Here is a 72,089-nt window from a genome sequence, read left to right on the forward strand (position 1 = left end):
GAGGTTAGCGTATTGACACATAAGGAGATCAAAATATCGGTGGTCTAGCACGTCGACGTATCGACATATCGGCGATCACATATTAGAGGTCCATAGATATTAGTAGTTGTAAAATCAAAGCATTAGACATATTGGCGATCACATATCGGAGGTTGAGCATACCACTGCATCGCATATCAGAGGTCTAGAGACACCGGAGATTGGCAATTGAAGAATTGAAACTTCTGAACATGAGAACCTTTTAAAAGTTGTGATATGGGTGAAACGCCGATAGTGTTAAAAATTGTTATCACTCAAAGGAGTATGATGATAAAAGTGTTAAAATCATTATACTCCTTTTTTATCATCATTATCACTCAATGGATGTTGGATTGATGGGCCCTGACTCAGGTTCAGTGTTAGTCAGCCAAGCAAATCCCTACACTACTGGCCCTTTCGACATCAGCCTGCAGAGTGCAGATCGAAGTCTCACCCGAGGCAGTATGGGGGGATGCAGGAACCAAGTTTCTGCATCTTGAGATGGTCATGATGTCGGTCTATACTTCCTGATCCTGTGTTCGTGTAGATCGATAAGTGTTTAGAGCTTATCGATGTTCCTTTTCTTCTACCCTTCAGTACCTCCGTGAAGGTACTCGACTGATCTTCGTGCAGCCCTAACCTAAGGTCTAGGCACTTACGCACCTCTATGACTGTGTTACTATGTAATTTCCCAAGTTACCTTAAGTGTTTCCCTAATCTACCATGCATTTATAGTTACCTTCGCGTAAACCTTTACTCTTGTGTGCTTTCAATTAACAGATATAATCAAATACATTCACGCATCAAACAAGTATTATAATGCAAACCCGGATCAAACATAATATAATAAAATGCATTAAACAAAGACAAAATACACAGTGATTGCAGAATAATTCTCTTTATTAATATATCAAGTTCAGTACAGACTCTATCTGCCCTATATACACAGCTGCAAGGATCCACCCACTCAGCTGTAGACTTCCACCCTAGGCCTGCGCACTCAGCTGTAGAGCCTCTACCTACAATAAGACTCAAGAACACTTATAAATTCTTATCCAAAATCCTTTTTCTTGTTTCTACTCTCTCCTTAGACTCTTCGAAGGCTCCTTTTTTATACAATCCCATGGTTCATGGACCATGGGTAGATCTTTATAGCCAACATGATACTTCAAAAAACAAGGGCGAACAACCCTTTGACCTCTTCCCACTCCGCGGCCACAAAATGTGGAGACTTTACATATTTATTACAAAATTTGGGCCTTCTGCCCCAAACATGAGCTTTTAGCCTCGAAACTAGCTCTTGGGGGAACCCGTTCCCAATAAACCCCCAACACAAACATGGTGACTTGCCCTCGAGTCACTGTGGGTGTGGAGATCTTGGCGCGAAGACCCCCTAGCTTGACCTGTATGACTGCTACCTCGGCGGTGCACTGCGCGGCCGCCTGCTTTATTCCTCGACCAAATGCTCTGTTGTTGGCCCTGCACTGTTAGCCTGGAGCTTCTGTTGAGTCTCCTACAGACTAGCCAACTTGCCTTCAATAGAGGCCGTGATCAAGTAGGCCTCATCCAACTAAGGCTTCAAGTACGCCTTTAGCACTACCTCTTTGTTTTGAGCTGCATCTACCTACTCCTTCAATGCCTTGGCTTCCTGTAGCTTTGGGAGACTCTGTGTGAGGGAAATGGTACACACTATCCCTTTTACCTCATCGTAGCATTGTTGTAGCTCTCGCGCCTCTATTTCCAACCTCTGCACAGTAGGGTCTTCTTGTAGGCTGGTAAGTACTTTGAATGACTGTTCAAAAGCATTGTGCAGTCCGCCACTGTACTTTCCACTGTTGTTATTGCCTTTGTGATAGCAGTCACGCATTGCTCCTTGACTTTTGATGGAGTCGAAGGCTAGGCCCTCAACTGCAATTATGCAATTTGGAGGTTCAGCTCCAACCGAACCTTTACCAATTTTGTGTGGGAGTCATGCACCCCCGTAGCGAGTTTTTGAACGTGCACATCTACCAACTCATCTGTAGGAATGACCAACTCCAAGACCATTTGGCATGCTTCCTCCATGGCCTTAATCATGCACTGATTCATGTCAGTGAGTTCCATCATGGATGCAAAGGCGAAGTCTCCCTGCACACCCATATGAGTATTGTTGATCTTTTGCTCACTGATCACTTGCAAAGCACATTGTTCGCAGGCCCTCAGCTCTACGATCACCCCATCCTATAGCAGGTGGAGTGCCTCGCTAAGAAGCGTTGCCAATTTCAGCCCTACTCCCTTGAGTGTGCTGACAGCGGGCATGTCAGCTTTGGTCTCTGTTGTCATTGCCCCATCTGGTAGCACTATGGCTGGGGAGTCCTTCGCATGCAACATCCCGACAACTTCTGAAGTACCGATGGCCAAATTGGTGGATGTCACGCTGGTCTATGTTGTTCGGATCTGCATCTCTCACAGATTTGCCTGAATGGACCCCAACGCCTGCTGCTGCTACTACTCAAACTGCTGTAGCAATTTCACAGTGGCATCCCGCACGGTATCCCCAATGTTGTTCAGATCCCCTTCTGTTAGGGTGATCGGGTCCATGGACATATTGTTGGCCTTAGACTTCTTCCATGACCCTACCTTTTCTTGTCCCCTTGGATGCTTGATATGAAATGGAGGTGTCTGCGGGTCCACTCCTCTATGTTCTATTGGATCATCCTCTTCTTCCTCTTATTCTGGGGAGGACGACTTCTCTTTGTTGGATTTGCAGTCCTCTCCTCATGTCTATCCACCTGTCTCTTGTGTGGCAGCGTGGACTGCCCTAGCCTTACCCTCAGCTTCCTTCCTCCTTTTCTCAGCCAACTACTCCATCTTGAGCTTGGCTTCATCCTTCTTCCGTTGTGCAGCTGTCTTGCTGGATCCCACTATTAAATCCGAGGAAATGTGCCATTCTACCAGCCAGCTGTCAATAACTACTTGAATCACATCATTCGTAGCTAAGTAGGGCAAGTCATGCCAGTTTTTCCCAGGATCCTTTCGTGCCTTGATGGATATATGGTGGAAATTGGCCTTAAACTCCGCATACGGCTACAATTTATCAAAGACAGTAGGTGAAAACCGTAGCTTGTGGGTTATGGCCATGTGCACATTCATCTCCATCAAGATCCAAAAGATCTTGTTGTCCTTGATCCGTTGGGGATCCTTAGTCACCCAGAAGCGTACTTCGTGGCCTCGAGCAGGTTCGGTGCAACCAAGGGAAATTGGTTGTCTTCGGGTTGCTCCCAGGCTACCAGCACGATGGATAGCAAGAGCCACGCATAGTCGAAGGTCCTACTGAGATCTTTCGCCTCACGGCAGTTCGCGAGGAACTCATCGCTGAGGTAGTGTGCCCAATTAAACTAAACCCCCTCCGCACATTGGGCCACTAGAGCTATGACGGGCACTGATACTTCATTGGAGCGACACTTTCACATGACCTTCCTTGTCAATATTTGTGTGGCCACTTTGACTGCAGGGTCGGAAATACTTGTAATTGCATAGCTGCGCGGATTCTTTACTAGTCCGAACTTCTTCTTCATGGCCTCCGTGAGGGCTAGTTCAACCACCTTTCCACCAAACATCATAGCCATATTCTCCCCTAAATATGGTAGCCTCATGATTCTGATTGATGCAGGAGAATTCAGCTCAACATTATCAATGTATTCTAGTAGACATAGGGGGTCTTGTGTTTCAAGGAAGTTGGTTTCCTAAGCATTGAGTTAATTTAATTATTTAATGTTTTGAGTGATTTTAATGAGAATAGGAATTAATTGAATATTGTGAGGCATAATTGTAAATGTTCTTGAATGTAGGAGAACATGAGAGATTTAGGATAGTTGAGTGATGAGAGGATTGAGAATTGATTGTAAATCTTAGATTAGGAGTTAGTTCATGATTTTGTGGATTTGAGAGAATCCTTAAGGATGAGGAAGAGATTTTAGGATTTTGTTGAGGAATCTATGGATCTAAACCAGGAATTGGTTTTAGAATCCCTTTGTATAAATGTAAGCCTAAAAGGCAAAGACAGAGATTAGAAAAGTTAGATAGTGAGAGAGATTAGATAGGTTTTGATTGTAAGCCTACAAGCAAATTGTAAACAGAGGCCATTGACATTAGAAGATTAGACCTGAGAGGGAAATTGTGTAACCATTGTTTGTATATCATATACAAAGATTTGATTTCTGAATGTATAAGTGTGTTTCGAATATTGAGTGATAATTACGTATGAATCAGAATTCTGTAATAAATATGTGTGCAGGTAGAATTCTGTAGAATACACAAAGGAGAAGAATGATTCGAAAGAATCATAATGGATCATTAAATCCATTTGAAGGATCAAAGTAGAGCTTTGAAGGGACAGTGATTGAAGAAAGACGCAGGAAACGAGTTCAGGAGTAAATGGAGCAGTGGAAGAGCAAAAAGGAAGAAACCTTTGAAGAAACCCGAGAACCACATCAACACTGGAAAACAGAGTAAATCTAAGTAAAAAGGGATAGTGAAGAACAAATAGCGAAGGGTGGTTTTGTAACAGTGAAAGTGGATTTCGAGTGGCCTCAAAATTATAAGCGGTATTGAAGGATGAGCGTTGATTCCACTCATCAAACAACATGTGGCAGCAAGAGGAGAGAGGAAACCACTTTATCATGTGGTTAATCCTTGCGCTTGCTATCTACCCGATATCAACAACAGCCATTAGATCTATTGGGTGCAGATTGACAGTGGAAAATAGGTGCGCAAGTTTAAATGGTCGGGAGTAATGTCAACCATTGGATCAAAGGATACAATGGACAGACAAGATTTGATCGGAGGCTTTGGTGATCGGAGATCAGAGGAGGAGAAATGTAGTGGAAGTTTTGATATGGAAGGGAGAAACCGACGATAAATATAAACGCAGGCTTATAAACTTTGAAGTCGGCCTTATGTGTTTGGGTCGAGATTTCAATGTATTCCTTTGTATTCCATAAAGTGCATGGCCAAGTCTTTTAATATAAAAGGGTGGTTTAATTGTTTTGATAGTCGCATATCAGAGTCAAAGGCGTGACAGAGCATATATGTGGTAAGATCGTGGGTAACTGCAATAGGCGATGAGCGATTGCGATAAAGGCAATTCTCAGTAAATGTGCAGGGGCCGAGTATTGGTGGAAAAAGGTATGTTTTACGTGTATTTCTATTATAAAGGGTTTAAAATAGAAATACCCACTGATAAATGGAATTGTGGGTTAAGTCCAATTATAACCCAAAGTTAAAAGGGGCTTTTGTATATATATGCGGAATAAGGAGTTACAAAGGTTTATTAGGGGTGATCGAGTCTCTATGGTAAAGAAAATGAGGGTTTAGACTTTGGTTAAGTCTATTAATATGTTTCCGCATGAGTTTTAATGGAAAGGGCCTTAATCATCACCATTAATGAAGTTTTGACCTGGTAGGTCATATCTATTCTTGGGAAAACGATTTATGCATAGGTCTACATGAATATTGTGGGTAAAGCAGGGGTAACGTCATTTTGGTATCAGAGTTGAACAAAGAAATTATGTGTGAAAGTTTCTTTGAAAGAATTTAGAATAGAGATATTTGGAAAGATGTGTATGCAGGCAAGGGTGATCAGATTCTAATCTGACAGTTAAGTTCTCAGAGGCAGGTGAGTAAGAATTAAGGAGAGATTGCAAAAACATAAAGAATCCATAATGATGTTTGGAGAATGGAGATTCATGCGGATGTGAAGAGTGGGTGTGAAACCATACAGGTATTGTTTTATTTAACTCTGATTTGAATTTTGCTGGATAAAGAAATAGATTGAAGATTGATAGTTGCAGCTAATGAGGTATCTCAGCAAAAGAAGATCAAGCCTTAAGAAGCAATAATGGAAGAAACTGTTAAGGATTTATGAGTAGAAGAAAACCTCAACAAAGGAGAAATTGTTGTTGATAGTTAAGCTTTGCCAAGATAAAGCTGGAAGATTGGAAGAAAGAATCAGATTCTAAATCTGATTGACAGTAGCTAAATATTGAGAATTTGTACAGTGGAAGCATGAAGATCTGCTGAAACAGATTTGTAGAAATGGTGAGATCCTAAAGGTAGGTGAAGGTATGTAAATTTGTCTAATGATTAGCAGATATTGAATGAGTGAAATTTTATAGCAGGATTATAGTAGTTAAACTGTAAGAGGGATGTTTGTAAGTTTTTGAAGTAGCAGAGTTTGAAGATACAGCTAAAGGCTAGTGAAAAGGACAGTCCATTCAAAAGTGCATGTGAATGGGAGGACAAGATCAGATAGAGATCTTGAAGGTAAGATGATATGGTTTTATTTGGATTTGAAGATTAGAAAGTTGTAGTCTTTGCATTGATGCAGAAGTATTGTTGCAACTCCCAAAGGCAATTCCACAAATGATGTGGGTAGAATTGATAAGAGATAAAGGAAGTTGGTAATACTTTCTAAGTGAAAGCATAAATGTAGCAGAACCTTGAGGAATTCCAATAGATATTCGATAAAGAGGACAGTTGTGTTCTTGGAAAGCATAGATGAGTTGAAGCCTAGAAGGAGCAAAGAGAATTGCTCAAAAAGAGGTTCTGGAGATAGAGAACCAATTGCTTACCAAAATACTGAGTGAGGAGAGCTCGGTGAGGTAAGTGGCAGTAGGGCAGACTAGCTATTGTAGAGGCTTTTATGCAACTCATAGTGAAGTCAGTGAGTAACTCTTAGAGATGGAGAGGATGATGACTAGTGACAGTCATAATAGAGGTTCTGAAAGAGACCACAGTAGAGGACAAAAGGAGAAGGATGTTAAGGAAAATGGCATGAGAATGAGTGCTGAAGAATATGAGCGGGAGAAGGCTGAGATATCAGTTCAGCTTGAAGTAATAATGGAGATGTTGCAAAGAAATGAAGCAGACCAGAAGCCTGGTTATGTCATGAGAAAAAATGTGAAGTGGAAGAGGCTACAAGAGAAGAGGAATCAACAGGTGAATATGCAGATAATAAAGGAGCTAAGGGAACTTGAAAAGATTATAGAGAAGCTCAAAAGAGTTGAGCTACAGCAAAAGGAAGATGTTGAATTTTCGATATGTGAACCAGAAAGTGGACCATTACTTTTTGAAAGTGATGAAGAGCCAGAGCAGTTGGATCATATGAATGATTCAAAGCTGCCAGAAGACATGATGACTAAAGCATCAAGTAAGACTAGAAGGTCTTGTATTTTTAAAACTAATGATTTGTGTATGATTGCAGGTTTGGAAGAAGATAGATAGTCTTTTAAAGCTGTCAAAAACATGAAATAATACCTTCTAGAAGATGAAAGTTTTGAAGCAGAATATAGCAAGGAGACTAGAAAAGAATTAGTTCACTACAGTGGACAAGTGCTGAAAGACATCATTGAAACAAATGATGAGAAGGATAGACTTGTTGATAGTCTCAAGAGTTCTTTGAGTTTGAATCAGCATACTGATATGCTGACAGAAGAAAAGAGATCAGAGTAGCATATTGAAGTGTTTCTAAAGGAAGAAGAGGTATAGAGACTTTATATTTTTTATTATGATGATTGTATTATGATTGAAGATGTTGTTGCAAAAGCTGGGACATATTTGGCACAGGTGGATAGCCAAATGAAAGAAGAAGAGGAAGGATATCTACTAAAGGATGTCAAGAAAGATTTAGTAGAGGAAGAAGGACCATGTGATGATGGGTTAATAACAAATGAAGAAATAGGAGATTGTGTAAAGTTTCCAAAGTTCACTCCAAGTAAAATCATTGAGTTATATAAAGAATTAGAATTTCAAGGAGAAAGTTAGAAGAGAAGAGGATAAATGTTCAGGATAAATTGTTGATGAAGGATGAAAAATAAGTTGTCATAAATAATAATCAAGAAGAAGTTGAAAGGTGCAGGAAATAGAAGCAGGAAATTGTTCTCAAAGACAATATAGCAATAGCTGAAAAGGTGCAAAATAACAGTGAAGAAAAGGGTAAGGATGAAAAGGAGGCGATTAGGATAAGTGAAGAACAAGCAAGAATAAGAGTTCAACAATCAAGAGATGAAAATAGTCAGCAGACTAAGGATATACTGGATAGAGAAATTGAATTGATAAGAAGGTTAATGATGAAAGTGTCTCAGAAGAAGACAACAGCAAGAAAGGAGAGGAGTGACAACAAGAGGAAGACAGTAGCAGACTATGAAAGCAGGGCAAGTGGAGCATTGCAGCATAAGGTATGGAGACCTGGAGAATAGCAGCAGACAACAACAACAATAGAACAATTGACAAGCAAAGACAGATTACAAAATAAAGTTTGGGATCCAGGAGGAAACAATTATCCAAACTTATGACCAGGTGGTCATAAATTTTCTTACATGGGGAGTCTGATGCAGGAGCATTCAGCTCAACATTATCAATGTATTCTAGTAGACATAGGGGGTCTTGTGTTTCAAGGAAGTTGGTTTCCTAAGCATTGAGTTAATGTAATTATTTAATGTTTTGAGTGATTTTAATGAGAATAGGAATTAATTGAATATTGTGAGGCATAATTGTAAATGTTCTCGAATGTAGGAGAACATGAGAGATTTAGGATAGTTGAGTGATGAGAGGATTGAGAATTGATTGTAAATCTTAGATTAGGAGTTAGTTCATGATTTTGTGGATTTGAGAGAATCCTTAGGGATGAGGAAGAGATTTTAGGATTTTGTTGAGGAATTTATGGATCTAAACCAGGAATTGGTTTTAGAATCCCTTTGTATAAATGTAAGCCTAAAAGGCAAAGACAGAGGTTAGAAAAGTTAGATAGTGAGAGAGATTAGATAGGTTTTTATTGTAAGCCTACAGGCAGATTGTAAACAGAGGCCATTGACATTGGAAGATTAGGCTTGAGAGAGAAATTGTGTAACCATTGTTTGTATATCATATACAAAGATTCGATTTCTGAATATATAAGTGTGTTTTGAATATTTAGTGATAATTACGTATGAATCGTAATTCTGTAATAAATATGTGTGCAGGTAGAATTCTATAGAATACACAGAGGAGAAGAATGATTTGGAAGAGTCATAATGGATCACTGAATCCATTTGAAGGATCAAAGTAGAGCTTTGAAGGGACAATGATTAAAGAAAGATGCAGGAAACGAGTTTGGGAGTAAATGGAGCAGTGGAAGAGCGAAAAGGGTGAAACCTTTGAAGAAACTCGAGAACCACATCAACACTGGAAAATAGCATAATACTAAGTAAAAAGGAATAGCGGAGAACAAATAGCAAAGGTTAGTTTTGTAATAGTGAAAGTGGATTTTAGGCGACCTCAAAACCGTAAGCGGTATTGAAGGATGAGTGTTGATTCTACTCATCACACGACGCGTGGCAGCGAGAGGAGAGAGGAAACCACTTTATCAGGTGGTTAATCCTTGCGCTTGTTATCTACCCAATATCAATGACAGCTGTCGGATCCGTTAGGTGCAGATCGACGGTGGAAAATAGGTGCGCAAGTTTAAATGGTCAGGGGTAATGTCAACTGTTGGATTAGAGGATACAATGGATGGACAAGATTTGATTGGAGGCTTCGGTGATCAGAGATCGAAGGAGGAGTAGTGCAACGGAAGTTTTGATATGGAAGGGTGGACCAACGATAAATATAGACATAGGCTTATAAACTTTGAAGTCCGGCCTTATGTGTTCGGGTCGAGATTTCAGTGTATTCCTTTGTATTCCATAAAGTGCGTGGCCAAGTCTTTTAATATAAAGGGGTGGTTTAATTGTTCCGATAGTCTCATATCGGAGTCAAAGGCGTGACAGAGCATATATGTGGTAATACTGTGGGTAACTGCGATAGCCGATGAGCGATTGCGATAAAGGCAATTCTCGATAAATGTGCAGGGGCCAAGTATTGGCAGAAAAAGGTATGTTTTATGTGTATTTCTATTATAAAGGGTTTACAATAGAAATACCCACTGATAAATGGAATTGTGGGTTAAGTCCAATTATAACCCAAAGTTAAAAGGGGCTTTTGTATATATGTGCGGAATAAGGATTTACAAAGGTTTATTAGGGGTGATCGAGTCTCGATGGTAAAGAAAATGAGGGTTTAGACATTGGTTAAGTCTATTAATATGTTTCAGCATGAGTTCTAATGGAAAGGGCCTTAACCATCACCATTAATGAAGTTTTGACCTGGTAGGTCATATCTATTCCTGGGAAAATGATTTATGCATAGGTCTACATGCATACTATGGGTAAAGCAGGGGTAACCTTGCGTCATTGATGATTAGTCTATCAGTGATGGGTATTGGCTCCTCTAGCCAGAGACACCCATCATGTACCAAGCACAACAGCTGCTTGATTACTAGCAAGGTAATAGGTGTGCGATTGTAGTGCAATGCCCATAGTAGGTTGAGTAGGCTTGCCTTATCCACTCCTTTGAGTCACTTCCATGGTTCCAACGCGGTCACCATAGTGGTCTTATGGAGGACATAGTGCATCAGTTGGTCTATCGCCAAGTGAGGTAATCGCTTGTTATCAGCTAAGTCCTAGTCCTCCAATTTCAACATTAAAATCTACGCCAAGTGTGGTCCTTCAAAAACAATATTTTCTGGCAATAGAGGTGTGTACAAGGTGACCTTACTCTCGTCAATTTCCTTAGGCACCTTGGCCTTGCCCCTCAAGCAATTTAGTAATGGGGTCAGACCCCTTAACTACAATGTCCTCCGTGTCGATCCCAAGATCCTCATCATCCATTGGGATATCCCCAATTTCTTCTTCCTTCGGTTCCAGGTTAATGGTTTTTCCCTTTTCCTGAGTGGTGGGCTTTTCTTTCGGAGGGTTTCTCCTAGTTGATGCACGCACTAGTGGTGTCGTAGCTTGCTTTCCTTTCTTGCCTTTTGCGCCTTCCTGGGTCTAGGTAGGCCTTGGTCTAGGTGACCGTGGCAACTTGGGTATCTTTGTAACCTCTGGAGTAGTTCCCTCTACTTCCATAGCAACCTCTGGCACAACCCCTTCGGTTGTCATTGCTTCCCCAATATCTACGGTTTCTGTTGGTGTCGACATGATGCTATCCAACAGTTCTTAGGTCTCCTTTGGTAATTGCTCGAACATCGAACTCACGATCAGATCCTTAAAGAATTCACGGTTCATACACGTCTTGGAGCTCAACAAATCAATGCTTGAAATTCCAAGTGTTCTTCGTTGGGCAGCCACATGTAATTTATACACCATTTTTAATTCAAATTGGACCGTTCCCCCCAAAATCGGTTCATTAACGCTATATTGGTGGCAGATTTTCAAGGATCTCGCCCATAAATTTTGTTTTAAATGTCGTCCCCCACTCCATTTGGCCATTTTTACGTCGTCAAATCATGAACAGTGATTTTAATAGTCACTTTCTGGCTAACCTACGCAGTTTCATCCCAAGCAGCACAGCCTTCTACGCGCTTGCGTGGTCTCTGTGACATCCCCTCATTCCGTGCAGTTCCTTCATCACGCAGTTCCCCGACCTGAGCAGTGTAGTTTATAGTCCCGCGCCTCCTTTCAGCTGCCTGGAGCGCTAAGACTATGCTTCCTTCATATAGTCATCTAGCCAGATCACCAATGTATGGCTTCAATCGACTACCACTCACTTTTCCTGGGAAGGGCTCCCCATTTAACTTAACCAACTAAACTACTCCACCATTGGTAATCTCTTTAATGACATAGGGCCCCAACCAGTGCATCCTAAATTTTCCTGGAAATTTATCAAACTTGTTGTCATATAGCAAAACCATATCATTTACTTGGAAGGTGCGCAGTTTAATGTGCCGATTCTGCCATGTCTTTTCGTGCTCCTTTTGAACTTGTTGATGAAATCCAGCTAGAAATCAGTCCTCTTCAAGCTCTACTAGCCGAGTGAGCCTCTCTTCAAGGGCTCTGTGATTCTCCATTCCTGTGAGTGCCTCTATCCACAGACTAGGTACATTGGCATCATAGCTTCTACGCCATACACAAGTCTGAAAGGCATTTGCCGAGTTAGCTTCTTGCAAGTCGTTTTGTAGGCCCATAGAAACGCAGGTACGTGCACATCCCAGTCATTTCTCTGAGCATTGCAGACCTTTGTCAGTGCTCTCTCTAGTATCTTATTGAATTCCTCACCATCCCATTAGCATGCAGATGATAAGGCGTACTTTTCTGATGATACACCTGCAATTATTTTGTCAACGTGCTGATTGTTTCGTTAAGAAAGTGCGTAACACGATCGCTCATAAATATTTTTGGACAGCCAAATATTGTCAACACATATTCAAAAATAAAATTTGCTGCTATCATGTTGATACAGTCCTTACAGACTATGCCTCAGCCCATCTGGTCAAGTACTTTGTCGCGGTGATGATGTATTGGGCACCTGTTTTCTTCCCCAGAGGGTGAATTGGTCCCATAAAGTCAATCACCCATTTCTCGAATGGTTGTAATGTCACATGCGGTGTCAACAGTAGTTCATCCCTTTGCGATGGCCTACCAGTCCTCTGACATGCGTCACAAGCCCTACAATAAGCTTTCGTGTCCTTATGCAAAGTTGGCCACCACAATCCAGCACGCAGAACCTTTTGCGTTGTCGCTTTTCCTGCATAATGTCCTCCTGCAACTCCTCCATGAGCCTCCACGAGGATGTTGCTTTGCTCAAAGTTAGGTACATAGCATCGCAATATTTCATCAGACCCCATTTTGTACAGATGTCCTGCAATGACAAAAAAGTCTGTTGCGTGCACTACTAACTCCTTCTGCTAGCTTGTATACCCTTCTGGAGTAGTCCTTGTTGTCAGGAATTGTATGATATCCTCAAAGTGACTGTTAGCGACGTGTACCACAAAGAGTTGCACATCAGGCAGTCCTTCCTCCAAATTAGTGGGCTCCTCTCCCGTTTCGATGCGCGACAGATGATCTGGTCCCACGTTCAATCGTCCAAGATTCACAATAACTTCAAAATCATACTCCTGAAATAATAACAACCACCTGTAGATCTTCCCACCATGTATTTTAACGCAGAATGATCTGTATACATCTTAAAATGTCCACCCAGTAAATAGTGCCTGAAATTTTGGAGAACATATACCATGGCTAGTCCTTCGTGCTCTGTAGTGGAATAGTTCTTCTTAGCCTTGGACTACTTCTTGCTCGCGAATTTTGTAGGATGGTCCAATTCCCCCTCATCTGCCTATGTCAGTATGGCCCCCAACATGATACATGAGGCATCCACGTGCACATGAAATTCCTTCTTCCAGTCTAGAAAGACTAGGATTAGCGCGGTGACCATTTTCTCTTTCAGCACGTCCAATCTCCTCTGGCATTCATCACTCCAATAGAATGTAGCATCCTTGTTCAAAAACTTCTCCATGGGCATAGTGATCTAGGTATAGATCTTGATGAACTTCCTATAGTATCCAATATGCCCCAGGGTCGCACGCAGTAATTTCACATTCCTTGGCACCTCCAATTTGATTATCACGTGATCTTCGCGAGGTCTACCATCAATCCCTGTCTGCACACCACATGCCCTAGCAGGATCCCAAATGAGACACAAAAAAGACACTTCTTTAGATTGAGCGTGATCTGGTACCTTCGACACATATCTAACATTAGGTGCAGACTTGCCACATGACATTTGACCAATCTAAACAGTGTCCAATCGTTAAAGTACACTTCCAGGAACTTATGAATGAAGTCTTTGAATGCTGTAATGACTACGCGCGAAAAGATTATCGGCGCATTCTTCAACCAAAAAGGTATTACAGTATACTGAAAACATCCCAATTCCATCACAAAGGTCATCTTACTCCTATCTTCAGGCGTGATTTTGATCTGATGATACCCAGAAAACCCATCAGTGAAAGAGTGTGCTTCTTGACTGCCTATATTATCTAGGACTTCATTAGTGAATGGGGTTGGGAAGGGGTCATGCATGCAAGCATCATTCAACTTCCGAAGATCCATGCATATCCTTATTTCTTCCTTTTGTTTCTTTTCCTGAACAACTATCAGGCTTACCCAATCAGACTCTTCTACTGGTTCAATAATCCCTGTCGCGAGCATCTTATCCAACTTAGCAAAAACCCTTTCCTTATACTCAACATTAAGGCGGTAAGGCCTTTGTTTTACAGGCTTTGGATCTGGTTTCAGGGTTGTTGGCATTATGATTCAAGTGTTGTCCTTGATGGCAACTCACTCAGAGGATGGTACAAGTGCTCAGAGGTTGGTACAAGTGATGGCATCTTAATCAGAAGACAGATCTCAGTACAGCATGCCAAGGAAGCTCATACACGCCGTTTCGTTAAGCCCAAGTCGCGTGTACACGCTAGTTCGATTCATAAAAAGCGCGTGTATGTGGAAAGGTTCCTTTGGTCCATGGTGGTTAGTCCTTGGAAGTTGTGCCTATGATTTCGGACCATTGTGTCTCGACGGGCGTGTCGATCCCTAGTTTTGAAGTTGATGGTATTGTGTTACTATGGTTTTGGCTCTTGGTATTGAGCTAGGCCTAAGACTATATAAGGAGAAGAAGATCATTAGGCAATATCATCTTTCGACAAGGGCTTGAATATCTAAGAGTGAAAGAGATCTGATTTGCAGGTGCTGGGTTGCTTGATCTAAGCCAAGGAGAGATCACATTGGTTGATGGAAGACTAGATCTAAGGATTGATCGGGATCTAATGGTTTGAAATGCACTATCATGATATGGTTGATTATGCTTATTTCTAGATCTGCATATTGTCGCAATGCTATGTTCTGGGTCTAACTAATGTCTGGTACAGCTGCAAATTGAGAAAGTTTATTTTTAGATCTGTACGCAGGTTGGCTTCGGTAAAAGAGCGTGTATACGCGGGTTTGGCTCCTTGAAGTAGCGTATATCTTTTGAAGCTTGTTTTTGGGTTTACAGTGGGGTCTGACAGTTATTGCAGAGTTCTGTAGTCTGCTCTGTGTTCTGATAACTGGTGATTGACAGGGTTCAGTGGTTCAGTGATTCAGAGTTTGGTTGTTTTATGCTTCAATGATCTGTTGTGGAAATTGAATGAATTGTGGTCTTCAGATTGTAATGTTGTGCTTCAGGATTATTCAAGTCTGAAAATGTATGAAAGGTGATACCTGAAGAAAAGAAGATTGTAGGTCAGCACCTACGTACTAGTATCTTGGCTAGTACAAGAACAAAGGGGGTTGGAGCTCCCTTCCAAGGAAGTTTGGAGAACGAGAGAAGGTTGTAGCCTTCTGCAGGTTGTAGCCTGCGTACTGGTATAAGGCTGCACCAGTACAAAAGATTGTAAACTGAAGTTTCTTAAAGAAAGATAGAGATAACTTGCAGCAGGTGGTTTTCACCCACATTGGGTTTCCACCTTATATCTTGGTGTTCATGTGTGTGACTTTTGATCCGTTCTGTTATACTGCATCTGCTTACTGTTAATGTGCTGAATAATGTCCTGATGAACTTAACTGAAGAATAAGCTAACTAAGTTATGAGTTTTCTGCTTATACGCTGTTTTATTTAGTAACAGTAGCGTGTACACGCTGTTTTACTTAACTGAAGTAGCGTATATGTTTCTGAGCATTGAAAAGGTTTGATTGATCTGATAATACTGATTCACCCCCCCTCTCAGTATTATTTCCAACAATTGGTATCAGAGCAGGTCCTTCAGGAAGCTTGATCGCTTGAAGGTAGATCATTCATCATGAGCAACTACGAGAAAGAAGCATCAATCAGGCCACCGGTTTTTGATGGAACAAATTTCAATTATTGGAAGGTAAGAGTTACTGCATATCTTCAATCTCTTGGTACAGAAGTTTGGAACATTGTAGAAACAGGCTATGCTTTTCCTTCAGTTACTCCTACAGATCCAGCTGAGAAAAAGACATATGAAACAAATGCAAAAGCAGTCAGTACTCTATTAGGAAGTATATCCTAAACAGAATTCATGAAGGTCATGCACTTCAAATCAGCAAAAGAGATATGGGACAAAATGATCACTAGCTATGAAGGAGATGAACAGGTAAAGGAAGCTAAACTTCAAACTCTCAGGATTCAATATGAGACTCTCAAGATGTATAATGATGAAAGTGTGGCAAATTATTTTCTTCGGGTAGACGAGATTGTTAATTGTATGAAAAATTTGGGTGAAGAAATAAAAGAGACTATAGTAGTTTCAAAGATTCTAAGATCATTATCCCCCAAGTTTGAATCTAAAGTATCTGCAATAGAAGAAAAGGAAAATCTCAAAGTTCTCACTATGTCTCAGCTTACATGGAATTCTAACTGCTTATGAAATGAGAAAGGGAGGTCCATCAGACAGAAGGGAAGCTGCTTTTAAGGCATCAGGAAAAGAAGATTACTATGAGGCAAGCCATGTTCCAGAAGAAGAGGAAGAAGAATCAAATTTTGTCAGAAATCTTCAAAGGGGTGCTGGAAGGTTCAGAGGTAAGCTACCTTTCAAATGCTTTGCTTGTGGAAGAGTAGGTCATTATGCTGCAAAATGTCCTAATAAAGATAAAGGAAAAGAACCTGCTAGATGGAATAAGAAACAAAGTGCAAATAAGAAAAGCTACTACACCCATGAAGATAGTGATGGCTTATCAAACAGTGATGAAGATGAACAAGGTAATAAATATAAGCTATTAATGGCATTTGAAGATGATGATTATGAGGATGCTGTAGATGTGGATAATCTCTATAATGAAATTACTAGACTCAAGAGATGCATAGAAGAAAAGAGTGTGATCATTGATACTTTGCAATTTCAAATTGATGAAAAGGAAAAACATCTTGAAAAACTAGAAGGTGAAATTGTTGGTCTCAGAAAAGAAATTGAGAAAACAAAAGCTATTAATCTTAAGTTTGTCAAAGGATCTGAAACTTTGGATGAGATTATCAATGTGCAGCGGTCTCCTCTAAACAAGACAGGTTTGGGCTATAATGGAGAAACCTCTAAGCATCCACCTCAAAGAATTATCTTGATGCAGCAAGAAGAAATGAGCAGAAGAACAATGAAGATAATCAGGTAAAGCAGGGACGAATTACAAACAGAAACTATCAGGGACAATCCTTCTTAAGGGTGAACAAAAGCTACAACCAACCACAGGTAAAATCTTCTCAGTTTGGCACAAGAATAGATGAAAATAGAAATTACAATCAGTTGGCTGGTAGATTCAATAACCGCAGAAGCTTCTTCAATGGACAATGCTTTTCTTGCCATAACTTTGGTCACAAAGCAGCTCAATGTGTTGCATATAAAACAATCATGACTAGGGAAGCTCAAAAACAAAGAAGTATGACAGGGATTACAAAGAGGACCTATAACAACTTTTCGGTTCTTGAAAATGAAGTTGAATGTTCTATTTGCAATAATTTTGGTCATAAAGAATCTGAATGCAGGAGCAGGTTTCAGGAGAAAAAGGAACAAGCCACGAGCACCAAAAAATGGAGAATAAAAGAACCTCAAACAGAAAGATGTGGGATAGCGTTTTATGCAGAAGGACAGGAAAATCTATGGTACATTGACAGTGGATGTTCGAAACATATGACAGGTGATAAAGAAAAACTTGAATCTTATTCTACTTTAGAAAAGGGAAAGAAAGTTTCTTTTGGAAATGATACTCCTGCAACTATAAAAGGAAAAGGTATTGCTCCTTTGAAAGAAAAGGTCAAGGCTGGAAATGTTTTGTATGTTGATGGATTGAAGCATAATCTTCTAAGTGTCAGTCAGATGTGTGATCAAAAAACCGAGGTTATTTTCAGATCGAATGGATGTCTTGTTCGTGATCTTGATACAGGTAAAACAGTTCTCAAAGGCAAAAGAACTCCAAATAATCTGTACATATTTGAAGAAGGACAACAACAATGCTATCTTAGCAAGGATGAAGAGCACTGGTTATGGCATCGAAGGTTGGGACATCTAAGCTTCTCACAAATAAGAAAAGCATGCAAATATCAGGCAGTTCGCGATCTTCCAGATATCAAAATTCCAGACAACACTATATGCAAATCTTGTCAGTTTGGAAAGCAAACCAGAACTAACTTTCCAGAAAAGGAAGGATCAGCTAGCTTGCCTCTTGAGCTAGTCCATACAGATGTATGTGGTCCATTTAGGAAAAGGACACCTCGAGGAGAAGAATATCTGATATTATTCATTGATGATTTCTCAAGGTTTGTTTGGTTAGGGCTTATGAAGCACAAAGATGAAGCATTCGAAAAATTCAAATCCTTCAAAGCATTGGCTGAAAATGAATCAGGACACAAAATTAAGTGCCTCAGATCTGACAGAGGTGGGGAGTTCACATCAAATGAATTTTTCGATTTCTGCGATGAACATGGGATAAGAAGAGAATTCTCTACAGCTAGAACTCCTCAGCAAAATGGGGTTGTGGAAAGAATGAACAGAACTATCCAACAAATGGCTCGTGCTATGCTCGATGAATCAGGTACTCCTGCAACCTTCTGGGGTGAAGCTGCACATGCTGCTGTTATCATTCTTAACAAAACAAATGTCCGAGTAAACAGCACTCAAACACCTCATGAGCTTTGGAGTGGTAAAACTCCTTCCGTGAAGCATTTCAAAATCTTTGGGAGCAAATGTTATATTAAGAATACTGATGAGCAACTTGGCAAACTTGAACCTAGAGCAGATGAGGGCATTCTTCTTGGTTATTCTCCACATAGCAAAGCATACAAGTGCTACAATAAAAGACTTGGCAGAATTGTTGACAGTATTGATATAGTGGTTGATGAGAAGGGATATATTCCTAGGCAAGTTCATCATGAAGACATTGAAGAAGATGAAGGTTACTCTCAAAGGCGAAATGATGAAGAAGAAGAACCTCAAGAAGAAGAAGAATCTCAAGAAGAACCAGAGGAGCAGACAAGAATAGAAGAGAAGACTCCATCCAGATATGTCCAAAAGAATCATCCAGAAACTCAGATTGTGGGGCAGAAAGAAGCAGGAGTACAAACAAGAAGGACACTTGCAGAAGCTTCAAGCTACTTGGCTCTACTCTCCTCCATTGAACCACAAAATGTGAAAGAAGCATGCAAAGATGAATGTTGGGTCAAAGCAATGGATGAAGAACTTGAGCAAATCGAAAGGAACAACACTTGGGAATTAGTTCCTAGACCAAAAGATAAGAATGTAATAGGAACAAAATGGGTCTTCAAGAATAAGTTAAATGAAAATGGAGAAGTAATTAGAAACAAGGCCAGACTTGTTTGTAAAGGGTATGCACAGCAAGAAGGAATAGATTTTGAAGAGACCTTTGCTCCTGTGGCAAGACTAGAGGCCATCCGAATGTTCCTTGCTCTCTCAAGCTTTCAAAACTTCAAGGTATTTCAAATGGACGTGAAATCAGCCTTCCTAAATGGAGACTTAGAAGAAGAAGTATATATTGAGCAGCCAGATGGGTTCATTCTTGGAAATGATCCAAACCTTGTATGCAGATTGAAAAAGGCACTCTATGGGCTCAAACAAGCTCCAAGGGCTTGGTACTATCGGTTGGACAAATATCTTCACCAACAAGGCTTTTCAAAAGGATCAGCAGATAGCAATCTCTATATAAAAGTTGAAAATAACAAATTGCTAATCCTTGTTGTTTATGTAGATGATATTATTTTTGGCAGCAATGAAGAGACCATGAGTCAAAACTTTGCCTTGGTTATGCAGAAAGAATTCGAAATGTCACTTCTTGGAGAATTGACATATTTTCTTGGATTGCAAATCCAACAAAATGAAGGAGGTATCTTCTTGTCTCAAACCAAATACCTCAAGCAGATCTTGAAGAAGTATGGCATGGAAGAGTCAAAACCAGTATGTACACCCATGGTTACAGGATGCAGCCTCAGTGCAAATGATGAATCAGCAGCAGTTCACCAACCCACTTATAGATCCATGATTGGGAGTTTGCTTTATTTGACAGGTACTCGACCAGATATTACACATGCAGTAGGAATGGTTGGAAGATTTCAAGCCAACCCAAAGGAAACTCATCTTCAGGCAGTCAAAAGAATCTTCAAATATCTTCAAGGGACCCAAAACTATGGCTTATGGTATCCTAGAAATACTGATCTCACTCTTCATGCTTACACAGATGCAGATTGGGCTGGAAGTGTGGATGATAGGAAAAGCACAAGTGGAGGTGCTTTCTTCATGGGTTCCAGATTAGTATCTTGGTTCAGCAAGAAACAAAGTTCGATTGCCTTATCTACAGCTGAAGCAGAATATGTGGCTGCAGCATCTTGTTGCACACAACTTCTTTGGATGATGCAGACCTTGCAGGACTTTCAAATCACTTGCACTCCACCTGTCTCTATCTTATGTGATAATACAAGTGCAATCAGCATTTCAAAGAATCCTGTCATGCACTCAAAGACCAAGCACATACCAATCAAGTACCATTTTCTTCGGGAACAAGTGCTTGAGCAGAAGGTCAAGTTGGAGTATGTTCCTTCTAAGGAGCAAGTTGCTGATATTCTCACAAAACCACTGCCCAGGGAAACTTTTGAATATCTCAGACAAAAGCTGGGAGTAGTTGATGCTTCATCCTGTTGTTGAAGATTGTTTGTTCTACAGAAAAGTTGGTATACGCAGGTTACGGAAGGGATATGAGCGTATACACGCGGATTTATGTTGGGTAAGTCGCGTGTATGCTGGACGCTTGTTGCAGAAAGAATATCCGCGTACATACGCTGTTTTATACAGGATAAAACGCGTATATGAAGTTCTGAACAGCAAGGGAAAACTCTGAAGTTCTGAAAAGCAATAGGAATGTCAGAATTCTTCAGGCACAGTTTCAGGGAGTGCAACAGGCACAGGTTCAGGGGGAGCAGCTCAAAAGTCTCATAAAGCATTGTTGGCATTCAGATGTTTTGGTTGTTGGTTTCAGGAGAAGGAGCTCAGAAAGAAATTCTGGTTGCTGATCTAACAAGATGTTTATCAGATGTTGCTGGTGTCTTTCCTAAGTCTTGGTCTAGATCTGTTGTCTCTATGTCATGTATCTCTCTTGTCATATCTCTTTTATGGTGTCAAGGTCATGTAACGGCCTATGTTGGTTTCCCCACTATGCCTGGGATGAATGCTGTAATATAATTGGTTGTTTCTGATATGTCCCCTCTTGGTAGGGAGTATGGATGTATGTATTGAGTCTTTTGGTGATAGGAAGGTCCCTTATGGTGTATAAATCTTGGCTCTTGTTGAAGAACATCTTTTTCAATCTGGCCTACTGTCAGGGGGAGCACGAGTCAGCACAGCCAAGCAGAGGTATCAGCATGTCCTCAGAGGGAGCACAGCCCTTTGCTCTTGATGTCAAAGGGGGAGAGTGACTTGGTGTGGTGGTTGCCATCAAGTCCAAAGGGGGAGATTGTTGGCATTATGATTCAAGTGTTGTCCTTGATGGCAACTCACTCAGAGGATGGTACAAGTGCTCAGAGGTTGGTACAAGTGATGGCATCTTAATCAGAAGACAGATCTCAGTACAGCATGCCAAGGAAGCTCATACACGCCGTTTCGTTAAGCCCAAGTCGCGTGTACACGCTAGTTCGATTCATAAAAAGCGCGTGTATGTGGAAAGGTTCCTTTGGTCCATGGTGGTTAGTCCTTGGAAGTTGTGCCTATGATTTCGGACCATTGTGTCTCGACGGGCGTGTCGATCCCTAGTTTTGAAGTTGATGGTATTGTGTTACTATGGTTTTGGCTCTTGGTATTGAGCTAGGCCTAAGACTATATAAGGAGAAGAAGATCATTAGGCAATATCATCTTTCGACAAGGGCTTGAATATCTAAGAGTGAAAGAGATCTGATTTGCAGGTGCTGGGTTGCTTGATCTAAGCCAAGGAGAGATCACATTGGTTGATGGAAGACTAGATCTAAGGATTGATCGGGATCTAATGGTTTGAAATGCACTATCATGATATGGTTGATTATGCTTATTTCTAGATCTGCATATTGTCGCAATGCTATGTTCTGGGTCTAACTAATGTCTGGTACAGCTGCAAATTGAGAAAGTTTATTTTTAGATCTGTACGCAGGTTGGCTTCGGTAAAAGAGCGTGTATACGCGGGTTTGGCTCCTTGAAGTAGCGTATATCTTTTGAAGCTTGTTTTTGGGTTTACAGTGGGGTCTGACAGTTATTGCAGAGTTCTGTAGTCTGCTCTGTGTTCTGATAACTGGTGATTGACAGGGTTCAGTGGTTCAGTGATTCAGAGTTTGGTTGTTTTATGCTTCAATGATCTGTTGTGGAAATTGAATGAATTGTGGTCTTCAGATTGTAATGTTGTGCTTCAGGATTATTCAAGTCTGAAAATGTATGAAAGGTGATACCTGAAGAAAAGAAGATTGTAGGTCAGCACCTACGTACTAGTATCTTGGCTAGTACAAGAACAAAGGGGGTTGGAGCTCCCTTCCAAGGAAGTTTGGAGAACGAGAGAAGGTTGTAGCCTTCTGCAGGTTGTAGCCTGCGTACTGGTATAAGGCTGCACCAGTACAAAAGATTGTAAACTGAAGTTTCTTAAAGAAAGATAGAGATAACTTGCAGCAGGTGGTTTTCACCCACATTGGGTTTCCACCTTATATCTTGGTGTTCATGTGTGTGACTTTTGATCCGTTCTGTTATACTGCATCTGCTTACTGTTAATGTGCTGAATAATGTCCTGATGAACTTAACTGAAGAATAAGCTAACTAAGTTATGAGTTTTCTGCTTATACGCTGTTTTATTTAGTAACAGTAGCGTGTACACGCTGTTTTACTTAACTGAAGTAGCGTATATGTTTCTGAGCATTGAAAAGGTTTGATTGATCTGATAATACTGATTCACCCCCCCCCCTCAGTATTATTTCCAACAAGGGTGATCTTCATGACACCCAGGTCTCCTATTATCCCTTTTAGATCATAGAACTTTGTGGGGAACAAATCTGGATATTTGTGGAGGAGCTCAGTGACCTTGTCTACTATCGCATCATCCCAATAGTCCCCAATTTTTGCAAATTTTGGTTCCGCCTCTGTGCCAATGTTGACCTACTTGGTTTTCAGTGGCACGATTATGTTAGGATCCTCTATCTGCAAACCTTCATCCTTGTGGTGACCCTTAGTTTCTGGAATATTAACTTTTCAAGGATCCTCGTCTTCTTCTTCAACAGTCACATTATAGCATTCTAGTGCATGACTCAGTTGGGTAGTCCAATCAGGTTGGATCAGGTCCAAAGGATCTTGTGGTATCCTAAAGATCATTGCTTTAACCTCTTGTAGCGCTACGTCAATACAGTCAAACCCATCCTCAAAGTTGAACGTCATTAAAAATCCCTGGCACAGGATATCCCATTCCTCTATGCCATGGTGGAGCTCAGTTTCCAAGTACCAATTCATTGGTATGATGCCCAGGGTATGACAAAACAGATGCACCCATTCAGGCTGGGGCTTTGTTCCATAAGCCTTATTCCATTTAGCTAAGTGATCGCATAGGTCATCTCATCTGTCATACTTATCTGGCATCCGTACTTTTGGCTACCCAAAATGTATTCTCATTATCCTCCCATAGTCGCGCCAATCACTAAAACTATCCTTGTGCGTACCCCACCATCTTGCAAGTGTAGCATGCAGTACCCAATCCAATGCCTGGAAATGATGTTTCTCCGATACTTCTCTTTCAAATGCATCCAAAAAGTAGTCAACATCAGTTAGCCCGTCATAATGAGGTTGATCCTTAACCTCGGATGACACACAACATAGTGATTTGGTCATCATATTACAATGCAGCGTCGAGACTTCATGCAGTCGGTTCTGTCAATGCTCATGTTATGAAACCAGCTCACAAAAAGACAGAAAAGAGAGATCCATGCCTTAGAATTAAACCTCTTCGAGGGGGAAACCTCCTTTACATTACATAAATGAACAATTCTTGGATGATACAAATGACAAAACCTCCTTTCTATATATAGGAGTCTAAGGAGTCACAATATAATCCAGCCGACCTAACAATAATAATATAAAGCCACAAAAATAACAATAGAGGGATTCTATGGGGCACAGAAATAACAATATGGGGGTAATAGGGGCACAAAAATATAAATAAGGGGTATAACTACAATAGTAATGGGGTAATCACTAGTATTATAGGGACCCAACATGCCCCTCTCCTTCAAAAAAGTGTTGTCCTCAACGCTTGAGTAGTTCTGGATACTTCTGCATAAAATTCTCATCCTCCCATGTGGAATCTTCAGCGGATAAGTTCTTCCACTTGATAAGATACTCTGAAATTGATCGATTTCGTAGCTGTCGAGTTCTTGTTTCTGTGACTGCTTCCGGTTCCAATATAATTTTTCCTTCCTCGTCAAGTTCTGGCAATATTGTTTGAATTGGGAGCTTGTCACCTATAACCTTCTTTAAACATGAAACATGGAAAACTGGGTGCAATCGAGAAGCTGCAGGAAGCTCCAATTTGTATGCCATAGTACCAATCTTTTGCAACACCTTGTACGGACCATAATACTTTGGTGATAATTTATTATCCTTCTTAGCTTGCTTTAGGGACATTTGCTTATATGGTTGTAGCCGTAGGAATACCCAATCACCTACATCAAAACTTCTTTCACAATGATGTTGATCTGCCTGTTGTTTCATTCTATTTTGTGCCAACACGAGGTTATCCTTTAAGAGTTGGAGGACTTGTTGTTGATGTTCGATGTGATGTTCCACTGCCTGAACCTTAGAATTTTCTCTTAAATATGATGTGATGGATGGTGGTTGATACCCATAAAGTGCCATAAATGGGGTCATTTTTGTTGCTGTATGGAAGGAAGTGTTATACCACCATTCAGCCAGAGGCAACCATTTGACCCATTGTGTCTGTTTATCAGATACAAAGCAACGAAGATATCCTTCCAAACATTTGTTTACTATCTCAGTTTGCCCATCAGATTGAGGATGATAAGATGAGCTATGAGCTAACTGAGTACCAAGACAAGAAAATAATTCTGTCCAAAAATTTCCAGTGAAAATGGGATCTCTGTCACTTACAATAATCTTTGGGTTTCCATGTAGCTTTTGAACTGTTTCCATAAATGCAGTAGAAACTGTACTGGCTTTAAATGGATGTGATAATGCACAAAAGTGTGCATACTTGGTAAGTCTGTCAACTACCACCATGATGACACTCTTTCCCTCAGACTTGGGTAAACCTGTGATAAAATCCATTGAAACCTCCTCCCAACGTTGGCTTGGAATGGATAAAGGTTGTAATAGACCCGGTGTCTTAATTGTTTCAACTTTATTTTGTTGGCAAACCAAACATTCCGCCACAAACTTTTGAATATCTGATTTAAGGCCATCCCAAAAAAATTCCTTCTTAACCCTGTGGTAAGTTTTTAAAAATCCTGAGTGCCCTCCTAAGGGAGAAGTGTGCAATTCCATAAGAATCTTTTGTTTTAGCTGGGAATTCTTACAGAGGTATAAGCGATCTTTGTACCATAACGAATCATTTTGCCAGCTAAATGTATCAGAAGTACTGGAATCTTGTTGTAGCTTTCGAATAAGTGCCCACACTTCTTCGTCATTCTTCCATTCCTCCCTTGCTTCGTTTATCCAATCTGGTTGGATAATAGAAATGGCACACAACAATGCTTCCACATCCTCATCCTTTCTTGAGAGTGCATCTGCCACCACATTTTGCTTCCCTTTTTTGTAGATGATTTCAAAGTCATAACCCAACATCTTTGTGACCCACTTTTGTTGCTCTTCAGAGGATAATCTTTGTTCTAAAAAGTATTTAAGGCTATCATGATCCGTTTTTACCTTGAAGTGTCTTCCCATTAGGTAGGGTCGCCATTTCTTAAGTGCATGGAGTATTGCCAACATTTCCTTCTCATAAATAGCTTTGCTTAAAAACTTTCCCTTGATTGGACGACTTTCAAAAGCAATGGGTCTTTCATCTTGCATTAGAACAGCACCAATTCCATTTCCTGAAGCATCACATTCCACAATAAAGGTTTTTGTGAAGTCCGGTGTAGCTAAGACCGGTGCTTGGCACATTGCCTCTTTAAGATGTTCAAAGGCCTTTGTTGCTTCCGGAGTCCATGAAAATGAATCTTTCTTCAATAATGTTGTTAGAGGTGCTGCTATTCTCCCATAATTCTTAACAAACTTGCGATAATACCCTGTCAACCCAAGAAATCCTCGCAGATGCTTTATGGATGTGGGGATTTTCCATTCCTTAATGGCTTTAATTTTGCTAGGGTCTACCTTAACTCCTTCATGAGATACAATATGACCCAAATATTCCACCTCCTGGACTCCAAAGAAACATTTGGATCTTTTTGCATATAATTGTTTCTCCTCCAATAGTTGTAGCACCCTGTCAACATGTTCAACATGATCCTTCCAAGACTTGCTGTAGATTAGTATATCATCAAAAAATACTAACACAAATTTTCTAAGGAATGGTTTGAAAATTGAATTCATCAAACCTTGAAATGTTGAAGGTGCATTGGTAAGGCCAAAAGGCATGACCAAAAATTCATAATGACCCTCATGAGTTCTAAATGCCGTTTTCGGAATGTCTTCAATCTTCATTCTGATTTGATGATATCCCGAACGAAGATCCAACTTGGTGAAGTAAATTGATCCATGCAATTCATCCAGTAATTCATCAATAACAGGAATGGGGAACTTATCTTTAATAGTGAGCTTGTTGAGCTCCCTATAATCCGGACACATGCGCCATGATCCATCCTTCTTGTGCACCAATACTACTGGAGCTGAGAAAGAACTTTGACTCGGTTGAATTATACCAGCCTCTAGCATTTCTGCAACCATACGTTCAATTTCACTCTTTTGGACATAGGGATATCTGTACGGCCTGATGTTTGGAGGAACACTTCCTGGAATCAGATGAATAGCATGATCATGATCACGCATAGGTGGGAGACCTTTGGGAGTCTCAAATACCTTGGAATGATTGTCCAGGACTTTTTGGAGATCTGGAGAAATAGATGATTCCAATGTGGAAACATCTAGCGAACATAATTGTGCAATTACACCTCTTTGCTCCTTTTTTAGAAGCTTTGTCATGCCATTAGAGCTGATTATCTTTCCTGGTTTCCCTGCAATACCCCTTAATTCAACTTCCTTTCCTTCCGTAGAAAATTTGATGAAAAGTTCTTGAAAATTAAAAGCTATTGTACCCAAGGATTGTAGCCATTGGACTCCTAGTACAACATCAGCACCTCCCATTGGAATGGAAAGCATTGGGCTAGTCAATACATATTCTCCCATGGATAGCTTGATATTATGGCACTTTCCAGAGCAATTTATTGTTCCTCCATTTGCAATCATCACTTGACACTCTGGTGCTGGATATAGGAAGCAATTCAATTCTTTTGCTACCCTACAATGAATAAAATTGTGGGTGCTTCCTGAATCAATCAACACTATTACCTTTTTCTTCTTGATTTGTCCTTCTATCTTGATGGTTTGAGGAGTGGTAATTCCCGCCAATGCATTACAAGATATGGTCGGATTTATTTGTTCTTCATCTAGGCTTTGTTCCTGGAGTATATCTTCTTCTTTTGACCTTTCTTGCTCCTTTTCTTCTTCCTCTTCACAATCTATGTAGAATAATTTCTTCTCAGCACACTTATGACCTTTAGTGTATTTGCTATCACAACTGTAACAAAGCCCTTTTGCTCTTTTTTCTTCCAATTGTTGTGGTGTCAACCTTATAGGTTGTGGAAGACTAGGGGCAACAACACTTCCGTCTTTATAGTTGTGAGTGGTATGCTTCCTGGTTGCCATAATTTTGCTTTCCATTTTTCTTGCTAACCTGAATGCCTTCTCTAATGAATCAGGTTCCCAAAGGCGAACATCATGTTGGATATTATCCTTTAAAGACCCTATGAACACATCAATCCTATGCTCCTCTGGAATATCTTTTACCCTTATGTTCAATTTTTGGAACTCCTCAATGTGCTCCATTACTGAACCCTTTTGTTTGAGACTTATCAATTGGCTAAAAAAAGTGTTGCTTTTTGTATCTTCATAATGTGCTATCAATTCTTCCGTAAAAATTGCCCAAGTGATAAATTGTTTACGAGAGCAAAGCCATTGATACCATACAAACTGATTTGGTTCCAAATATACAGTTGCCATACGTACCTTTTGTGCGTTTTGCACATTATTGAGATCGAAGAATTGCTCCATCTGTAATATCCATGTGGCGGGATCCTTGCCATCAAACTTCCTCATATCGATTTTTGGAATATGGTGATTCTTCGATCCAACATTAGCGTCTATGGAATCATGATTAACATTTCTTTTGTTCTCATCATGAGTTTCCTTTACTACCTTTTCACCATTAATGACCCTTTCTTGTAGCAACTTCTTCAATTCTTCCATGTCTGTCTTCAAATCTATCTTCAAATCGTCCATCTTAGCTTCCACGCCATTTATCTTAGATTCCATGCCATTTATCTTAGATTCCACGCCACTTATCTTAGCTTCTGTTAGCTTTTGTGAGCGTGACATTTGTTGCACTTGTTCTTGTAATTTTGATATATCATGTAGCATTTCTTCCTCTTCTTCATGAGTCATGCTAGAGCTTTCAGGTTCATTACTAGGTGTTTGCATTTTCTTTCCTCAGGGCATCAGTTACCGATAATAATGCTTTACTATGCCCTTTGAATTCCGTTAAACCAAGCTTACACAAAAATTAAAATAAAACTACACACCTTTTTTTCACTTTATAGAAGCCTGATATTGAATCTGATGTATCTTTGTAATTTTGGATCATCCAGTTCTGAAATTGAGACCTGTAATAGCCTTCTGTGTCCTCTTTCCAATGCCACAAGTCTGACCCAAATTGGATTCTCCAAGGAAGAGTTATGTGAAATCTCCCACAGTGACTTTCTTTTAGACTAGTTCAGTAGAGCAAACTTGTACGACATGCCACGAGTCACTGTTTCAACCTTTGAATCTAAAACACGCATACAAGAAACTACCGTCCATCCTCTTTCTATAACTTCTTACAAAAATTCAATCCGATCCCCAGAGAGAAAGTTATGACAATTTTCCCCAGGTCACCTGTTTTGAATGTAATTCAGGAGTCTGCAAAAAGACCAACTTCCTTAGATCATATCTCCGCAAATATCACGCAAAAATCTCTTAAATTCGGACCCAAGGTTCAGCACGATTTCTTCTCAAATGGGTTTTTTTTGCAACTTCTGAAACGTTACAAAACAAAAGTTATAGTGAAAATTCCACGATGACTTGTTTGGAGCAGCGAAACCCTAGAATCCAAAGCTCTGATACCAAATGTTATGAAACTAGCTCACAAAAAGATAGAAAAGAGAGATCCACGCCTTAGAATTAAACCTCTTCGAGGGGGCAACCTCCTTTACATTACATAAATGAACAATTCTTGGATGATACAAATGACAAAACCTCCTTTCTATATATAGGAGTCTAAGGAGTCACAATATAATCCAGCCGACCTAACAATAATAATATAAAGCCACAAAAATAACAATAGAGGGATTCTATGGGGCACAGAAATAACAATATGGGGGTAATAGGGGCACAACAATATAAATAAGGGGTATAACTACAATAGTAATGGGGTAATCACTAGTATTATAGGGACCCAACAGCTTAAATTCCTCATCCGAGTTCGACATGCAAGAGCTTTCGCGATCCCATGTAATGCATCCATCCACTATCGGATTCACCCAATCCTGGTCTCGCATCATTATCTTGTAAATCTAGTCCAGATCATCATCACTTTCATAATCTCGGACTTGTTTTGTATAGTGTGGTCCCTCTGCGGGATCTAGTGGCACTACTACGCGGAGCGACCTGTTTTCAAATATCATCTTCCGCTTCTTCAGGTTGATTACCCCATTCATGTTAGTGGCCTAATCGATTCCAAGGAGCGCATCGTATGGATTGCTATCATCCACAATCTCTATTACCTCAAAATCCGCCAGTGCACTTGCACCCTAAATGTCAACTGTGACCCCTTGCAGCCTCCCCATTGGGATAATTTTCTGTTGATTTTCCATTCTTAATTGTATCAGAGACCACTAGAGCGTAGGTCTCCCCATTCTCTCCCAGGTCTGTTTTGGTAAAACATTTGCGTCGAACCCTAGATCTAGGATAACTTGGTCCATCTCGTATTCCCCTATCTACACGGTGAGTCTCATCTCCCATCCAGTCCTTGCCTTATGCCTACCAAGCTTCTTGACCACATGTGGTTCACCAGTAGCGCCATCCTTACTAGCACACCGATTGATCAATTCCTGCAGGCCCTTCACATCTTTATTGTCATGGAGCAGCTTCATGCAGGTCTCCAAGAACATGGTAAGCATGGACGAGTCCATTTCTTCAACTGGTTTCTCTTGACTTCTGGAGGTAGAGGCCTTAACTAAGCTTTTCTTTTCTTCCATAAATGTTTCTTTTGCACACTCCAAATCAAACCCAATATTGTTCTCTGGCGCTTTGTGGATCCATACACCTTCTGTAGGATGCTTCCCTTTATCCTCCCCAATCGTGGTTCCACTCCGAAGCATAATGTTTACCTTAGGGTCTTCTTCACGAGGCCCAGCCCTCATCATCTAGAGGTTCTACGTCGGTTGCAGAGGTTGCACCCCCTTTTCACGAATCTTAGCCAACAATATTTGGAAATCCTCAGTTGCATGGTCAGACTGAGTACAATAGAGACATGACAATTACGTCAGATTCGGACAGTCCCTCACATAGTGTCCTAGGCCTCTACAATTGTAACAAATCAGTTGTCCTCGACCTCTCCTAGGCTCTCCTCCACCTCGGCCTCGGCCGCGCCCTTGATATTCACCTCGCGATCCCCCAATGCCTTGGTCTGGAGGCTGCGTTTCTGTCTGCATTCTGTATGTGGGTGTCCTATCCATAATTAGTTCGTAACTTCGGCAATTGTGCTCATCATGGCCTACTGATTGACATAATTTGTAGAACAATTGTTGCGGCGTTTGTACAAATTTCTATAGAAAATGGCAATTATTAGTCATTTTTTCCCCTACTACTTGACATATAGCACACCATAGCGCAGGCCCTGCACTTGTCCCTGCTATAGCCTCCGATCGTAGAGGCAATGGTCCTCCTACTACAATTTAGTTTGCGAACACTGGGCAGTGATCCTTGTCATGCCCCTGACCCTTGCATTTTATGCACCAAATCTCTTCACGCACCTCCAGCCGAGCAGTTCTGTCCTGCTTCAGACTTTGCATTTCAAGACACAAGTTTTGAAAATGTGCATGAATCTGTTGAACCCCCAGATTCGGATCTTGCATCAGTGTTTCATGCAGTCTCATTGAAATCTCCAATGCTTCCGCCTGAATCGTAATCTTCTGTTGTGATAACGCAACCCTTAGTTGAGGCAGGAGTGAAGCCACGAACCACTCGTGGTCCTGCCCATCTATCAAATTCATATTAGCTTTGCAGATTTTACACTTCAATCTCTGATCTAATTCCCAAGGGGTGTCGCCTGGTTTCATCGCAATTTCCTTGAATCCCACAATCGATTGTTCTTTAGACTTAGGCCTACTAAATTCTTTATTCAACGCGGTCTAGATCTCTGCCAGCGTAGCTGCCTGGTTTTCATTAGAGTACTTGATGTACCAGGTTAGCGCATGATCTTGAAAAGAACTAACCAATGTTGCCTTCTTCATGTGATCATCTGCAACGCCCTGAGCTTCCCATATAGCCTTTATGACAAACCAAAATTGGTCCGGGTCCTCATTCCCTTTGCCCTTGAATATAGGTAGTTTTACAGAGTTTGCCATATTGAACACTAGAGGTGGCGGTCGTGTGGGTTACGGACATACTCAGGACCCTTTATTCCTCCGTCCCTAAAAGGTTTTCCACTTTGCATAGCTCCAAACATCAAGGTAACTGCATAACTCGTTGTTCACACAAGAGCATCTTAATCCAAGTATTCAGTGATTTTAAATACTTACCTCACAGTCCTTTGAAGAAGCAGCACTCTGCTTCACTGTAACTGATAGAGGTATCAACCGCAAACTCTGTCACAAATCCTCCTATGATGTGGTCGAGCTAATGGTCGACAATGCGCACGATCTTATCTTCAGAAGCTTCTAACCTCCTTACTAGCTCTGGTGTCCAAACAATCGACTTGTCAAGCCTCCACCTTCCTTGACCGTCTGCCAACTTCACGATCCACTCGTATAACTCAACCGGGAAGGAACAAAAGAAGATTTCGTGTATTTTTGTGTTCAAGTATTTGTCCAACCATTATTCTTTAGTCAATTGCGGGTTATTGTTTTATTGCGCCACGAATTCGTGGATCTTTATATCCAACCAGGTTTCAATTTCTTTCTTCGTTGGATTCCAATGATACGACATCACACATATCATTATGTAAATCTTGGTCCCGACAATGGAACCATTTGTTGGCTTAATGGGCCCTAACCCAGGTTCAACGTTAGTCAGCCAAGCAAATTCCTACACTACTGGCCCTTTTGGCATCAGCCAGCAGAGCGCAGACCGAAGTCTCACCCAAAGCAGTATGGGGGGATGCAGGAACCAAGTTTCCACTCCCTGTGAACCGAATTGGATCCATGAAGATTGTCAAAGTGCCATGACTGTATCAAATCAGGACAGACTTCAAAATTTATGCAAAGAGCAATCAGGAAGACCTCTGGACAGTGGCAGTTTGCAGCCAACAAGGAATGATGAGGACCTCGGTCAAAGTGCACTGACCGAGGCCCATGGAGACCGCGCAGGAGGAAAAACTGGCAGTTAGGAAGCCCAGATCGGGAAACGAAGGCCATTTTTGATGCGCGATTAGCACTAATCGCGCATCACTGGGAAAAACCCCTCGAGAAGGAAAAGCCCCGAAGCGCTCGGTCGCATGGGAAGCCGGGAAACCATGGGGAAAGTGCTAAGGCAAAAGGCAGGTCTCGCGCTCCAAAACCGGCAGTATATCGGGGGCACCCTTGGGTGGTAAGCAGATTTGGCTGAAAATGAGAAATTCCATTTAGTGCACGACACGTGTCCAGTAGATGAGAGAGAAAACTGCATCTCATCACATGCTAACGGTCGAGCAAGTCAACTGTGTGAAATGAGCAAACAACGTAGGATCTGGGGGCTCTAGATCTGGCGACGAAGATTGCACCCGATGGAGGAACTGGATTTGGCAGGGGATTAAGTCGCAATACATAAAATTCTGAAGTTCGATTTGATCATTGAGTTGGTGGATGAGTCATTCCACAGTGTCACCAAAATATTGAACCGTCGAGGAAGAGCCGGCACAGTTCATGAGAGGACAAGTGGCCACTTCCCTGTGAGACATTGGCGATGACACAGAGGCAGGGAACTCCAAGCGAACAACAGCAGGTGATCCGAAGGGGTGGAAGAGGAAGCGAACAGTCAAGGATAGATTGGCTTTAAGCCATGAATAGACAGAGAATAGAACATAGAAGAGAAGGACGAAGACAAAGAGAACAAAGAAGAGACAGTGAAGCAAGAAGCAGAAAACAGAGAGCCGAGCTGACCTAAGGCAGCATCGAGTAGACATAAATCTTGAGAGGTTCAAGCAATCCCTGTGAGGATCTGTCGGGAATCAAGTACCATATTGGGCTCCTCCCATTAAAGACCAGAGAAGTCAAGACTTGGAAAGGGAAAGGGTCTGTGCACTCTAGTGGCTTGGGGAATCCAAGAACCACCCTACCAAGCATTATCTGTTTCAAGAGACTCAAATTGAGCTCCTCACTATAAAAACTCTGCTTTAAAGACACAATAAAAGAAGGCCACCACTAAAACTTGGATCGGAGATGTAGCCCTGGAGAATAGGGTGAACTCCTTATTAATTTGTTGTGTTCTTGTATTTGCTTACTATTTTTCTCTTACTGTTTTCCACTTTCCTGTGTCTGTGTATTTTGCAATCTGATCGATCCATTGCCTAAAATAACATAGACACACACCAGCACATGAGTCTATAATACCTTCATTCAATAATTATTTAACTAAGATCACTCAAGAGTTATTTTTAGATCAAGTGGTATCAGAGCTTTAGGTTGTTAAGGTTAGACAAGCGTGTGTTGGTTTAGCTGTTGAATGCTAACTAGATCAAATCTCAAATTAGGAGAAGGAGAGTTGGTTGAAACTAATCTTGAAATTTGGAGAGTCTATCCTCGGAAGACAATGTTAAAGGAAGGTTCAATGGGGCTAGACCCTCAATTCATAGATAGTTTCCTAGCCATAAAGTCCATGGTAGAAGAAATGTATAGGGACTTTAGAAAACATAAGGACGAAGATTCATCAGGCTCTAAACAAGACAAAGGAGAAGATGAGTCTCACTTCCATGACCACTCAAAAGGCAAAGGGAAAGAAGAAAGCTTTCTCACACCTCCTAACAGCCCTGAACACAAAAAGAAAGCATCTTTGTTCAAACTAGATGTTAAATTTGATTTACGTATATATGATGGAGAGTTGAATGCAGAAAAGCTGGACAGTTGGATTAGACAAATTGATGTTTATTGCAGAGTGAAGAATATCGATTCAGACAAGAGCAAGATTCAGTTGGCAAGCCTACACCTTGGAGGCACTGCTTTGGCTTGGTGGGAAGGCAGGACCGAAGCTGACCTGAAGAGACATGGTAAGACTATCTCTATCTGGAGTGACTTTGTTTCTGCAATAAAAAAGCAGTTCTATCCATTAGCCTACATGCAGCAAGCCATGATGAGTTGGAAAACTCTTTGACAGTTGAAAGGGAAAAGTGTGCAAGGGTACACTCAAGAATTTAGAAAGAGAGCATTGATTCTAGGAATCTCATTAGACTCACTTGAGACTCTACTGAAGTACATTGGTGGTCTACACAGCTACATGAGGCGCACTATCCTCATGTTTAATCCCACTAGTATAGATGAGGTATATGTACAAGCTACTCATCTAGAAGCTAGAGGAAAGAATGGAAGTCCAGAAGTTGGGGGATCATCCCAACCCACTGCAAGCAAGAACAAGGAGAAAAGAAAGCAGAAATGGAAAGCAAGGAAGGCTAACACTGCACAGAAGAGCAAGGCTTCATGCACTCACTGTAAAAAGGATGGGCATGATGATGAGCACTGTTGGATTCTGCATCTAGAGCCAAGACCTAAGAAATTCAAGGGCAAGAAGAAGAAGATTGCTGCAGCTATTCAGAAAGATTTGGGGTCAGACTCAAGAGATGAAACAACCATTGCAGCAATAGGTATAAAAGGTAAGAATTCTGAAGCATCTACTAGTAATTCTGCACAATCTACTATTGATGAAGAAAATGAGAGAAAAAGGCATGAGCTTTGCCATATTTGAGTTATTTCCAAACATCAAAAGATTGATACTTTGTTTGATAGTGGCCCACAAGTAAATTTAATTTCTGAAGCAATTGTAAAGAAGTTGGGATTAGTAACAACACCTCACAAGAAACCATACACATTAGGATGGTTAAATGATAAAGCACAACTACAAGTGACTAGACAATGCAAACTCAAGTTTTATTTTGGGTCAACATTTGTAGATGAGGTTGAGTTAGACATAATTCCTTTGGATATATGTGGAATTGTTTTAGGAAGTCCTTGTATGACAAAAAAGCTATTTTCTATAGAGTTGAGAACAAGTATCTACTTGTTAAAGATGGAATCGAATACTTTGTAAGAGCTCATAAGTTCAAGAATAATTATACTCTCATAAACTCAAGGCAGATGAAACGAATGATAAATTCATGCAAACAATTCTTACTGATGGTTGTAAAGGAAAAGAAACCTGATAAAACCAATGTATTTGAAGGCTGTAATGCTAAACAGCAAGCTGATTTAGAAAATGTTGTTTTAGAGTATGATATCTTGTTTCAAGAACCTAAAGGTCTACCACCCAAAAAGGAAGTAGTGCATGATATTATTTTACAACAAGATGCTCCATTACCTGACATTGGAATGTACAGGTTGTCCACTTTACAGAATGCTGAAATCAAGAAGCAGGTGCAGGAGTTGATCTAGAAGGGGTTCATCAGACCTAGCACATTACCATGTGGGTCACCAATCGTTTTGGTGAGAAAGAAAGATGGCTCATGGATAATGTGCATTGATTACTGAGCACTGAATAGGATAACAATAAAAAATCGTTATCCTCTTCCTTGCATAGATGATCTTTTAGATCAATTGAAAGAAGTTGTTTATTTCTCCAATCTAGACTTGCATAGTGGATACCATCAGGTTATAGTTGCAGAACAAGATGCATGGAAGACTGCTTTCAAAACAAAGTAGGGATTGTATGAGTGGTTGGTTATGCCTTTTGGCTTAACTAAAGCTCCTGCTACTTTCATGAGATTAATGAATGATATACTTAGACCTTTTCTTGATGATTTTGTTATTGTGTATTTGGGTGACATTCTAATATTTAGCAAAACATGGGAAGAACACTTAAAGCATGTTAAGTAGACACTAGATGTTTTGAAAAGAGAAACACTTCATGTTAAACTCTCAAAATGTGAATTTGGCAAAACATCTTTGAATTATTTGGGTCATATAGTAGGGGGTGGTGAATTGAAGATAGATCCCTCTAAGGTGGCAGTCATTGTAAACTGGCCAAAACCCAAATATGCTACAGAAGTTAGAAGATTGTTAGGAGCAGCACAATATTGGAGAAAGTTCATTTCTAACTTTTCCTCAATTGCAACTCCCTTACATGCTTTAACAGGATTGAACAAGGTGTTTCAATGGGGAGGAAAACAGCAGAAAGCCTTCGACACCTTGAAAGAAAAGATTAGTACAACACCAGTACTAGCACTGCCTGATCTTCAAAGACCATTTGAAATCCAAACAGATGCTAGTGACTATGCCATGGGAGCAGTGTTGAGACAGCACAGTAAACCCATATGCTATCATTCTGAGACATTTAATTCTGTAGTAGTTAACTATCCTACATATGATAAAGAATTGTGTGCATTAGTACAAAGTGTGAAAAAGTGGAAACATTACTTAATGGGCAAAGAGACAGTAATACATATTGATCATCAACCACTTTAATATCTACACTCCCAAACTAAGTTGCAACAATCAAGACACTATAGATGGATGGGTTTTCTACAATAGTTTCATTTAGTCATCAGATATAAAAAGGGCATACGCAATAAAGTTGTAGATATGTTATCTAGACCCATTATAAATGCATCTACTATACTTGAGCATAATTCTGTGTTACATGAGAGCTACATTGAACAATATGCTCAAGATATAGACTTTAAAGATGTATATGCAACTTTAAGTCAAGAAAAACGAGTAGAAGAATTGGATTATCATGTAAAGGACCGACTCTTATACCATTGTGGGAAGTTATGCATTCCACAAACTGAAAGAGTGAAGATAATTTGAGAAGCACACACTTCTCTAATATCAGGTCACTTTGGGGTAAGTAAAATAGTTGCACAACTGCAAAGATTTTGTTATTGGCCAAATGAATGGGACAATTTCTAGATATGTAAGAGGGTGTATTATGTGTGCTAAAAGCAAGCCCAGCAATAGAAAACTAGGCTTGTACACTCCATTACCAATTCCTTCTCACCCTTGGGAAAGTGTTTCCATGGACTTTGTTGGAGGACTGCCTGAATCTAGGAAAGGTCATGATTATCTATATGTTGTTGTGGAGGGTTTTAGAAAAATGTGTATTTTGATACCTTGTAATAAACAGATTACAGATGAACAAACTGTAAAACTGTTCTTTGAACATGTATGGGTTCATTTTGGATTACCCACTTCCATTGTATCTGATCGAGACACCCGATTTGTGGGGAAGTTTTGGTCCAATCTGTGGGAATTGATGGACACCAAACTGAAGAAAAGCACAGCTTTTCATCCACAAACTGATGGCCAGACAGAAGTAGTTAACAGGACAGTGATCCAGTTACTCAGAGGATATTGCAGCAAACATCCTAAGCTTTGGGATGAACATTTGTGTTATGTGCAACAATGTTACAATAGAGCAAAACATTCTTCTACACAAAGATCTCCTTTTGAGACCTATTTTGGTTTCACACCAAGTTCTCCTTTGGATTTTGTCTTTGGTAAAGACACCACGGTTGAGGGACACAGTGATGTGGACAGGGAAACTAGGTTCATTGAACTGATCCAAGAGATCCACCAGGCAGTAGAGGAACGGCTGGAAAAGAGCCAAGCCAAATACAAGGCAAGGCATGACAAGCATTGAATGGAGCATAGTTTCCAAGTTGGTGACCAAGTCTGGCTGTATATCAGCAAGGACAGGATGCAAGGTGAAGGTAAAAAGCTAAAGCCTATCAAGTATGGACCCTTCAAGATACTTGAGAATATTGGTGAGAATGCTTTTCGCCTTGATCTACCAGCTTACATGCACATCTACTCAGTCGTAAATGCATATTGCTTGAGATTGTTTGAACCTTCACTAATTGAGGATCCTGAAGAGCAGAGTCAATTGCCTTCTATTGATGACCTGCTACCTGAATATCTTAATGAATTGCAGGAAGACACAGTTCTAGACAGGAAGGTGAGGACGATGCACATCAAATCCAAGTAGTGCAAAGTGGATTGAGATTGGACAAGTGAGACAATTGTACCCTCACTTAGTCGATGCTTGAAAACCAAATTTTGGTGGTCCAAAAGCTTTTTTAGTGGGAAGGTCGTGATCTGAATTGGATCCATGAAGATTATCAAAGTGCCATGACTGTATCAAATTAGGACAAACTTCATAATTTATGCAAAGAGTGATAAGGAAGACCTTTGGACAGTGGCAGTTTGCAGCCAGCAAGGAACAATGAGGACCTCGATCAAAGCGCGCTGACCGAGGCCCATGGAGACCACACAGGTGGTAAAACTGGCAATTAGGAATCCCATATTAGGAAACAGAGGCCATTTCTGATGCGCGATTAGTGCTTAGTGCTAATCATGCACTGGGAAAAACCCCTTGAGAAGGAAAAGCCCCAAAGTGCTCGGTCGCATGGGAAGCCGGGAAACCGTGGGGAAAGCACTAAGGTGAAAGGCAGGTCTCGCGCTCCAAAACTGGCAGTATTTCGGGGGCACCCTTGGGCGGTAAGCGGATTTGGCTGAAAACGAGCGATTCCATTCAGTGCATGACACGTGTCTGGCGGATGAGAGAGAAAACCACCTCTCATCGCGCGCTAACGATCGAGCAAGTCAACCGCGTGAAATGAGTGAACAACATAGGATCTGTGGGCTCCAGATCTAACGGCGGAGATTGCACTCGATGGAGGAACTAGATTTGATGGGGGATTAAGCCACAATACATAAAAGTCTGAAGTCTGATTTGACCACTGAGTTGGTGGATGAGTCATTCCACAGTGTAATCGAAATACCGAACCATCAAGGAAGAGCTGGCATAGTTCTTTAGAGGACAAGTGACCACTTCCTTATGAGACATTGGCGATGATGCAGAGGCAGGGAACTCCAAGCGAATAGCAGCACATGATCCGAAGGGGCGGAAGAGGAAGCGAACAGTCAAGGATAGATTGGATTTAATCCATGAATAGACAGAGAACATAACAGAGAAGAGAAGGACAAGGACAGAGAGCGCGAAGAAGAGACAGTGAAGTAAGAAGCAGAAAATAGAGAGCCGAGCTGACCTAAGGCAGCATCGAGTAGATAGATAGCTTGAGAGGTTCAAGCAATCCCTGTGAGGATCTATTGGGAATCGAGTACCACATTGGGCTCCTCCCATTAAAGACCAGAGAGGTCAAGACTTGGAAAGGGAAAGGGTCTGTGCACTCTAGTGGCTTGGGGAATCCAAGAACCACCCTACCAAGCATTATCTATTTCAGGAGACTCAAATTGAGCTCCTCACTGTAAAAACTCTGCTTTAAAGACATAATAAAAGAAGGCCACCATTGAAAGCTGGACCAGAGATGTAGCCCTGGAGAATAGGGTGAACTCCTTATTAATTTGTTGTGTTCTTGTATTTGCTTACTATGATTTTCTTACTGTTTTCCACTTTCCTCTATTTGTGTATCTTGCAATCTAATCGATCCGTTGCCTAAGATAACATAGGCACACACTAGCACATGAGTCTGTAATACCTTAATTCAATAATTATTTAACTGAGATCACTCAAGAGTGATTTTTAGATCACCTTGAGATGGTCGTGATGTCGGTCTATACTTCTTGATCCTGCCTTCGTGCAGATTGATAAGCCTTTAGGGCTTATTGATGTTCCTTTTCTTCCGTCCTTCAGTACCTCCGTGAAGGTACTCGACTGATCTTCACACAGCCCTAACCTAAGGTCTAGGCACTTACGCACCTCTGTGACTACGTTATTGTATAAGTTCCCAAGTTATCTTAAGTGTTTCCCTAATCTACCATGCATTTACAGTTACCTTTGCGTAAGCCTTTACTTTTTCATCCGTTCAATTAAAAGATATAATCAAATACATTTGCACATCAAATAAGTATTATAATGAAAACCTAGGTCAAACATAATATAATCAGATGCATTAAACAGAGAAAAAATACACAGTGATTGCAGAATAATTCTCTTTATTGATATCTCAAGTTCAGTACAGACTCTATCCGCCCCGTGCACACAGCTACAGGGGTCTGTGCACTCAGCTGCGAACTTCCACCCTAGGCCTCTGTGCACTCAGCCGCAGAGCCTCTACCTATGCTAAGACCTAAGAACACTTAGAACTTCTTACCCAAAATCCTTCTTCTCGTTTCTACTCTCTCCTTAGACTCTTCTAAGGCTCCCTTTTTATACAATCCCATGGTCCGAGGGCCATGGGTAGATCTTTACAACCAACATGATACTTCACAAAACAAGGGCGGACAACCTTTTGACCTCTTCGCACTCTGCAACCACAAAATGCGGAGACTTTACATCTTTATTACAAAATTTGGGCCTTCTGCCCCAAACATGGGCTTTTAGCCCCAAAACTGGCTCTTGGGGGAACCCATTCCCAACAATGGACAAAAAATCATAGAATCTATGGCATCGCAAGTATACAAAATTCTTGTATTTCATAAGTTAATAATGTTCTTTATTATTAGTCTAATATTTGTTTTAGCTACCAGATTGGGATAAGTCTGCAACTAAGTCCACTGTTTCATAGGTTCTAAGGTGCTAGTTGGAGCGAGAAATATATGGGAAGATATAAATAAATACACTCCATGATTCCTTCCTACCTTCATGAACTAGGTCAATCAAGGAAGCTTCCAATTACGTGGTCAAAGGCAAAAGTCAACTTTGTTAGCTATACAAGTGAGCGAGGAACGATATATATTCCTAACGATTTGCTTTGTTAATAACAAATCATTAGCGAATTTCATTACAATATCTTTCATAGTTAATTTTATTATTTTGTTAAGCGAAGATAGGCATGAAGCTCTGAACATTTAATGCTACGGGCTTTATAAAAAGACTTTGTAAGCAAGCAAAAACATAGTGATTTTATTATGCGACAATGAGAATTAAAACTTTGTTTTCAATTTAGTTATAAAGAATCCTTCTTATTTCGATGTGTGGTTGATTGTTCAATTAGATCTCGTGACCATATGCTTGTGGAGGCCCCCCTCAAGTAGTAAGGTTCTTTTATGTTTTTAAGTGAATTTCCTTATAACATTTCGTAAGTTTATTTTCTGGATGCATCTTGTAGAATTTCCTTATCATTTTCCTTTGTTGATTTCTGAGTTAAATAGTAGTAGTGTGATTGTCTTGTTAAATGATTTTCTTTATTGATTCAGGAGCACATGAATTGAGTTTAATGAGTAATGATAACAACAGTGAGAATTTAGATTTAGATTGAAATTGTAATTGTAATTCTTCAAAACAAAGGATTTTATTACAGGTTTTATTTCAAGCAAGAATGACCTATGATTTTGAGCAACTGAGAATATTTCAATTCATTTTGGATTTTCATGCAAGAGTGTGTTAGTATGATAGATGATTTGATTCCTTTAGAGAATTGAGTTTCTTTCAAAGCATAATTCAGACATACAACAGAGAGAGAGAGAGAGTGTATGTGATTTTTTGAGTTAAATTTCATTTTACAAGTGTGAGATTGATTTATAATTCTGAGATTTTCATAAGTTATGTGGATTTCATAATTAAAATTAATTTTCATAAGTGTGGGATTGATTTAGTTTTACACAAATTTGTGAAAGTTTCTTTTGAAGAAGTTTATAAAAGAGTGTGTTCATTTTATTTTCTAGAAGAAATTCCTCTACTCATGTGCACTCCAATAACTTAATTTAGAATCTATATTTAAATAACTCAATTTAATTTATAGGTGTGAATAATCAAGGACTTCTAGCACATACAGTGCCCTTACACTTCATCATCTTACTAGCTCTGGTTGATAATTTATGCAAGTTATTAAAAGTTAATTAAATTACCAAACAAAAAGATTAACAAAGGATTTCATTGATCTGAAATTGATTGCTAGTTAATCTTGTGCTAGTATCATTTCCAGATATAAAATTTTCTTTGCTTTGGTTTGCTTATCCATAAAGAGTTTATCCATGATCATGTGATTGCCAATTCATCTAACTTGGTGAAATTTAGTGTTTTGCATGAACTTAAAAGCATGAATTTAAGTCGCTGAATAGAAGCATATAAAAACAAAGCAAGCATAACTAACAAAGCTCAATACAAAATTTTTTGTTGAAGGAGTTCACCCCTCATGGGCTACATCTCCTTGGTTCAACTTCATAGTGTGGGCCTTTGTATTAGCTTCAATAATGCTCAAATTATTATTACATCCATCCAATGCTCTTGGAACCTATTCCAATGAGTTTAAAACATTAAAATATATCAGAAGTGAATATTTTTTTACTCAATTTGGTTACCAACTTCTCTGGGAATGGCCTCCAACACTTGGTGGCCCTAAGCTTCAAAAATCTTCAAGTGACCAAAAACACCTATAGATGACCTCTTCTGCCTCTGAAACCTACTCCAATAAATTTCCAGCATGCCAATTAGCAAACAATGACTATTAATTTTCGAAATTTGGCCGACAATTGAGTAAGTTATGGCTCAAACAGTTTTTCCTACAAAATCTTCGATAAATCTGGAGAACTGCCAGTTAAGTCCGCCAAGTTTGGTGGCAGTCCCAGATTTGGTGGCTCCTCCAAAATCTCTTCCAACTTAATAATGGATTAATTAAATGCTAATCATCATTAGGGTGCACTAATCTTTCTTAATGGTAGCATTGGCCCATGGTTTTGAGTTGGTGGTTGCATGGAGAGGGGGCTGGCCCTGCGGACTGGCTCGCTCCTCTCCGCTGTCAGTCATCATGATGGTTTAAATGCAACTGCGTGCCCTCCCTTTTCAATGTATTCTCTGTCGTTTGTGTGTAGTACATGGGAGTTATGATGGGGAGGTCATGGGTTCCATTCCTGCCCTCCCCCATCATGTTTTATTTTTAATAAAATAAATGCACCACATACACCATTTATTTTCATGCCATTCGAAATTCGAAATTCAACTTTGGGTAAATGCGAATAATTTGGATTTATATATATATTTAATTAATATATTTAATATATATATTAATTATATTATAACATATAATTTTAAAAATTATATAATATAACATAAAAATTGTATATATATATATATATATATATATATATATATATAAATCAAATTCCACAATTATTCATTCCTTGGAAGTCATTAGCAAAATCACCTCTTCACAAACCATCTAGAAAATCTAAAGATGACTCTTGTCATAATGTCACTGGCTGAAACTGGAGAATATTCTCTGCATGCTCACTGGGCATCCAGTCAACTCTAGTCAAACTTTGACTTTGACTTTTGTTTAACCAAACTTTTAGAAGCTCTAACTTTTGCATACGATGCCGGTTTTTCAAACCATTCACGGCATTGGAATCCTGGTGACGAACTCTATCCAGTAATTTAGGCTGAAGCAATTCTGAGCACTTTCATTTTTTAAGCTAAAACACTGATCCATGATCATTCCTCCCCACTAGAGGCCTTTTGGACCCCAAAAGCTCTCTTGATCACTGATTATATTGATGAGGGGACTATTCCCTCATCCTTCTAGCCTTTATCAATTAAAATTTTCCTAATTTCATCTTTTGGAGCTTTTTATAAAAAGTCAAATTTTTCGTTGATTCCGACGACCATCTATTGCTATCTTTGACACCGTCATGCTGCAATATTTCTGAATTTGTAGAACATCAATCTAATTTTTCAGAAAAAATCTTGTTCCTATCTTGGTCAACAATCAAAGGAAACTTGGAATCTTTCTCACCTTGCACTTTGTCTCTATGGCAATTTTTAGCTGCTTTTGCCTTGTACTTTAGTCGACTCTTGCCCAAATTTCTTCGCCATTGTAATGTGCCTTTTGGAAACCAACATTGAACATTTGTGAAACCCATGCCTCTTTGCCAAGCTTCTTTGTCCTCTTCTCTTTGACCTTTGCAACTTCTTGCACCGGCACCTTGTTTTCAACACCGCTCAACACCAATGTTGGTTGCTACAAATGTTTTTCACCTTCTTTCAAAGGCAACATGTTATCATTCTAAAACAACTCATTAAAAATATAACCATCATTATGAAAAGTATGATTTAAAACATCTCTTTGTTTTATCATCGACAATGTCAAGTTCTAACTTGCATTCACTAGCCTCTTCATTTGTCCTGCATTAACTAAAGAAATTTTTAGTTTCTTGCGATGAGCTCTCACAATATACTTCACCCCATCTTTAAGCAACTGATATTTGTGCTCATAGCAATGAAACGCCGCTTTCTTGTCATACAAATATGGACTTCCCAAGATAGTTCCAGAAATGTCAAGTGGAACCACGTCTAACTCAACTTCATCAACAAAGTTTGCAGTAATAGCAAATCTAAAAATGAATTTCCTTGAAACTTGTAAAATGGCATCCTTAACTATCCAACCCAAAGGGTATGGTTTATGATGTAGTACAGTTTCAAGTTTAAGCTCTTTAACTAAGTCTTTTGAAATCAGGTTTTCTTGTGATCCACTATCAAAGAGTGCATCAATCTTGGTATGATTTGAGATTACTTTGACAGTGAACAACTCTTCCCTTTTGTCTTCATTTGGAGTTTTGTTGTAGCTATTTGAGGAACTAGTACTTTCAACATGTTGACCTTTCTAACCCATAGCTGTAATTTTTTTCTTATCTCTTGAATCTAACCCTAAGTCTTTTTTAGCTATAGCAACAGTTTTTCCCTTCTCTTTGGATTTCAATCTATCTGGTTTTAATTTTGGATGAAGCTGCCAACAGTGGTCTTCATCATGGCCAGTATTTGAACAGTTTTTGCATGTGAGTTTTTCCTTCTCTTTTTTTATACTTGCATTCTTCTCTCCCTTCCATTTTCCTCCCTTCTCTTTTCCCTTACCCTCACTTTCACCTTTCCCCTCTATTTTTTGTTTTCCCCTCACCTCAAGATGTGTGGCTTGCACACATACTTCATCTAAGTTGCTTGGGTTAAACATAAGGATAGTATGCTGCAAATAGGAATGTAAACCTCCAACATATTTCAAGAGTGTGTCTTGTGAATTCAAGTTTACTCCCAATAATAAAGCCCTCTTCCTAAACTCCTGAGTGTAGTCTTGGACAGTTTGACCTTTTAGTTGCCTAAAATTCTGCCAATTCATAATGGCTTTTTGCATATAGGCTAAAGGATAAAACTGTCTTTTAATTGCAGAAACAAATTCAACCCAAGAAATGTATATCTTACCAATGGATTCACATTTCCTCTTGAATATTTTCTTCCCACCAAACTAGCGCAACTCCTTCTAGCCTCAGTGAAGCCAACTGGATCTTTATGTCATCTTCTCGAAGGTTTTGAATTCTACAATATACCTCCAACTGTCGAATCCAATTGTCCAACTTTTCTACATTCACTTCTCCATTGTACATGGGAAGTTCGAATTTTATGTCCAATTTCAGTAATGGAGTTTTTCCTTTTAGGGTTTTGGAATGAGTATGGGAAATTGTGGTAGTGGAAGATGATGTTGTGTGAGGTGGTGAAGATGATGAGGAAGATGATGAGGATGGTGGAGATGGAGGTGGCTTTCCACCATTCCCTCTGGAATCCTTCTTTTCATATTTTTTCTCCTCTGAGCTTCCTTCTCCATGTGGAGGTTTAGAACTCTCTCCAACCATTTTGGTGTTCCTCTCTTCATAGAGGACTTTAACCATATCAGTCAAAGTATATAAATATTTCTTGAATTCTTCCTATTCTGAAGAAGGACCTTCATGCTCTCTTTCTCCAGACATAATGGCTATGGATTCAAGCTCAGAAATTTGTATTGATTGTACCTCTTCAATCACTTCAGCCTATTGTACAATCTGTGCCTCTTCTATCTCAACTGATGGAGATGGAACTTGAGGTGGTTTAGGTGCTTCCTTGAGTGGTCCTTTGGGTGAGGATGGTGCTTTCTCAGCCTTCTTCCTTCTTGTTTTAATCTTAGGACTAGCTATCCGCAGCTTCCCTTCTCTTCTCTACAACTTCAACCTTGTGATCGTAGCAACAATTACAACTATTAAACCCTTCAAGCAAATAAAGCAAGCAACCTTGTGCTCTGATACCAACTTGATATGAAATTTATTGCTAGTTAATTTTGCGCTAGTATCATTTCCATATATAAAATTTTCTTTTCTTTGGTTTGCTTATCCATAAAGATTTTATCCATGAGCATGTGATTGTCAATTCATCTAACTTGGTGAAATTTAGTGTTTTGCATGAACTTAAAAGCATGAATTTAAATGGTTGAACAACAACATATAAAAACACAACAAGCACAAATAACAAAGCTCAATACACAATTTTTTTTCAAGGAGTTCACCCCTACTAGGCTACGTCTCCTTGGTCCAGATTCATAGTGTGGGCCTTTGTATTATCTTCAATAGTGCTAAAATTGTTGTTTCATGCATCTAGTGCTCTTGGAACCTATTCCAATGAGTTTAAAACATTAAAATCTATCAGAAATGACTATTTCTTAACTCAATTTGGTTACCAGCTGCTTTGGGAATAGCCTCCAACACTTGGTGGCCCTAGGCTTCAAAAATATTCAAGTGACCAAAAACACCTGTATATGACCTATTCTACATTTGAAACCTGCTCCAAAGAATTCCCAGTATGCCAATTAGCCAAAAATGACTATTCATTTTCGAAATTTGGCTGAGAATTGAGTAAGTTATGGCTCAAACAGTTTTTCCTACAAAACCTCTGATAAATTTGGAGAACTGCCAGTTAAGTCCACCAAGGTGGTAGTTCCGGATTTGGTGGCTCCTCCAAAATCTTCACCAACTTAATCATGGATTAATTAAATGTTAATCATCATTAGGGCACACTAATCCTACTTAATGGAAGTGCTCGCCCATGGTTTTGAGTTGGTGGTCGCATGGAGAGGGGGCTGGCTCCCTCCTCTCTGCTGTTAGTCAACGTAATGGTTTAAATCCAAATGCACCCATTTCTTTTCAATGTATTCTCTGTGGTTTGTTGGTAATACACAGGAGTTATGATGGGGAGGTTGTGGGTTCCATTCTTTCCCTCCCCATCATGCATTTGTTTTTAATAAATAAACGCACCACATATGCCATTTATTTTCATGCCATTCAAAATTCAAAATTCCACTTTGGGTAGATGTGAATAATTCGGATTTATATATAGTATTTAGAATATGTATTATTTATATTATAATATATAATTTTTAAAATTATATAATATAACATAAAAATTATATATATAATATATGTATAATAATACTTAATTAAATAAAAAAAATAAAATTCCATAATTTTTCATTCCTTAGAAGTCATTGGAAAAATCACCTCTTCACAAACCATCTGGCGAATCTAAAGATGACACTTGTCATAGTGTTACTAGTTGAAACTAGAGAATATTCTTTGCATGCTGACTGGGCATTCAATTAACTCTAGTCAAACTTTGACTTTGATTTTTGTTTGACCAAAATTTTAGAAGGTCTAACTTTTGCATATGATGTCGGTTTTTCAAACCATTCACGGCGTTGGGATCCTGGCGACGAACTCTATCCAGTCATTTAGGTCTAAGTAATTCTGAGCACTTTCATTTTTTAGCTAAAATATTGATCTTTGATCATTCATCCCAAAACCATAGGTGGACGAGCCCTTTTCTCTCTCCTCTAGGAAGACACATGATTGCATGTTATTGGCTCTGATAAGGACACATGGAAATGTCTGGTTAGCTCCGATAAGGACACATGGAAAGATATGATTGGATTCGATAAGGTACAATGGAAGCTGACATCAGCATGACATGGCAATACAGTAGGACACATGGCAGGCATACTCAACGATATTAGGTGGTCTAATGGACCATTATTGGGTGACATGTGTCACCTCTAAGGAGTCGCCACGTGGTAGCAATGACGTCATATCAGAAGTCGACGATCGGAGGATTGAAGAAATTGGAACTCTATAATAGTTGGAGTATTGAAAAGTTCTAATATAAAATGGGGCTCAAATATTGGGTTGGCACCAAGGTCACAAAGACTCAAAGAACCAAGGGCGTAGATCGAGGCTTAACACATAAGTGTTTTGGAGCATATAAGAGGTTGGAGATTTTAGAACTCAATTTTAAATGAATTTTGGAGAGAGTTATGATATCTGAAGCTTTCGATGTTGTTGGCGCTTGGTCGTGGAGCCCGTAAAACCAAGGGCACAGAGTAATAACATGAGGAGAAAGGCCCTCAGCAAGATGCTAAAGGACTTAGCACCTAAGTTCTATATTGACAGTCATAGTCAGCGGTCCTATGGTGGAGATGTGATAAGGAGCTAAGTAGAAAAGGCTAAAGGCCAATCAGAATATTGTAATATGGTAAAATCTTCTTAATAGAGTTACAGGATGTTTAGGCTTAGAAATTGCACTGTTGTGTAAAAGCTTTGATATAGCAGCACAAAGGAGTATTAAAGGTTGGATGAGCTGGTAGCTAAAGAGTAAATGAGCGTAAAGGCTGGTCACTGGAATAAATGGTGATTGTCAGGACCACGATCTTTGGGAAAGGGTGTTGGGTCTGCCTTGAGGTGAGACAAGATATTCTGATGCTTTGATGCATGTCTCAGTGAGTTAAGTGGATGAATGGGTCAACTACCATAGAACAAATGCATATTGGCAGAGTTGGTTCATGGAGTCAAATAGATCAACATAAAACTATTAGATAAGGCAACAAGGAAAATGGTCCACGGAGAAGCCATGTTGAAGTACATCCAAGCTGTGCAAAACCATGAAATAAGCATGGAGAGCCTCAGTGACAAGTGTGTTGTTCAAAAAGAGGATTGTGCCTAGTTGGAGTGTGCAGGTGGAATGAGAATTCATTCTAAGTATGGAGAAACAATAAAGTGAACATTCTCTTGTTTAATGTAGGGGCAGAGACCAAGTCACACACAATCACATAATGAAGAGCTATGCCAAGGTACACTCACTTAGTGTGAACATAGGATAGTGTGACAGCATCAATCGAGGGGTAGTAGAGGAACAAAACCCATGAGCTCAAATGAGAAAATTGGGGGAAAGAAGCATAGTTGATAGAGAGCTAAGTGGAAAATCTCTATTTGTGCGCACTATTGTGTAAGGCTGAGTGAGAGCCAGTTCTGCAAAGTGAAGCCAAAAGTGCCTATGCAGAGGCAAGAGACCCCGTGAGCTACATTGTTGTGAGTAAGGCTGTAGTTTCCTGTATTGTATGAGAAAGGTCGAGAGTTGAGCCCGTGATGTGTAAGAAAGGTCGAGAGTTGTGCATATGATGTGTAGGAAAGGCCAAAGGTTTTTGTGCAAAGAAAGGAGGTCGAGAGTTGATTGTATGTTGATGAAGAGAAGAGCAAGCAGAGGTGCAGAGAGTGTTGTGTGGGCCAAAGGTTGTGAAGAGAACATAGCTAACATTAGGTAGAGTGGTTATCAAATTACAGTTAAAATTCAGTTCCTATTTGAGTGTGGGTTGGATCCTACATACAGGAAGTTGGTGCTTCCATCTCTAGTGGGTGCTTGAGAAGGCTTGGGGGTTGGTGCCTCTTGCAAGTTGGTTCTTGCAACAAATCCATGAAGTTGGTGCTTCACATGGTGCTTCTAGTAAGTTGGACAAGGATCTACAAAAATAGGGAGTTGGTGCTTCCTGCTAGTGGGTGATAGCAAACAATCAAAGGGAGTTGGTGCTTCCTGTGAGTGGTGGCTCACAAAACAGATTGATGTAATAAAGTAGGTGCTCTTATTTTACATCAATAACAACAACAAGCTTTGGTGGTTTTTTCCTGAAAGGGTTTCCACGTAAAACCTTGTGTCTCATGTGTATGATGCTCATGGTGTGTGCTTGTATGTTGATTTCATATTGCTACCATATTATGTGTTGCTGCTGAGTAGATGGATGGTTGCCAAGTTTGAATAAGAAAAGTAAATTGGCATAAAGAAATGAAATTAGCCTTAATATTGATTCACCCCCCTCTTAGTATTAACATTATTTCCAACACGGTCTAAGCCTTCCATGATAGCCACATCTTGAGGGACTAACTAGACGATGACACACCATGATTGAAGTGGGAGATAAAATAGGGAAAGAAGGACAAGGATAAAACATGCGGGCTAGTGGACAACACCCAGGAGAAAAAGGCATAGTGTCAAGGAGGGGTTGTAAATTTAGAGGAAATGTTGGTAGACCAAGAGGGATATGAGGGTAATTCAAAGTGAAATAGTAAAATAATATACTCTTAGAAAAAGGCATAGGATCAAGGAGGGAAACTAAAACCTAGAATCCAAAATTTTAAGACAGAGTAAACAAAGAAATCATAAAATGATGCTAGTCTTGAAATGAGCTATCTAGAATAAGTAATAAAAGGTTAAACCTGAGCAATGAAGAACCACACAGAGGAGAAGCTTGTATAACCATTGAATGCCTCATGTTGTTGAGATAGATTATGGGAATTAAAGTCTGAGCTTGTATGCTTCTTGGTTACCCAGTTTTTATCCCAATATTGTTCCAATTAGGGGTGGTTCCCATGGTTTAAGATCAACTACGGCTGCCAATTTCCTGCATTTAGCTGCACAAATATCTTCCTCCCCCTTCACAACATTATAACCACATCTTTTCCCTTGAAATACCACAATTTCCTACCTAAACTGGTGATTGAATAATCCTTGGTGTTGATTTACCTTCCCAAGCACTCATACAATCACATGCAACATTAATGAGACCTTACTTTGTTTGAGATGAGTTTACAGGTGACGAGGTCTCCACATAGGATGTTAGGTAGGGGAAACCTACAACCTTCTTTAAACCTTAGCTCCGTCATGGTTGTATTTTATTTAGATTGATTAGTACCGTCCATGAGGAGAATGGGTGAAACATTATTACATTAAAAAACTAAAATATTTTATAAAAATAGAAACAATTATATATATATATATATATATATATATATATATATATATATATATATATATTTAAAATATTTTTATAAAAATAGAAACAATTATATATATATATATATATATATAGAGAGAGAGAGAGAGAGAGAGAGAGGGTGGTTAACAGACATTTAATGGCCGCTACATCCACGGGAAGACCCAAGTATCTCAACCCGAAGGGATCTACCTTCCGGCCAAACTAGAAAGGCCTAACCCCAAGGGCGTTGAGGAGATTTGACCCTGTGACCTCCTAATAGGCGAGGTACTTTTCAACAAGAACTCAACCAACTAAGTTATCCCTTGGAGTATATATATATATGTGTGTGTGTGTGTGTGTGTGTGTGTGTAATTTTAAATCTAACATTTCATTGATCGAACCTTCCATTACAACATCTTCATCATAATGGATTGTAAAAAGCCTCTCACATAATAAAATTCATTATATATATATATATCCCTCTTGGGGGGAATTTGGGCAGATCAATCCCGAAGGGAACCAAATCCCGCCAGCCAGACTATCAGGGCCTAACCCCAAGGGCGTCGAGGAGAATTGACCTTGTGACCTCCCAATTAGTGAGGCACATAACAACAAGGAATCGACCGGTTGAGCTAACCCTTGGGGCTTATATATATATATATATATATATATATATATATATATATATATATAATGAATTTTATTATGTGAGAGGCTTTTTACAATCCATTATGATGAAGATGTTGTAATGGAAGGTTCGATCAATGAAATGTTAGATTTAAAAATTAAATAAATAAATAAATGTGAGCTCCATCATAGCGAATATGTTGTGATGGAGCCTTACATAAAATATTGGAATGAGGTATTAAAACAAATAATAATAATAATAAACCATAATGTTGACTCAATTAAAAAAGTAATAAAAATAATTACTTCGCTAAATTTATTTTTTTATATTGCAATTTTGTTTTTATTAATAAAATTATAAATAATTTCTTCTTAAAAAATGATAATCTTCATATCATATTAAAATAAATTTAAATAATTATCATTCATATTTATAAATATAATATTTTAAAATACATAAGATGCTCTGCTAGGATTAGGGATTTGTTTCTCCAAATTTTTCTGTAAATTCTGATTTTACTGTAGGAAACCATCTTCATTTTGTTTTTGTACCTATTTTTTCTTCCCTCCTTCTGCTACTTGTTTTTTCATGTCCTCCCATGTGGGGAGGGATCAATCCCCTCTAATGGACAAGCAGATTCCAAGGAAAATCCTTCCAAAGCCAGTGGTTCAGGAGAAACTCACCCAAAAGTCAACTCTCGGGAGAGTATAGTCTTGGAAGCTCAATGGCAATCTTGTTTCAAAATTAGAAGTCTATTGTGGGAACCATTACTCCTAAGTATGAGATTTGTTCTGATACAATTGAAAACCATATCCAGTTTATGAAATACCATGCCCTCATTTATAAATTTGTAGGAATTTGGCTCGCGAAGAAATATTTGGTGAAGTGGATCAAATCAAATGATAGCTAAAATTCTAGATCGATTTGAAGAAGGGGGACAAAGGCTTCTTCAAAATTATGTTCTCTAGTATAGAATATTGAACCAGAGTGTTTGAAAATGGCCCTTGTTTCTACAACATTTATGCCTTTTCATTTTTTATTAGCAGGAATGCTATAATCTGAATAAAGAACAATTTTTGGTAGCTTCAGTTTGGGTAGGATTGTTTTTGCTGATTCAACTTCTTCACTTGAATCTCTTTCAACATCTTCAACAACATCATCAATCATTGATTCATTTTCTTTTTCACTTTGTCTTTAAACATTTTCAATCTCATCTTTAATGTTATGAGGAAAAGCTCTCTCTATTTACATTGCAAAATATTTTTCAAATTAGTCTATCAAATAAAAATTAAATTCCACAATACACTATTAAATTTTAAATTTTAAATATCATATGGAATTTAAATATAAACTTGTTCTTGTCGTTATCATGTGGAATTGAAATTATATTATGAAACCTTCCTTAATTTTGGTAAAACATGTTGGAAAAATTTACCTCCTTCTTCCACTATCCATGATTTCATATATGAAATTCTATGTGGAAGAGAAAATTATGAAATACTTTACCAAAAGAAATATGTTGGTGGTAGAAAATGCGGTCATTGTGGAAATTTGACTTTGTTGCATGAAAAATATCCTATCGATATGAATGATCAATCACTTTCCAACATAAAATGAAATGGAAGAGATATGGATATATCCATATATCAATTGGTTCAAGTAGTAGTACAAATGCTAAAAGGATTGATTTACAAGAAGAATAAAAGTTTGTGATAGAGTTTTTGAAGAAGTTTGAGACTGAAATTTATAAATACACCAAGCATTCTCATAGAGCTCGATGGAAAGACCTGTAATTCAAAAAATCCTGTGAAATGTTTCCACCAAGGACCATTTTGTCAATAGTTGATTTTGCAGAAAATTAGACATTTGTTGCACAAAATGAAATACAGAGTGAATATTAATATTTTGACTAAGTCTCTATGCTTGTCCATGTTCTATATATACATGTTGAACAAAATTTTGATCATATAGAAATCACCAGTGAGAATCGACATGTTATTAAAGAATATCATTTTTATATCAGCGATGATCGTACACATGATACACATTTTTTACAACATTGCTTTGATAAGATTTATGACTCATTGAAAGGTCATGGAATAAAATTCAATGAACAATAGATATGTTCAGATGGATGTGTAATTCAATTCAAATCTTCACAATCATTCTTTGGTTGTGTTGTCTTCATATGAAAAGAAACATTAAACATTGTTGGAATTTCTTTGAGACTGGTCATGGAAAAGGAGAACATGATGGCGCAAGGGCATGTATAAAATGAGCACTTTGGAGATATCAAATGACCACTCTGCAAATCGACTTGTCTCAGCTGAACAAGTTTTTCAATGGTGCATTGTTGCAATAATCCATGAGACTAACCCATCAAGGGAGGTACGTAGGTATGTACATATACATTAACCCAAGTATATATTTTTAATATATGATATTTTTTATTAATTTTCTAATTTTAAACATTTATAAATTATGTAGTTTAAATAATTGAACTAGGGTTACCTTTGATATATAAATTAATTTTTAAATAACATATTTAAATTCTTGTTTGAACTTACTATAGGTTTTTTTGGCATATTGGAGTCCAAGTTGTAGATAGATCGATTACATACGAAGTTAAAATAGTAAAAGGGACTCGAAAATTGCATTCAATTAAAACAAAAGAGTATCGAAATTCGTTTGCATTTGATAGAAGAAACAAATCATTTTTTTTTCATGTTTTCATAGAGGACACATAATTCAATGATGCTTGTGAAAACAATATGTATGTAAAAGCTTAGCAACATACAAAACTTAATACAAAGGGGAAAATGTTAGTTGCAAGCTTCGAAGAGATGGAATCATAGGAGAATATAGTGTCATCTGAAGGTGATCGAGTTTCTGATCTTGTTAGAGAAGGTAACATTTCAATTGCTTTCAAAGGATTTACACAATGATACTTATACAAAATGAAAGATGAAGTTATTGGAATAATATGATGATAATGGTTCCATATATGAAAGAGGGTCTACTATATTGAAAGGATGTTTTTTACAAGAAACTCATAAAACCGAGTCATGTTTAATTTCAAGGCTATCAACCCGATGCCATAAGTTGTCAATATAGTCACTTGGTGTGTGCAACACACATAAAGTTGATAGAAGTTCAATCAAGAAAAAAATTGAAAGTTAAAAAATGGAGAATGTCAAAAGTTGACCATGAACGGATCATTGAGGATGGCATTCCATTAGAATTTTTTTAATTGAACTGTCCAACAATATCTTCTCCTTATTCATCTTTGAGAAAGAGTTCAAGTAGATTGTTAGCCTTTCTTTTTGTGCACTCTTAAGTTGTCCATTCTAGCTAACTTACTAAGTATTACAAAATTGTTTTCATTAATATGGTGGCTTTGTTGTTAAGTTAAAAAGAAATTCATTTTATTGTGTTTGTCCTATACATGTAGTGCATACAAAACCTATTAAAACTAACAATGCATGCTCCACACATAGTATTTAATATTTGAAAATTTCATAAATACTTTAATGCAACTTTTGAGATTAATGCAACTTCAGTTGATTCAACATTGCAATTTTTAATTCTCAATCTCTAAGCTTTCTCAAATTTCATGAAAAATGAAATTTAGTATCTGAAAGTAGACTTTAAGAAAAAGAAGGTACAATTTAGAATGTATGTTTTATAATGCAATTTTATAGTATGTTTGCATTGAACAACTTCACAAAACCTAAGAATCAACCCAAATCCTTATTATCTTCTACTAACATTATAAGAATCATCATGCAAAATGTACCAACTAAATGCAAATTTACAAACATTGCTTCATATTCATGAAGTTATATGTAAAACCTTTAAGCATCAAACTATGCATCATGCAAAATGTTACATGTTTTAAATAATGTTTATTGTTTATTAAACTCATAAACTATAACTTGAAACCTTACATCAAACAAAGAGTTGGAAGTTAACTAGAACAACTAAGCAAAGGTTGATCCATGAGAACTTTGGTGGGTAATAATGAAATCCAAAATGGCATCCATTCTACGTATCATTTAATTTGAAACATGCATCACTTGAAAAGATGATAAGGGGAATTTGTAACTATTACAAAGGGTATCAAAAATTGGGTAGCAACTTTATATTTAAATTTAAAAGCATCAACCCACATCCATAGTATCTCTTCTATACAAGATGGTGATCTATTCATGAATGCAAAATGATCTATAGTTATATAATTGTTTTATACATCTACCCCATTATAATATTCATTCAAATGCAAAATGTACAATGTTTTTCAGTTTTCAATTTTACAATCCATCAAACAAAGTTTAACAAAAGAACTTTGAAGAAAACCTAAGAATCATCTACTAACGTTATAAGAATCATCATGAAAAATGTACCAACTAAATGAAAATTTACTTCCATTGCTTCATATTCATGAAATTAAATGTAAAACCTTTAAGCATCAAATCATGCATCATGCAAAATGTACCATGTTTTATAATGGAATTTTATAGGATGTTTTCCTCGAACAAATTTATATTAAAAGTTAAGTATCAACCCACATCCATAGTATTTCTTCCATACAAGATGATGATCTATTCATGAATGGAAAATGTATACCATATTTTATAATGCAATTTTAAGTTATGATTAAACATTTTACACATCTACAGCATGATAAGATTCATGAATGCAAAATGTGCCATGTTTTGTAATTTGCAATTTTACTATTCATTAAACAACTTGACAAAAAAAGTTTGAACAAAACCAAAGAATCATGTATACTAACATTATAAGAATCATTGTTTTGAGGCTTCTACGATTAATACTTTGTGAGTAGTTTTCTTCCGGAGTTCTCGCATCCATAATTGTTTGAATCGACGTTTCGAGTTATCATGTATACTAACATTATAAGAATCATCATGCAAAATGTAAATAAACTCCAAAATTAGCATATATTAAAGATCAATTCATACTAAATAGTTTTATTTAAATTATGTCCAAAATTTATATCAAATGTTCGAGAAGTAAATATAATAAAAAGTTGTCAAATAAAAATATGCATCAAAGAGATTAATTCATAAAAAAGAGTTTTACTTTAAATATGCCCAAAATTTATATCATGATAAAAGTAAATATAATAAAAAGAATGTCCATTAAAAATTTGCATCAAAGAGAATCTCGCTGAAATATACGATCTATCAACATCCTTGTGCTCTCATCAGTATCATGGGTTCCCTGAACAACATGTGTAATATGCATATATACATAAGATTGTGTACTTTAAAATTAAATTTTAATGTTTTAAAATTAAATGAGAATTTAATCATCAAAACAAAATTATAAAAGGTTTCAAATTCCATGCAATACCTCGTGGTGTTCCCCTTGCATTGTGCCCTCATGGATGCCCTGTATAATACATGTACATGTATATATTAAAAATTTAAAATTGCACATGAAAATTCAAAAACTCGCAATATTAAAATAATTGTTACAACTTTTTCAAATTGTGTAGACAATCCTATCCCCGTAGCTAACTCCATTGCTATTGTCCCTTGAAAAGGGAAATTGTCTCCACAAACCTAAAAAAAAAAAACAAAAACAAAAACAAAAACAAAAAACAAAAAACAAAACTGTAAGATAGATATCTCATTTTTTAAAGAAACTTGCTTCAATTTATAACAAAAGAAAAGTGAAATATTCAATACTTCTGACAAGTGAATATTTGACACATCTCCTAATAGGGAGGAAGAGAGTGGCACTGTGTTGAGAACACCACATGGAATAAAAAAAATCTAACATTTAATTATGTATGTAATTATTTCCTTTACAAATATGTCTTCACCATATCGATATAATAAAAGTAAAATAATACTATCAACATGAACTCTTAAAAAAAAACTAACATCTCTCAACATATCTTGATTGGAACCTAAACCCGAGATCGTGATATTATCTAAATTTTCATTCTACAAACAACTTAACTGCAAATGGTGAACATATCATACATTGGTGTCATATTTTATTTGAAAAAAATTACAAAATGTATGTGAAACAACATTAACACATCCATTACATTACATTAAAATATCCACCCTAAACATTAACACATACCGATCCCATGCCCTCTTCCTTATGACCAATTAAGTCTTTCCAAACATCTCGAAAACCCTTTTCATATGCTTTAAACTCCTCAATATTTATATTTTCTATCTCCTCATCTGATTTATATACAAAATTAGCACGTGCACCAACTCATGCTCTTTGTCAATTTAGACCAACATCAATTCCAGTCAATGTAGTCTGTATGTTGTCTATAATGGAATCCCTTTCTTCTCGACCAATCTAAGAAGCAACATCCATCTTCGACCACAAATTTACTAGATGTGAAGGTTGAGGTACGAAAGGTGGCAAAGGGCGAGGCAATTCAATATCCATTAATGCACATTTACGTTCATATGTCCGATCTCTCCCAGTACCATAAAATTCAAATTGAAGGTCAGTATAATCAGGTCGCATACCCAAAAAGAATTATGCATAAAATAATTTTTCAAAATAATGTGGAACCTCATCATTCCATGACATCTTTCCATATGCTGCAAGGAACCTATCATACAAATGGTGGGCTATTTCAGGGTGCTTGAAATATTGCATCTTGAGCATCTTTCTTTTCGGCCCTTCTTTAAAATTAAACAAAGATTTCACATGTGCCTTTTTAACCCATTTACTTACCTCGGCCTATTTATCAGGACCCATCACTGCTTCCTTTCTAGACATCATAATATCTATAAATAAATCAGTTGTTGGCCCAAGGTTCTTATAAATATCAAGAAATGATATTAGAGAGTGCAAAACTATTTCTAAGCTTTGTCGACTCTCTACAAGGAGCCCCAAACTCGCAAGATCTTTCTTCAATTTTGAATAATGACCTATGCACCTCTGTAATGCACATTTTTGGACATTTGTTTCCTAAGGAAGCTCATCAGGAATATCAAATGGATAGGTGGTAGTTGGCGTATTGTCTTCTTGAATTGCCCTGCTTCTCCTACGTTTACTTCAATCAACATTTTCACCCCTTGCTTCAATATAATTACATAAATATAAAAACATGTTCAAATCTATTTATACACATGAAAAATAGACATGTACATGTATATGTACATATAATTCATTTACATGTACAAATTTGTTTTAACATAAAAATAAATAAATTATATAATTTACCAAAATGATGAGGATCATGATGATCCGATTTAGATTGATGACCACCCGGAGATGCTTGAGCGCCATCATGCCCAAGTACATGAGTTGTTTGATCTTGTTGACCATCGGGAGAATGTTGACCACCCTCATACAACGACATAGTGAGAGATGCTTCTAAAAAAATTAGAAATTATAATAAATTAATTAAGTTAAATTGACAAAAATATATTCAATATATGTATGTACATATGACTCTACCTATTTATCATTTAAGTAAATTCATTTAAACATATATACATCATACCACGATGATGTGAATGATGGCCTTTCATTGATTGATCTAATACTCTCTTCGGCCTAGTGAGAGATGCTCCTAAAAAGATGAAATTTATTATAAATTAATAAATCTAAATTGAAAAAAAATAAATTTCATATGTATGTACATATGATTATACAAATATAATTTAAAAACTTGTACATAAACATATATATACCATTATCATGATGTAACAAATGATGACCCTCCCCCAATTCAAATGATTTCCTCGATCCATGACCAATCTCGTCGACATGCATAGAAATTCGCCCTCTAGTTGATGCATGAGACTCAATTGATGATCTATCTCATTTATGCCTTGAAGAATCAAGTGAAAAATGCGTATGTGATGATCCAATCCCTTGATATATGTGTGTGTGTGTGATCTTTAAAAAAACCCTTAGTTACCTCATGCATTTAAAAACCTTTAAAATTTCTATTTAAAAAGATCACGAATTCAAAAAATTAATGTCACTATCCAAGGGTTTCTTCAAAATTATTTGGTGTAAATTATTCATTTAAAATATACTCAAGACTAAAAACACAAATGTTGAAGTGCACATTTTGAGAATTAAATACAAAATTTTCTAAAACATGTTAGGTCACCAAGTTGTGCTTACATAGTGGGGGCACACTTAGTATAGTATTGAAAAAAACACATGGTCATTAAAAACACCACATTTATAACTTAAAAAAACACACATATCAAAGATATCTTACAATGTCCATCAATAAATTTTGATGGAGAGCTTCTTGACACCAATTCATATTTCACACACAAATCTTGAATTTGCATTGCCCCATATAATAGATCACTAGACATCCTATTAACATTTTCACAATGTCTTATGCTAAATGATTGAAATTGAATAACAATATTTTTTGCTTCTCCATGCAGTTTCTTTAACCTCTCCTTTTTGACTTGGTACACGTCTTTCATCTAGTTGCACATAAGTTCAGAATTGGTGAAGACTACAGTTCCATTGGATCCATACTGCCTAGTTGTTCCTAAGCCTTCTATCAATGCAATATAATATGGTTCATTGTTTGTTGTCCTTCTAGGTACATTCCTTTTCATTTGGAGGACTTTGTTCATCACAATATTGCACAACACATAGGTAATCATTGCTTACCCTGGATTGGGATAACAAGTAACTTCTATGCATAATGTCCATTTTTCAACCATGTTTAGTGAGTTTTTTGATCCCTGTAAAAAACAAATTCAATAAAATGAATAATATATTTATCTATTGCAAATGCTTTAGATTATGTGATGATGTTGAAAAATAAATATCTATTGTGATTGAATGATGGAACATTACAAGAAGGAATTAGCCTAGAATTTTATATTTGACACTTGGATATGATGATTAGCACCAACAAAGGAATATGATGAGGAAGAAATAATTATATGGAATTATGTGGGTGCATCAAGTTTGGTATGAAAAATCGATCGTTAGGACTTCATTCCAAAGGTTTCCTTAGATGCATATCAGATCCTAATGTGTATATGTTGAGTCATATTTGATTTTCTAGTTACATCGATAAGCGTCTCTTCTTGAAAATGGTCAGGCCAACCTTCGTCTACCCTTTTGTCATTGGACTGACATTTGTCCCATGGTCTGACAATGACATATTTCCTCTATCGACATCATCACCACACAATCCCTCTAAAGTGAGGAACTAATGGAATTTATTCTTTTAACATCCTAGACCAAGACAAGGGGAACCTGCTAGAAGCGATGTGAGTATATTGGCAGAGAAAATGGGATAAACATCATTCCATCAATCCATTATGATTGCTTCAGAAAAATATATTACACTAGAATCAAGTTTAATTTGCGAGAGCAACGCTAAAAGTCCATCTTATTTCTAAACCCTCTAATAAAAAGGGAAAATAATCCCCAGCTCTAATCTGACGTTCAAATCTTAGAGTACCATTGGATGTTATTATGGCAGCTGACATAATAGATTTAGTAGTTAGCATTGGATATAAAATCGATGGCATTCATCAGACTTCCTCAAGTTGTAGGAGAAAGTGCTTCCAATGACATTAGAATTCCTAACATGATCATTTATATGCATGTTTCATAGGTTTAAGTTACTGCATGGATTGGACTCTTTCATATTAAACACATCGACAATGCTCATAAACAATTGGTAGCTCCAACCATTAGGTGATGAAACCAAAGGGTCTCCTTTGTTTATATTAAATTTTACAGAGTAAGCCTATGGTTAGTGACCTAGTTATTTTTCCTCAACATGATTTTGATGTTGTGTTTTTTAATTATTTATATCAATTAATGAAAAAAAAAAATCCCAATATTTTATTTAGATTTTGTATCCTATATATGTTACTCTTTACCTTGTTTCTGTTACAACCTTGCAGATTTGATTCAAAGACCAACCAGAAAATTTGCAGAATTAGGAGGTGGAACCAAGTATGATGTTATGAATCCCTTGTAAAAATAATTCACTTTACACAAATGAAATCCAAGTGTTCATTTGAAGCTGAAGTGTGTGTTGGTCATTCTTGTTGTAGGAAATGACAGAGGGGAGTACAATTATAGTCAATTGGAGCTATAGATGCCATGGCATCTCTCCTTTTTGGTTTGGAGGTGGAAACAAAATTTATAAAATCAGAATTTACATATTTGAATCAATATTGTAACAAGTTGTGTCTGTGAAGACACATAACTAGTTATTAATGCTCCATTTTTATTTAATGAATTAATTATTGTTCTTCTAAACTATGAAATGAGTAAAACTAACAAAATACATTGCCAACAAATTCAATGGAGGATTTTTTTTTGTGTTACAACAATAATGGCATCAACAATTTTTTTGTTTACCAATGTATTCAAATGATGAATAGGTTGTTACAAAATACTTGCTTTCAATGTATCTCTCCCCATTGGAGTGTCAATTGATGAACATGGTTTAAGGTTGTTTTCATTAACAATTTGTGTTCAGAATACATGACAATTTGTGTTGATGAATCCATGAGGTCTAGATCAGTGGATTTCCTAAGGTTTTATCCTACCAATCTAAGGGGAAAATCCCAGAGGAGTGATTGACTATGAAAGCCACGATTAAACTATTCCAATGGATTCTTTTCTCGAAAATTAAGGGAAAAGATTACAGTTTGTAATGATAATATGAGCTTCCTTTCGTTAGAAGTTAGGAAAAAGCATTACAAATTTGTAATGATGAAATGATCCTACTTTTCTCAAAGTAGATTTTTTTTCACATATTTTTAATGATGAAATGAGCTTTCAAAAGGAGAAATGTGTCTTCCGACAATTATCATGTATTTTGTATTGATTAAACTTCAGCATTTTTAATAAGACAGTGTATTTTTCTTTTTGGGAATGAAGAATAAGTGTTTTCTTCAGGAAAGTTAAAATGATTTGTAAATTGGTGAGTAGTTTATTATTTAATGGAAATATTTGAAACTTAAATGGAAGAGAGAATCAAATGAACACATCATTTATATAAATAAGTAGAAAATGTGATGTGGGGAAATTCAATAGAAGAGAAAATCCAATTAGAACCTGAAGTATATGTTATGTTTTTTCTTTTCAAATATAAAAAGAAAGTACAAAAAAGAAGATACTCAATATGAAGTTATGATAGACAATTTGATCTAAATGGCTGTAACAAAAATTTGACACTCATTGATGACAACCAGATGAGTTAACCTCTTCGTCTTCATATGGTAAACTATATTATATGTATGCATGTTTGTATATATTGTTTCCCCATATCATGAAAGTTTGAAAGTGTTGTGCCAGTTTCCCTATTCATAATGATAGAATTTTATGATATATGACTGAGCATTCTTGCTTACAAGTGGTTATTGTAAATTTGTAGGCAACGTATTTGAACTTCCCTGCAGTTGCAACTGAATTCTTTCTGGTGACTACAACTAGACTTGGTCATTGTAACTAAATGTATGTATAACTCTACTTGTGAGATGCCTATCCTATTCTTTTTCCTGGTATTCCTGTGCATCAGGGAACCATGAGAATATAAACATTATTCATTTTCAAAACCATATATTCATTCTTTTGCACTAGATTAGTGCAGCTTCTCCTACCCTTCTAGTATTCATGTCTTACGATGGGTGACCATTCCCTTTCAATTACCCACATTCCATTTCAATTTCATTTTTCACTGGTTAAGCCATCCACAACTTTTTATCAACTAATTGATCCTCCATTAAGCCTAGCATTCAACAAGATCCCACTCAACAGGTTTGTCAAATGGACTTTATAGTATTTGTTGAAAATTGGAGATGGTGAAGCATATTTTATGAGGCTACTATTTGTTTTGTACTTTTTGTAAGTGGATTTGCGAATTCACTTAATATTGTCAAGGAAAACCTGGATTCCCTAGATCTAGTGATTAAAAGTTGACATGATGTTTCTAACATTTGTAGCAATTTCATTCTACTGCTATTTAATTATGTAAAATACTTGAATAATTCAATAACAAATGAATTATATTTTGTCATTTACTCTTGATGGAACCATTCAAGTGTTCACAAAAATACTTCCACTGTTTTAAATGTTGGTTTAGAATCTGGTATCATTGTTGTTAGTCTACATTGAGTAATTGAAAGGTAAGAATATGGTGTCAAGCCTCTGCTGATACAAGTTGAAAGGAATGTTCGTCCAACAAATTCATTGTTTTTTTAAGGGAAAAAATGTGTGTCCTTGTATTTTTTCTCCACAATGCACACTATGGCTTTTGTTTAATGTATTTATCGCATGTATCAGACATATTTAATTTGATGTATAAGAACATATTTTTTTTCAATCAGAAAAAACATTTCTCTTACTTTGCTATAAAGAAATTACATTGTTTACTTGGATCAGGTGGATCCAAAATAACATTCGAGTCTTTACAAGAGATAAAATTTTAAACATTCAACAGAGACCACCCTGTATAAAACAAAAGTACAATTTGCAGGGGCAGATAAACCCCAATCAACCATTTGAATTCCCACAAGATGTTACAATTGTGGAGTGAAATCGAAGAGAGTAGTATAAGAGTCCCTCGTCAAGGAAATGGAGTAAGATTAATGAGAAAATAGAGACGCTAGAGAGACCTGTAAAAAATGACATCCTATGGTGGGCACAGATAAAACAGAGGATATCCTTGTCAACCATTCAATCTCCCATTGGATGAAAAAATGTAGAAACAAAAATGAATATGTGTTGTGTAGTACATGAGACCTTCCTCTAGCTATGGATAAAAAATTTCGTGAATTATGACAGAGTGACCAGAAAGGGAATCCTCCTCGAGTGGATGCAGAAAAGATCATATGATATGGTCATCATAAAAAAAAAAAGAGCCCTGTATAAAAACATAATTTATTATAAGAAAACTATACTTCTAAATAATTTTTATGTTCATACATCGTAAAGATCCATTGTTAATTATACTCAAATTATTGGTTGATTTCCAAGGCCAAAATTCTTTCAGTACAAGGGTCGAATTATTGGCATAGTAGAGAGACAGAATTTCTACTCTCTCTAATGGTCAATTTACCTAGCCTGGATATTTGTTTCTTGATTAGAATTTGAAGGGGTCGAGAGAAATTTGTAAGTCATTGATCAACAATTGATTGGACAAAATTATATTGATCATCTTCAGAAATTCGAGGGCTAATTTGTTATCAATTTGGTAGGCCGAGAGCCTATCCATATCTAAGGCCATGTTCTATTAAATAAAGGGATGCCAAGATTAGTATTATGGAAAAATGAGAGGCTCTCCTTATATAAAACGAAGGGATTTATTCACGCAGAATTCCTACTTAATCGCTTCCACTGATAAAGGTGCTCCCATGTCAGTCTCTTTTTATACACATGATTCTTTGGCTGTACCGAGGCTAAGGGATACAGCTTTAACAACCATGTCACAGGACACAGTTAGATTTACGGACCGGGCTTATCAAGCTAATCATTGAACCAACACCAATACCAAAGGCAGGACAGGAAAAGGTATACAAGGCAGAGCTTTACAGGTTATATTACTAGTTTGGCCAGGGAGAAACACTACAGTCATGAAATCATGAATTCCACAAATGTGGACCCTAAGACATCATGTTGTACCCTCACCTTTCAACAGCAGCTATTTCATTATTAGACACTTACACTCATTATTAGAAATGTATTAGCAATAACAGAGATACATTCATGAAAACATTGTTTCCATGGTTATTGTACTTACAAAGTTATTTTCCTTGCAAATCGAGGATACATTGAGCTAATTAATCATACTAACAGGGTTGTACAGAGATATAGAGATACATTCATGGAAACATTGTTTCCATGGTTATTTTAGTTACATGGTTATTTTCCTCACAAATCGAGGATACATTGAGATAATTAATCAAACTAACAGTCTTGTACAGAGATACAGAGATACATTCATGCAAACATTGTTTCCATGGTTATTTTACTTACATAGTTATTTTCCTTGCAAATTGATTCCTCCAGCGCACTGGTAGGCCAACCCACAAAGAATGTAAAGCAACGGCCATTGTAAACCAACAATGAACCAACAACTATAGAAAAGTCTACAACAGACTCATGGTCATCATATATATATAAATTGGCCGAATATTTTTTTTTGCCAAAAATGCTTATTGTTGGTTTTTCCCCTCCGAAAAACTTTCGTTAAACAATTGGTGTTAATATAAATGGTTAATTTTTCATCCAAATGTTATAATAAGAGTTCGACCGAAAATATCTAAATAATTCGGCTAAAAATTTGTTTAGTTCAGCCAAAAAATTACGATTATGAATTTTTTGTGGGAAATTCTCACAAAAGTGTAACCCAACTTCACATTTTCACCTAGTGGCCACTAAGAAATGAAACCCTAGGAACTCATAAGGACCTTTCTAATCCACAAATCAAACTCCTGAGTCAGATCCAAATCGCAACCAATTTGCAACCCTATCAAATCCTATGGAAGATATTGAACTACGTGATGGTGTCATAAATATTGATGCACAAGTTAATCAGTCTCAGCCTCAAGTAAATGTGAAGTGGAACATTCATGAAATTCCTTTGGAATATTTTTCTATATAGGACACCTCAGAGCAGCGAGAAATAGAGATGCAGGTTGAGGAGGATCCCAAGTCTTCGATCCATGATGAACAAATATTGGAAAATATCCTAAAACAATGGAAAAGTAAATATCCTAATACTATTCATGAACATCATGTAATCCACATCCAAAATACCTATCTCTATCTAAAGCATTAGAAACAAGTTAAGGATAGCGAATTCACGTGATCAACCAAGGGATTGGGTTTACAAACACAAAGAGGTAAGGGAAAAGGATGACTACATAAGGAGTTTAATAAAAAGGGAAGACAACTAGCCCAAGTATCGATACAAATGATGGAAGAATACCTGGTTAATTTAGGTAAGGTAACAGTGCTACTGGAGGTGTTTTCCTCCCTCAAGCACCTCTTACCATGAAGATAATTTCCTAGAATATATTTGACCTAAACAACTAGGGGAAATAAAAATATCCTAGAGAGATTATTATTAAGGGAAAACCTTCTATGTTTATGCTTCAGGAAACAAAAATCTCTAGTGAAATGGTTCGGGTAGTACCTAAACACTATTGGAAGGGGTGTGAGGTGATAACCTTGGATGTTGCAGGTAGTGTCAAGGGCATTTCCATTCTTTGGAATCTCAAGGAAGTATCTTTCTAGGACTAGATTTCTTTGTCCTACATTTTATCAACCTATTTTCATGATCTCGGTTTGAAAGCAAGGGAGATATTACAACTATCTATGGATTGCATATACTTGCAGAGAAATCGAATTTTTTGGCTAACCTTGGAACAATCCACTCAATCCATCAAGATGAGTTGTGGGTTATAGGAGGTGACTTCAATTTTATTAAATACTTAAGAGGAAAATAAGGGTGGACTTAGGAGACTCGACTTTGAAGAATAGTTAGTTGAGGATTTGATCCAAGATTTAGAGGTAGTGGATCTTCCTACTAAAAATAGGATCTATACTTGGAACAATAAATGTGGAGGTAGCTATTAGATCGCCTTTCAGTTAGATCATTTTCTTGCCTCAGAAGCTTTGATGGGAAATAATCTTTATTCTGAAGATTTTATTCTTCCAAGCTTGGGGTATAACCATTGGCCAATTAGGTTGGAACATGATCTCAAGGCTATCTTATTTAATCGCCCTTTCATTTTTGAAAGTTTCAGGTAAAGGATCATAAATTCCTAGGCAAAGCAAAGAGCCAGTGAAGGCAATGCAAGTTTTGGGTGATATTTATATGAATACATTTCAATTAAAACTTAAGGCATTAAAGCATAAAATTGAGGAATGGAATAAGGAATAATTTGGACACATCCTTGAGGATAAATAGATGTCAGAGTGTCAAATGAAGTAGGTCCAACAATAAATAATTCTGAATGGATGTGTAGATGGATTAATACAAATAGAGGGGAGGCTACTTAAACAATTGAAACAATTCAAAAAGAAAGAGGATATATTATGGAAATAGAAGTCCAAGGTGCAATGGTTGAAGGAAGGAGAAAGGAACACCAAATATTTTCACAAGGCTATGATTAAACACCACCATCATTATAGGATTTTTTCCCTCTCTTCTTGAAATGGTCAAAGGTTGGTTCACAATGATGACATGGAACATGAATTGGTTTCATTCTATAGATATATTCTTACCGATCCTTCCCCTAATAGGGATACAACTGCCCATCGAATTATGCCATATATCCCAAATATCATCCTCCCTAATCAAAATGAGGTTTTAATGAGAGGAATATCATTCATTAAAGTGGAGGAAGTAGTACTGGCAATGCATAAGGATAAAGCCCCAAGTCCGGAAGATTTTTCTACTAATTTATTTTAGTCCTACTGGTATTTTATTAGGAAAGAAGTTCATGAGTTGGTGGAAGAATCACGTTGCCTCTAGAAGGTATGGCTTGCTATTAATGCACTTGTATCACTTTAGTCCTGAAGGTCGGATGATTGGAGGACCCTAGTGGATTCTAGAATATAGCCCTATCAAATGTGATTTATAAAATCATATCTTCTGTGATAGTGAACTGCCTGGAGCCCTTCCTTAACAAATTTTTTTCTCCTGAATAGACTAGGTTTGTGGAAGCTCACCAAATCCTTGATGGGATTTTCTCTGCTCACAAAGTTATTCATTTCTTTAAAAAATTAAAGAGAGAAAGAATGTTGACCAAACTAGACCTCTCTAAGGCTTATGATAGATTAAATTGAAATTATCTTGTATATGTTCTTTATGACTTTGGTTTCACCCCTCCATGGATCTCATGGATATATTATTTAATCTCATCCCCTTTCTACTCCATTCTCCTCAATGGTTCCCCACCCTATACCTTCAATCCCTCTAGGGGTCTTTGCAAGGGTGATCCTATATCCCCTTTTATCTTTATTTTAAATGTTGAGGGCTTGAGTAGGTTTCTTAAATTTGTTTGTCAACAAGAAATTCTAAAGGGGCTTTGACTATTGGTAATGATATACCTATCACCCATCAACAATTTGTGGATGACATTATGCTCTTTTCTCTTCCCATGTTCTAGAAAGATAATGCTTTTAAGTCTAACATGAATATCTTCATGGAAGCCTTTGGTACCCTAATAAATGGAGATAAATCCAACATTTACTTCTTAAATACTAGTCTTCCTATCTAGCATCATTTGGCTTACCTATTGGACTTCAAAATTGGGTCCCTCCCATCTAAATGTTTGGGTGTCCCTTTTATTATAAACTCTCTACACTCGACATGTTGGAAAATGATTACTTAGAAGTTAACCAATAAGTTGGATGGTTGGGAATTTTACTCTCTAAACTTAGAAGGTTGAATTTTTCTCCTCAAATCCATGTTGTAAGCCATACTAGTTTAACAATTATTGTCTTTCATTGCGCCTAGAATTATCTTCAAATCTATTGCCTCCATTTTCATATATTTCTTTTGGAGAGGGGAAAAGAAAAAGCAAAAGGGTTCACTCATAGCTTGGGATAAAATATCTCTCCCAAAGCTAGAAGGGTGTATCGACTTGAGAGATTCATAAATCTCAAATAAAGTCTTAGGTGCCAAATTATGGTGGTGAGGGTTGTAGGGTGGGTCAGAGCTATGGGAACAAATTTGGGACTGGAAGTATGGACATTCTTCTTCGTTTGTTGAGAAACTTCGAACAATGAATTATACCCTTGGTTCATCCATTCAGAATTTAGTCTTGGAGAATCATGGGTTGATCCAACATCATGCTTTATGGGTAATCAAAGATGGTATGTGTGCTCTCTTTTGGAAGGATTCCTGGAAACAAATTCCAGACTATGGAACCAAAAGAATCTTAGAGATCTAGAGACTTATACTAGTGACCAACAATGTCTCATAGTAATAGAATTTTAGGAACCATTTCAAGGCCTCCGACCTTGGAGGGGATGGAAAACAATAGAATATTGCTTGTCCCATATAATGCTTTCCTCTTTGCCAATTTTAGCAAGTGAACTACAACATTAAGAGATAGATTTCTCTAATGATCAAGAAAAATTTAGATGGGTGTACCAAATAAAAGGTATGTTCACCATAAATAAATAATATTATCTTTTATGTGGGCATCAAAACCTTCCCAAAGAGGCTATATGGCGGAAAATCTAGAAAAGTGGTCTTTAGCCCAAAGTAGCTCACTTCCTTTGGCTGATAAGACATCATTGAATCCTCACTTGGGACCATATTAGAAGGAAAGGTATTTTGGGCCCATCATTATGCTTTATGTATTATAACAATGAGGAATTTATGGATCACTTACTAAACCTATGTCCCTTTACAAATCATCTATGGATAATTTGTTGGGACTCTTCGGGTATTCTAAACATAACATTGACAACCTTGTCAAATCTATAGCATATTGGTGTCCAAACATATTTAAGAATATTGTAGTAAACAGAGCCTGGACTCTGGATCTAGGTTTTGTTTCGTGGAATATATGGAAAGAAATTAATAAAAGAATACTCAAGCATAAATCCTTGAAGGAAGACTTTGTTTAGCTGGAAGTCAAGCAACATATATGGGAGATAGTTCTCAACAAAACTTGGACCTAGGATGATTGGAAAGTTTCCTCTCTAAAGGCTAGAATTCTTTCTTATCTTGATCTTTCTCCCTTATTGATCATATTTCTACCATCCAAGCACCCCAGTATGGGGTTCTTGTCTCCATCCTTCTGAGATATTCTTAAAGATTCATTTTGATGGTGCCTCCAAGGGTAACCTTGGTCAGGTTAGATGTGGAGGTATTTTATGAGATTGGGAAGGTAGAGCTCTAAGGATCTTATCGATTTATTGCGGTCATACTAGCAATAACATTGTAGAGTTTTTGTCTCTTGAACAAGGTTTGATAGTGGCTATTGAAGCTAGATATTCAAAGCTACACATTGAAGGCGATTCATAGTAAGTGATTTCTATGGTTAAGAATATACTATTTGGAACATCAGTGGAAAATCTATCGAAAAGTTGGATACTAGAATGCATTGTTTCTTGTATTCAAAACTTGCTTAGTAATATCTAGTATGTATTTTCTTTCCATATTAGGTTCTCTAGGAACAAGGTAGGGGATTTATTAAATAATCCGAAGACTTAGGATAATACTCTATTGTTCAATGAGGTTATTTCTAATGAGAATTTGACACACTGACATGGTACCTTACGACTTATTCTAGACATTTATAAGCAATCCCTGATGGAGGTGGCTAACCAGGTGGTAAATGAGATCGGGGGGGTGCCCACCACCCCACCGAATATTAATGTCATTAAGAGGTGGATGGAAAGGTCAATTCGTTGTTTCATGGCTAGGATTATTCTAGACTCTTCTTATATTTAGTTGTGTAGTAAGGCGGGTGTATGAGCCCTGTGCATGTACTTTACCTGATGTGGGTGAGATTTACCTTCCCCCTCTAGAGTTTGGAAAGAGGGTATTGCTATATTTGTTAGCAAAATATATGGATTTGGAAGTGGGGGTATCTAGTTTTGAATTACTATGTTAAAGGTGGCGCAGTTTCTAGGTTTCATAGGTGCTATAATTCCCTACTTTTCTGGATCGGTGTAGGAGATGATTGCTACGATGGACACATAGAATTCAAAAAAATTGTAGCCTCAAGGTTAGAAGAGAGAATTTAAATTGATGCTTTGGATTGTTGGATTCTTTTTCATAGGAATAATCCAAGTTTTGAATTATTGACGTGCTCTATCTTGGCTTTTATCCATGGATATAAGTGGGTAATATCTCTCTTTTTTCCCAATACACTAACTTCCTTTGCTTCTGCTTGCTACTGGTATGGTGTTGATGTCTTTGAAGGGTCTTCGTTGGGTTTTTTCATTGTTTTGTATCTTTTAATTTGGGAGGCCTTGTTGCATGGGGATTGTGTAACAATCCTGGTAAAAAATCCATGTAAAAAAGTTAATGAAGGGAAAATAATAACCAAGGTCATGGGACATGTATTCCAAGT

Source organism: Pinus tabuliformis, chromosome 3_2 (assembly GCF_031772625.1).
Source record: "Pinus tabuliformis cultivar Carrire ecotype Pingquan chromosome 3_2, CPIR1, whole genome shotgun sequence".
NCBI classification, from domain to species: Eukaryota; Viridiplantae; Streptophyta; class Pinopsida; order Pinales; family Pinaceae; genus Pinus; species Pinus tabuliformis.